At 37.2% G+C, this 62,292-nt stretch overlaps 1 protein-coding gene across 2 annotated transcripts; it reads right to left on the bottom strand.

The window, feature by feature from the left end:
• Positions 1 to 2,855: 2,855 nt before the first annotated feature.
• On the bottom strand, positions 2,856 to 43,433 carry SNX16 (sorting nexin 16). 2 transcript variants are annotated; one of them, XM_022555022.2, is made up of 9 exons: positions 43,271 to 43,433; positions 41,290 to 41,537; positions 41,063 to 41,202; positions 35,704 to 35,790; positions 28,072 to 28,220; positions 14,835 to 14,904; positions 10,766 to 10,902; positions 10,124 to 10,243; positions 2,856 to 9,272 (listed from the first exon to the last, which is right to left on the bottom strand). In XM_022555022.2, the coding sequence occupies exons 2-9, from the start codon at positions 41,435 to 41,437 to the stop codon at positions 9,176 to 9,178; spliced, it is 948 nt and encodes a 315-aa protein (XP_022410730.1). In that variant the 5' UTR covers positions 41,438 to 41,537; positions 43,271 to 43,433; the 3' UTR covers positions 2,856 to 9,175. The 2 variants fall into 2 exon arrangements, with proteins under 2 accessions (XP_022410730.1, XP_022410729.1); XM_022555021.2 differs by having other exon boundaries at positions 3,715 to 9,272; positions 41,063 to 41,537; positions 43,271 to 43,432.
• Positions 43,434 to 62,292: the final 18,859 nt, after the last annotated feature.

The raw sequence follows: 62,292 nt of genomic DNA, 5'->3' as shown, positions 1-62,292 counted from the left end.
TGTATGGCAGTAGGTGGGCCTTTAGGGCTGACATGGCTCCACTCTAGCTAATGTACAAGAAGGCAGGGAGGGAGCCAGTGGTTACTTTGCTTCTGTGACCTTGTGCCCCACGTGTGCTGCATGAGTCACCAAACTAGAGGTTGGCCTCCATGAGAACCCAGGGAGAATTTGGGGAGCTATTTTTTGTATCCTTATGGCAAATCTTTTGCACTGCTGGTTGGCTTTGTTGGCCCATTTAGTTGAGGTGGTCAGAGTTGTCATTTTTGAGCAGACTACAAATCTGTATCATCTCTTTGTGTTTGGCCTGGCTCTCTTTGAAATCTCCCATTAGATTCTTTACAAAAGTCTCCACTTAGGTTCATCTGTACCATTATTCTAGATTCCACATATATGGAATAGAGACGTAGACATAGAGAACGGACATGTGGACACAGTGTTGGGAAGAGGAAGGTGGGATGAATTGGGAGATTAGTTTTGACATAAATACACTACCATGTGTAAAATAGATAGCTAGTGGGAACCTGCTGTGAAGCATAGGGAGCTCAGCTCGGTGCTCTGTGATGACCTAGATGGGTGGGATGGCGGGGCGGGCAATGGGAGGGAGGTCCAAGAGCGAGGGGATATAGGTATACATACAGCTGCTTCACTTCATCGTACAGCAGAAACTAACACAACATTGTAAAGCAATTTTACTCCAATAAAAAAGTCTCCACATACCTTTCATCTCTAATCAAACTGCTTCCCTCAAGCCCTGTATGTCTACATAAATATTTGTTGTTAAATTATTCTTGTTTAATCACCAGTTCAAAACCATTTTGCCCCATTGCAAACATTTTACAGATTTCCATTATCTTATAGATTAAAAAAGCATTTAAAGCTCAGTTTGATAAACCATCGCCTACCAAATGGGTCATGTGGAAGTATGGTTAGAACAAAAACCATCTGTAAACCAGACAGAGCCTATTCAAGCCTTCAAAATGTGAAATATGTGGTAAATGATGGAATAACATGGTTAATGAATGACATTCGGTCTGTCCACCAATATCAGTTTAATGAAGGATTTCCACTGTGTTTCAGGTTTACGGGTATACACCTGCATGGCCAACAATGATGGTACACAGGGTTGGATGTCAGAGTCTGTCCATTTATAAGTGCCTACTATGTGATAGACTGAGTTTTCACACTCCATTTAGGCCTCAACAGTGTTGTAGTTTGAATGGCACTATCCTCCTTTTATAGGAGACAGGTAGGTTGAGGAATTTGCCATGAGTCAAACACACAGTAGATGGTGGTGTTAAACACATATTAGTTACCATTAGTTTAAAAATTATTAAAAAAAATTACAAAGTGGGCTTCCCTGGTGGCGCAGTGGTTGAGAGTCCGCCTGCCGATGCAGGAGACACGGGTTCGTGCCCCAGTCCGGGAAGATCCCACATGCCGCGGAGCGGCTGGGCCCGTGAGCCATGGCCGCTGAGCCTGCGCGTCCGGAGCCTGTGCTCTGCAACGGGAGAGGCCACAACAGTGAGAGACCCGCGTACCGCAAAAAAAAAAAAACAGAAAAAAAACCTACAAAGTAATGCATGCTTAATGTAGAAAAGTGAGAGAATACAGATTCATGAAAAGAAGGAAATAGAATTCCTTCGTAATTCCATCTAGTAGATAATCATGGCTATGATTTTACGTATTTATTCTTTATTTAATCGTTACATATTCTTATATTTTATGTATTTATTCTTTCTGTATACTAATGCATAAGTGTATACCACCTTTTATACTTATAAAAGTGAGACCATACTGTCTTGAAATCTGCTTCTTTCAAGTAGTGGTATTTCATGTACATCTTTAAATCTGCAACCTTGCTTTATTGGGTACAAAAGAATCTGCCTTTTTATATATTATATTTAATAAATCTCCTTAGCAGTGGAAATTTTGAAGTGTTTGAGATAAGTGTGATGCACATCCCTTAAGCAAGATCTTTAAACATCACATATATTTCGTTGGTTTAAGTTTCTAGAAGTATAATTCCTAGGTTGAAGGCTATGAACATTTTTAATAGTTTTGCTGTATGTAGTCAGATCAGCTCCAGAAATATTATTCTTAAACCAATTCCCACTGCCACCAGCAATACAAAGACTTCATTTCTCCAACTCTAGTAAAAATACCATTAAAAAATATACATATATATATAGCAACTATTTTTGATTAGTGAGGTCAAACTTTTCTCATTTTATTGTATATTTGAACTTCTTCTTTTTCTTAACCTTTGCTTTAAATACTAAATATTAAAATTAGCCTCAAACAAGACAAAACTGTGATATTGTGCCATTATTGTATCTCCTCTGAAGGAAGAAGAAAAACATGGTCTTCTCTGATAACAAATTACTTATGGGATGAAAAACAAATTAACTGGATGAGACACCTGGGCCCATTAGGTATATTTCCATGATGCTTGTCACCATAGTACACATGGAGTCATGCATTTCTGGTCTTCATTTTAGTGCTAACATATGAGTCCCTGATAGGTTTTAGACTAATGTACAATGGGCAAAGGATATGAAAAACAATTAATCCTAATTAATCTGACTTGAGTTCTACAAGGCACACCGTTCCCCTGAATTTTGGAGGATTGTATCCAAATGCCTGCTGCAGAGCTCCACTTGGATAACCTATAGTATTTCAAACCCAGTGTGTCCAAACTGAATCTATGCCCCCCTCCCTAAAACTCCCCCTCCCTGCGTCACTCTCTTCCTCAGTTGGTAGCACAACAATCCACAGAGAGTGTCAATCCCCAAGACTTAAATTTCCCTTTCAAATACCTCTACTTTCTCTACTAGTTCCCTAATTTAGGTCTTTAATTATGCAATAAATATTTTTGAGCACCTACTATGTGCCTTATCTTTCTAAGCTTGGTAGTGGTGGGGACAGGCAAGGGTTAGAAGAAAGTAGACAAAGCTTCAGAGCTTCCTTTTGGAGGAAGCTCTGAAACAGACAATAAGAAAGTAAGAAATCTGCAGTTGAAGTGACTGTTTTGAGGACTATTTGAGGTTGCCTAAAAAGATAACACTTAACTTAAAATTTGGAGAGGAGCCAGACAGTTAGGATTCTGGATACAGCATTCTAGACAGGGGATATGGAAAGGTTAGGTGGCAGAAGACCTTAACAGACTCAAGGAACAGAAAGGTGGCCCGGTGGGCTGGCGTTAGGGAGAGGAGTTGTCAGGGTAAAACCATGTTTGGAGGCCACATACAGGAGTTTGAATGTTACAGTACTAAACATGATAGGAAATCTTGGAAAGTTTTTAAGTAGAGAAAAAAACATTATGTGATTTACATTTTTCAGAAAGAACACTATGGCAACTATGGGAGACTATAGTGGGGCAAAGATGGAAGCAGGGAGATCAGTTGATAGAGGCTCACAGTCGTTCGCTTGAGATATTTTTGTGGTTTGGACAGGGGAGATGGCAGTGGAGATGAAGAGAATTGGATAAATTCAAGGTATAAGGTAAGCCATCTCCTCGCCACCCCCAAACTTAGAATACATAATTTACCCGCTGAAGTTTTCCATCTTCTCTAGAGAATGTGCTCATTGACACCCAGGGTATGCTGGATGCTCGTGGCTGGTTGGATCCTTCTTAGAACACCTGCACACTCTGTTCCCTCCTAAGAGGGCTGTGTGATTACCAAGCATCAGTTTTGTTTCCAAACTTGTATCAGCTGTACTTAGATTAATTTTAAATAAATTTATTAATAGTATATAAAACAGTGAAATAGGAGAATAAATAATTTCTAGGAAAAACTAGGTCAGATGATACTTGGTAAAAGTGTATGTAAGATAGCAGTACAGGATTGAAAAAGAGAACAGTAAGAAATGTGCTTCCTGTCACAGATTCCTTCATACATGTCTTCATTCTGCAGAAACCAAAGCTAAGATTCAGAAAATGCATTAGGGGTATGGCTTAGCAAGAGAGAGAATCAGAAACTCTCACTAGTGAAACTATACCAAAGAAAAGCCTTGAACCTCTATAAGAACATTGGTAAATGAATATACACTTATGTGCATTAAGTTAAAATGATATGTTTAAGGTGTGTATCATAGTATGTATCTCTGATCTATCACATCAGGTAAGTGGACTTCTGCATTTTGTAGCTATAAGTAATGTACGGGATAAGGGAAAAAGAATTATGGATAATTATACTTGTCACTTGCATAGGCTGGAGCAGACTCTTCAGCTTGGTGTGCCCTTCACATTCCACTTTAAGAAGCAGCTAAAGCACTAGACCTCTACTGCTTGCCAGTCTTTGCCCCCCTTTCCAGTCCTCTCATTCCCATAATTCATCAAGAATATTACCACATCTACCTCAATGCCACACCACATAGAGATCATCAAAAATCGTATCACTCTGAACTCCTTGAAGGGATCATGTGCCTCTCAATAATTTTCATAACCCAGAGCAGACACACAGTAGATACTCAGTGTTTGTTGAATGAACAAATGAAAGAATATGCTATATTTTTTAAGGCTATCTACTTTTATCTTTTGAACTGAGAAAAATCTTTGCAAGCATTTAGTGATATCATATTCATTCCATACTGTTATGGACTGAATGTTCGTGTCCCCCCCCCAAATTCCTACGTTGAAGCCCTAACTCCCGAGTGTCGCTGTATATGGAAATAGAGCCTCTAAGAGAGTAATTAAGGTTAAATGAGGTCACAAGGGTGGGGACCTGATCCAATGGGACTACTGTCCTTACGAGAGATGCCAGAGAGCTTGCTCTCCACACGCACGTGCACTGAGGAAGGGCCACGTGAGCACACAGCGAGAAGCTGTCTGCAACCAGGGAAAGTCTTCAGCAGATACCAACCCTGCTGGCACCTTGATCTTGGCATCCAGACTCCAGTACTGTGAGAGAGTAAGTTTATTGTCTAAGCCATCCAGTTTGTGGTATTATAGTAGCCCAACCAGATTAATACCTATATGTAGAATACTAGATTTTCATATTTAATTTGTCAAAAGGAGCCTCAAATGTAATGTGACCTTGGATATGTCTAATAGATGCTTCTCTCCCCTTTAGCTTTCAAAAATTTTTTTTTCTCTTTTTTTCTTTGCTAATATACAACATCATCACAGGAAGAAAGGCCTTTTATTTCCTCTTTAAGCTTACAGTCCACAATCCAAATTTAAGATAGCTTTTATCTTGGTACAATTAACAAAAAACTATAATTTAGAGTGGTTTAACAAGTGGCTAGTCTCTGTGATTTTCTTACTCTTTCCCCATGCTTGTCACACCTCATGTTTGCAAGATGGCTTTCATAGTACCTCTGGATACCACCTGAGGTCAAAACAAGAGGAAGTGGGGAGAGGATGGGTCAGTAGCATGTTTACCTTCTTACAGGAAAAGCAAGAGATTTCCCAGAAGCTACCAGACTTCCACTTGTGTTACTGGCCATAATGTGTCACAGGCTCAAACCTAGCTGCAAGGGGAGCTGAGAAAACAAGTATTAAGTTTCTCCAATTCTTATTTTGGAGGTGGCAAAGGAGATGAGGAATGCAAGCATCTGTCAGGTTAGGCAATGAATGGTGTGTGCTATAGAGGGAACTGGAAGACTGGACTGGCAGATCAGCTCATTTTAGAAGAGTCCTTGAGATTAATCATCACAAGGTGGGCTTTATATTTCACACTGTAGCAAAGGACTTTAGCCACCATCTGACTAACACTAATACCTCTTTGATTACAATTAGCTGGGCTGCAAACATTACACTAGGGTATTTGAAGTCTGTACCTAGTCTCCCCTGTATCTAAAACACTACCTTTCATCTATTGGGTATACATTGGCTGTATTTTTGTTGTTGTTGTTGTTTGCTTTGTGTGGAGATATTAACTCTGTTCTACTTTTCCATCAATGATAAATATAAGAAAGTGGCAAGTAGGGTTTGCTCTAATTTGAGGCAATGGTTAAAGCCATAATTTGAGTTTACTGTGTTCTGGCTGAGAACCTACCAATAGCTTACCACTAGCCAGCATTTCTAAATTTGCATTCGTGTTCACTGATTTTACTTAAAGGCAACTTTTAAAATAATTTGTATAATTACTGGCATTGCTTAATGATGCAGTAATTGTTTTAGTACAGGCTGTGACAAGTTTTTACCTAATGTAGTCTAAAATATCATTAAAATCTGAGACTTTACCAGAACAAAATTACATCTGTTCTAATTGAAGAACTTAAATAGGGAAGAAAATTGGAGTTAAAAGAAAATAAGAGGGAAAAATAAAGTCATCTTTACTATACAAAAGGATAACTCATAAGGTTCTATACAGTAGCCACAGGTGAACCACAATTTGGCTTAAAGCTCCCCAGAAAACAAAACAAAAAAGAGAATGACAGTAATACAGTCTTTAAGATAAAAACAAATCAATTGTTTAGGAGATGCACAGGTTTTACTGGAACTGAGACCTACGAGAATTTTCTCCCATGAGTTCTCATAAATGGTACACAATGTGATAGAGAATGCATCAGCTTTAAAAACACATGTACTGAAAATACAAGTTTTGATGATTGTTTTTGCTAGTAGAAGCCAACAGCATAGAAGCAAATTGCAATGGAGTAAAGCTAATTCTATGAAGAATCAAAATGTGGATCAAATATGTAGCTCTTTGAAAATCTCCCAGAATATAAAACTTAGATTCCTTTCTCTTTCTAGTTGGGAATACAAACTTGTTTTAACAACATCTAAAACTTCCTCTATTCCTATAAGTAATACAAATCCATTTCAAAACCAGACTAATTATTCTTAGACCTAAGGCCACTGTTCCCTGCTAATCTCACAGACAGGTGAAGCAGACTACATGATTTATCTGAGGACCATGGTTTTCCAAATAAATGTGCTTTAAATGGCTAATCTAAGTATAGTAGATAGAACACATTCTAAAATGCTGAATTTTATGGTTGTACTTCTTATACATGGACTTAATTTTCAAAAGGTTAAGTTAAAAGATTATCTACAAAATTGTTTCAGTTACGTTCAAATTTTTAATCAATACTGGTTACAGTTGAAGTACACTGCACCTATTTACAAAGACTTAAAATGATCAGTAATATGAAGTGTAAACTTAAAACGAAAATCACAGACTCATTCCACATCTGTGAAATGCAGCAGTTAACTGTAATTAAATTTACAATAATCGTAAGGGATAGGAAGAACATAGAAACTGGAGGAGAAAAATAGTATTCAAGATCTGAACAACACAGCTACTGTTGTACTGAAAAAATAATTTATTAAATGAGTATAATACTGGGAATAAGATGCATTATAAAAGTAAATTCTAAATATAAACAACAATGGTTTTCCTAATTAACAAGAGTTTTTCTTCACCCATTCAAAGTTTTAAATACAATCTTCTGAAAGGCCAGATTTTGAAAGTGTATGGTTCACTTTAAAACAGACATGTATGTAGCACTATAATATCTGGAATTTATCACCTTCTTTTATTAGACTAAAAATGATATTAATTTAAATGATTGTTCTTTTTAAACCTTTTTAAAGCCTAGAATAATATTTTGAAATGAACAAGTAGACCATTTTATTATACTCTTTCTGTCTCCCCAGACAGCACACACGTTTCTAATACAGTTTGTGGAAAATATTGAGATAGAGCACACCTGTCCATTTTGATGAAGACTTTAAAAAATTTTGGTACTTTGGTAAAAAGCAGTCTCCTTTTAGATCAAAGGTTGACAACAGCCACTGTATCTATTAATCTACGTCCGTAGAATTTTAAACAACCACATCTTAATATGTACATCAAGATACTGATAAGCTTTTAGCTAGTGAAAGAAAAAAACGGAGACTGTTACTCTTTCCCAAATAAGTTTCCTTCAGTTTTTAGAAAGCATACGCAGTTCAATATACCAACTGGGATTTCAAAATGCCAGCATGATTACAGTGCTTATTAACAGCAATATGCAAAACAATAGAAATATAAAATAAATAACTTCATACTATAAAAATGAAACAAGGCACTTTCAACAACTGTATGCAAAGCTGAGATAAACATTGTTTTCATAACGCAGACTCAAAGACTCTAGGAGGCTTCTGTAAAGAGTGAAATAGTGAAGGCACTACATAATTCTTTTTCCTAACTCCACTTACTAAAGAAATTCACCAATTAAACTTGGCACAAAAGAGTTTAATTGTCATAAAGTGCATCACTTGGCTAAATATATTAAGAAGAAAATCAGCATCAATACATTATAGCAACATATTCACATATACAGAAATAAAAATGCAATGCCAGGAGTTGACATAGGAACTTTGTAGGATATATGGCTTTTTCTCTTTTATTTTTTTGTATAACTGCCTATTTGCTTACAATCTATATTTTCAAAAGAGTATGCCTTGATTAGCAAAAAGAGGTAGTGTTTTGACAAAGGCAAACCCACTGATTCTATAGGTAGAGATTTAAGATAAAGATTATGTGGAAAATATACAAGTATAACATATAATACACTGGTACAACATTTATTATAGTATTTTGATATTAGCGAATTTGCTTTTAAAATCAAGGCTATTTTATCACTTTAGCTATGTTATTACAGCTCTTTCAAAGAGTTTTCCTTTGGTACTAGAAAGTTTTTTTCTTTTAAATAGTAACATTCCAAATAAGCAACTTTTATTTAGAGATGATAAACATGTCAACATTTAAAACTCAATTCATCTCTACCACTTATTTAAACCATTAATGAAAATATATCATGTCTGAGACACAAGGAAGTATATAACCAACAGACAGCAACATGCAATTTATGTCCACTTAACTAATGCAACTGGTGATTTAAACACACACACAAAGTGTGCACACCCACGTTAGTCTGGAGCAATATACTGGCAAAACAACAAAATAATTTATGCACACTATTTAAGGATGTGGGCCTTGATGACAGAACTCCAGATTTTTTTTAGTGTGTTAAATACAAAGTTTGGCTAAAAGACAATGTAAAGCAACAGTGAATATATTTCCTATACCGATAACTTAAATTTTTCTTTATGTAAACTTTATACATGTGCAATCTTGCTGTTTTCTGTAAATGCTTCAGTCTCTTTTTTTCTTTTTAAATATCTGCTACTCTATTCTAAATTTGCAGGAACGTAAAAATGGAAGGAACCACTTGAGATGTGTTAGTCGTCTTCCGCATTATATGCCACTTCTGCTACTTCTATGTCTGATGTGGAATTTTCAGGTTCGCTAAAACTTGAGCATTGCTTATTATCAGCTCTGTAAAAAAAAAAGAAACACAATGAAGAGACTGGATGCATGCTATTTCACTTCACTATTACCTTAAACATTTTTTAAGTCATGTAAAGAATATTTAAATATTTAATGGAAAAATATTTAATGAAAAAGAACATTTAAATATTCAATCAGAAATTTAATATTTTAGTTGTCATTGCCAGATAACACCTTTGGAGATATATTTTTAACTCTTTCAGCTCTCTGAACTACCACTTTTCAATAAAAATCTAGTTTATATTTTTAACTCTTTCAGCTCTCTGAACTACCACTTTTCAATAAAAATCTAGTTTATATTTTTAACTCTTTCAGCTCTCTGAACTACCACTTTTCAATAAAAATCTAGTTTGTAATGACCTTTAACCAACAGAAAATTTGTTCTCATAATTATAGCTTAACCACTATCACTAATGTATTAATGGTGACCTTGGATTTATATGTAATAAAAATTCTTTCTGTGTTCAAATATACCATCTTTCCATCATTCCTATTAGGTAGACAGGGTGGTTGCTATTACAGTGTCCCACTTTTTGCATGGAAAAGACTGACATTGAGAGAGATTAAAGTAATCTGTCAAGATTACAAAATTAATGAATTAACTGAGTCAGCCCAGTTAATTCAGATGTATCTTCAAAATAAGTAATGAAATTTATAGGCTGGATGACAAAGATTCATTTTTAGGGACAGCCTAGAATATCTATAGTCTTCCTCTGTCTGCTCATCAGATTCATGATATAATAGCACTGAGTTCATAAAAACATACTCTACAGAGTATTATGATTGTTTCTCTCCAATTATTCAGATGATTAGGCTATAATAAACCAAACATTATATACCTAGATTCTTCATCTAAGACATCTTGATCAACCTCAAGTGCAGAGGACTCCACCTTTAGGATCTGTCCACCTTCTGTTCCTGACACGAGCAGTGATTCTTCAGGTTCCAAACATAAGTTCCTAAAGGAAAGGAAAGCAACAAGTTATTTTCTATGAATAAAATAGGTATATATTTATTGTTCTGAATGCATGTAGCTTTAGTAGCCTTCAGCTATTCTAAGTGTAGTCATATACCTAATAAACTGTTGACTCTGGGTGTCAACAGTGAAATCAGTACTTATGATTAATTTAAAATGATTTTAACATCAATTCGATATATGCTGACAAGAAGGCAAACTAGAACTTTCATGTGTGAAAAGTTGGCATAAATGCCTAGAAACAAAGATACTATTTAAATAGGTTAAAATAAGGTTTGTCTTGGTGAACAACTAGAGCTTTATTTTCCTGATATTTCCTGTCCTTCAAATGTTCAGGCTTCTAAATAAATAAGCAAACAACAGACAATTTTCCCAATCTACAAGGATGTACACCATGAGTCTAAGACTTCTGGAGTCAGAAATTTCCTAAATTGTAACGTACAAAGGGCATTTAGCCCAGAGTATCGAGCTGAATTAGACTGACAATGCAAGCATCACAACATACCTGATTCTGTTTTCTAGAGTGTCTATAAGAAGTTGCTTCTCACAGAGCAGTTTCTTCAGTGATTCCAGCTCTTTTTGTTTTTCAAGTAGTTCTTTTTGAAAACGGTAGTTTGTCTCTTCTAAAGTTTCACAGAAAGCCTTAGAAACAAACAAACAGCAAATAAAAAACACATGCAGAAAGAGAGTAACATTAATTACTTATGCAGTACCTTTCTCAAGGGCATAACTGAAGAGTCAAAGAACATAGGTAACCAAAATAATGTGTATACAAACCAGATGATTTGTTCTCCACCCTCATCTTTTTAGGTCTCTGCTACCTTAGTACCTACTGGGGAACTTATAAATAAGTACTGGGGAACTTATAAATAAATACAAGTCCCTTTTCTTGAGAATTATTAAGTAGTAAGCTAGGGTGCCTGAAATGAATATGTGATATCTCTCTAGTGTATAACTGGGAAAAAAATTACTAATAATCACTGTTTTAGCTTCTATTCTCCTTAGCCTGTTTTTGCCCAGTCCTAGATGATTATACTTTAAAGAAAAAAAAAATAAAAAAAAGAAAACTGTGGCTATTGATTCCATTTGTATTAGCTCAGAAGACACATCCTATAATAACGATTTCCTTCATAGTGCCTTCAATATTATGTTCCCTTGCTTCTCCTTTTACTATATTCACTCAAAGACATTCTATCCTTTATACCCAGGAAGCTAAACACTATTGAAATAGATTAAAACAAAATCATACTGCCATGAAGAATGATGTCATGAAAAAAATCTGGGTCACTTACCTTGATGAGGCTTTCAGTGTTGCTTTTAATTGTTCCTAGTTATCTATCATTATCTATCATTCCCTGTCTCCTTTGTGACTACGTTAAACCTTCACCCCTGGCAAATCCCCTACAATATGTTACTACTGGTGAGCCCAAGCCCAGCAGAAAAAAAAAAGTTACTCTCCCAGAATCCTAACTACATTTGCATTCCGTTCTTGTCCTCAAGAATATGTGCCTCTTCAAGTTAAGCCCAATCTCCTTTGGAAGCCCGCCCTATCCCATACACTCTCTCTTAAATTTTCAACCTTTCCCTCTCTTTTGGCCCTTAGATTTATTTAATCAAGTTGACTGAAATTGATTAAGCAAACCCTAAAAATCTCTCCACATAAAAACAAAGTCATATCCACCGGTCCCTTGATAGGAGTCTCTCTAGCTACTAACTCATCTTGTTCTTTTCAAAATAAAAAAGATTTCCAGGAAAAAAGTTTTTATCATCCAAATTTAGCTTCCCCATTCATGGCTAAAATCATTAGGAGTTTTACTCGCTTTTCTCTACTAATGCTAACAATGACTTCTAACTGTCAAATCCAAAGTACTGTTTTTCTCAACTTCATAGCATGTCACTACTGACTTAAAAAGTAAAAAAAAAAAAAAATTAATGGAATCCTCTTTTATTGTGCTCTGTGAAACTTCCTGGTTCCCCTAATTTTACAGTTACTTCTTAGATTTCTACTTGTTCTTTGCATGTGGGCATTCATCAGAGTTTTGTCCTTGATTATACATTCTCTTGCTCTATATTTCATCCTTGGGCAATTACTGTTATCACTTCAACTATAACCTATACTATTTGCTATCGACTTCCAATTTTTGTTTCTGTTCATCTCCAGCCCAGACCTTTCCTGAGTACATAGATATCATTCATATGCCTATTGGTCCCCTTCAATTGTATGTACCAATGGTAAGTCAAAATGCACTCCCAACGGTACATCTGCGCTACCACCTCATCATCAAAGCCACCAGGCAAACATCTTAGATCACTGCATTTCGCTACTTCCTATGCCCCAGGTAACCCAGTCTTTTCCACCTTCCCCTTCTCCTCCTCCCCCACTGCCTCATCAACATCTCGCTATACTCATCTACTCTCTATACTCATTTCTACTGTGCAGTATAAGGCTAGGTAATGTGATCAGTGAAAGAGAAGAGTGCAGAAGCAAACCCTTCCTTTCATGTTCATTTGATTTTTGATAAAGGTGCCAATACAATTCAACACAGGGTACTGACACATTTTAATATTTATAGAAACTTAAGGTCCTCACTTCACACCTTATACAAAATTAGCTCAGTATGGATGTAAGAGTTAAAACTATAAAACTTCTAGAAAAAAAAATAGGAGAAAATCCTGGTGGCCCTGTGTTAGGCAAAGAGTTCTTATGATACAATACCAAAAGCATAAGCCATAAAGGATGTGATAAAATGACCTTCATTATAATTAAAAACATTAGCACTTCAAAAGATACCATTAAGAAGGTAAAAAGACACATACAGACTATGAGAAAATATTTGCAAATCATATATTTGATAAAGGACCTGTATTCAAAATAATGAATTCTTACAAATCAATAAGACAAACAACCCAACTAAAAAAATAAGCCAAAGGCTCAAACAGACAATTCATCAAAGAAAACATACAAATGGCAAAAAAACACATGAAAAAGTGATTAACATAAAAATCATTACGGATATACAAATTAAAACTATAATGAAATACCATTTCACACCTACAAGAATGGCCATAATCCAACAGACAGATAATATCAAATGTTTGTGAAGACATGGAGAAACTGGAACTCTCATACACTACTCGTGGGAATGTAAAATGGCATAGCCACTTGGGAAAACTCTTTGTAAGTCTCTTAAAAAAGTTAAACATAATTTACCGTATAACTAAACATTCTACTCTTAGGGATCAACCCAAGAGAGATGAAAAGATATGTCCACAAAAAGCCTTCTCTGAAATTGTTCATAGCATTATTCATAATAACACAAAACTGGAAACAATCCAAATATCCCTCAGCTGGTGACTGGATAAACAAAATGTGGTATATGTGCACAACAGAAAACCATTCAATAATAAAAGTAATGAAATACTGAGAGAGACTATAACATGGATGATGCTCAAAAACATTATGTTAAGTGAACGAAACTAGATGCAAAGATTATATATACTGTATACTATTGCATATTGTATATATTATGCATATACAATATTATGCATATTGTATATATGAGATTATATATATATAGGCACACATATACACTTATATGCACATATATACATACACACACACAGTATGATTCTATTTATATGAAATATCCAGAAAAGACACATTTGCAGAGACTGAGAGCAGATCAGTAGTTGTCTGGGGCTGGGAGTGTGGAATGGCTGCAAAATTGCTTGTAGAATTTTTTTTGAGGTCATGGAATTTTCTAAAACTGGATTATAGTAATCTACAAATTTACTAAATTTACTAAAAAGTTACAAATTTACTAAAAAGTTATTAAATTGTACATTTACAATGGAATAGCAAATAGCAAATTTTATGGATGAAAGTTTTACTTCAATGAAGCTGTTTAAAAAAAAGCTATGGCATTCCTCTAACACAAAGAACTGACTCAGTTTAACTGAAAACATTACAAATCTACCAATTAAATCTGTTCCATTTAAACACTATTAAACATTTGGAAGAAAAACTTGCATAAATCCTAGCTAATCTATTATTACCAAATCTGTCTGTGAATCTAGCCAATTGCTTCAAGAAGTAGGCTACTTTAACACGTCAAGTAGTGTAATTTGAGTAGCCTTAAGCTTGAACTGAATTGATAACAAGACAATAACTTCTACTTCTGAAGATTAGTTTTTTAATTTGGTTTTAACTGTAGGTTCTTTACTTTGATACTTAGATGGAAGAAAACTCAGCATGCAAATGTTACTTTTAAATGTAAAATAAATTTCCAAGTAGTCTTTTTTCTGAAATGGTATAAATAAAGAGAATAAATGTAGAATTTAATTTTAGGGCTTCATAGACTATAGGACATGTACGAATTTTTATTTTTTCACTGAATTATGTTCATGTATTTCAATGAAAGAAAGCTTTGACTCAAACATTAAAAGCTTTCTGTGCAAAACTACCATGGTCCGAAATTATAACTTTGCTGTTTGCTGTTCCATTCAAGAAACAATGTAGTTATTGTACGGTATTATTTGTTCCTCTTTCATGTGATATATAATACAGCACTTACCCTGCTTTCTTCTAGGCTATCAAATGGACCTGGTGGATCATCCAGACAAAGAAATTCTCTCACTGCAAGGCTTTCAAAGGAAAAAAAAAAATTAGCTGGGATACAAATAAGTTTACAAAAGAGAGCAAGATAGCAGAAAGCAAAAGTTACTCTGAAGTTAGCTATAGTGTTTTAAGCAAGTTGGTTCTGCTGATAAATGAAAATAAGCAAGATGGCGTATGTGTTTTCACACAAGTAACAAAATACAAATATAAAATCTATAGAAGATACAAAGATTTTAGGTTATTTCTATGATCTTATGAACATAAAAAGATTGTGAATTTATGTTACATAAAAACTACACGACATAAAACATAAATCAGAAATGGTACGGGAAACCAACGTAAATGGTGAAAAGACAGTATTATTTTCAAAGAAATATGAACTTGAACTAGTCTAAAAAAGTCATTATCTTTTTATGAAGAAATACAATTTCTAATTTATACTTCATTTGTTTCTTCTTCAGGAGATGATTCTAAAGTAACTAAAGTATTTACTATGAAACAAGTTAAAGATTTTTCTTGCAATCATGTTTATTATATTAATTTACTTAAATGTTTTCCCTAGAGAACTCAAGAGAAAGAATTCTGATCGTCCCATTTCTGAATTACCATAAAGTTCAAAATAATGAAATAATATGATATTGTTATACTTATACTTTTCAATTACCAGAAACAGGTTAAGAAGGTAGAAACCTGAACTTCCTTGTTACAAAATACTCTTCTTTCTAAAAAGTAATCTTGGATTGAGGGACAGCTCTATATGTATGTTAAAACAAAAATGTGGAGACTTAAAGGATGATGATGAAGGGGGTAGTGATAAAGAGATAAATGGGATCTTTAGTAAAATCATTCCAAAGGAAAAAATGAAATAGAGAAGTGGTGTTAAGAAAGTAATCCAGAAGGTCCCAAAAATAGAAAAAAGAGCAAGTTTCTGGATTATAAAATCTTGATAATATAGATAATAAAAAAACATACACTCAGGGAAACAGATAAAACTTGAGTATTCATAATCATGAAATAACAGAGATGGAAGGGATCATAAATGTGATCTAGTTGAACTATCCATAGTATGCTGCTTATATTATCCCTTTTGTATGTTCAGCCAAGAATATGTCTAAACACCTCCAGAAATAGGGACTATAACCATCTCTTAAAATAAACCATCCTAAGTTTGAATAACACAGAAAACTAGAAAATTATTTCTTCACTGAGCTGGATTTTTCTCCCTGAAGCTTCTATTCATGAGTCTTAGTTTGGCTTTCTGGGGCCCTTCCAGGTAAGTCTAAGTCTTCTTTCACATGATAACCCTAAAAATATGTCAAGAATGTTATGTTTACTCTAACCTTATACCTCTAGCAAGCAATACTAACACACTAACATTTCCTTTTCTTTTTTCATGTAACAAAATTTAGTGAGTACTTAGAGCCTATATGGTCTTCTGCATTCATGGAGCCAACATTTTTTTTCCAGTTTTACTGAAATATAATTGACAATTAAAAATTATATATATTTAAGTTATATAACTTGACTCGATATATACATACATTATGAAATATGAAGTACAATCAAACTACTTAACATATCTATCACTTCACATGGTTACCATTTCTAACATTTTCAAAGTACATTACACACACAGGGTTTTCACATACCCTACTTTATTCAATTTCTACAACAATCATGTGAGGTGAGGATAGGCATTATACCTCCATTGTACAAGTGATAATAAAGTTCAGAGAGGTAAAATGACCCACCCAAGGTCATTAATGCAAGTGGTAGAGCTAGACCTTAAATCTGTCTTCTCAGTATAAATATGTGCCCTTTTCCTACATTTAAACTCTTTTCTCTTATGTTTTGGTTCATTTGGATTCCTTCCCCTTGCTGATCACTTCTGACCACACTCAATTTCTCGGTATCTTTCTTTAATCAAAGTCTCTAGAATACTGCAGTTGGTCTAATAGTATAGAGAAGAACAGGACCACCACACGTTCTTTTGGTTTAGATATTATACTTTCTATCCGCCCACTATGTATATCAGAAAACCAACTATTAGGGAGAATGAGGCACAAGAAATAAACTGATCTTGGGATTGCCAGGTCAAAAGTTTGGATGGGGGCTTCCCTGGTGGTGCAGTGGTTGAGAGTCCGCCTGCCGGGCAGTGAGATGCCCGCGTACGGCAAAAAAAAAAAAAAAAAAGTTTGGATGAAACGCTGAAAGAACAGCCTTTAAGGATGAAAAGGAAAGTGCTAAGAAGTTTATGGAAGATTTTTTTTAATACTTTCAGTGTATGACAACTTAATGTGTGACATTATTTCTTATAAGTTTATACTCAGATTTCCTCATTCTTTAGTAACATTTTTATGTTCACTATTACTCTAATTATTGGAATGCTGCTGCTGGAAAGAAAAAGGGGGTAAAGGGATATATGTATTTCTTTTCTTTTCTTTTTTTTTTGCAGTACGCGGGCCTCTCACCGCTGTGGCCTCTCCCGCTGCGGAACACAGGCTCCGGACGCGCAGGCCCGGCGGCCATGGCCCACAGGCCCAGCCGCTCCGCGGCACGCGGGATCCTCCCGGACCGGGGCACGAACCCACGTCCCCCGCATCGGCAGGAGGACTCTCAACCACTGCGCCACCAGGGAAGCCCTGTATTTCTTTTTATACCTTTGATTTAAAGCAGAAATTCAGCCCAAGATCCACAGTGATGTTGACAATGTACCTAGTTGTAGGAAATTTTTTTTAGAGTAGTTATTCCACTTCGTTCTCCCTCCCTAAAAATCTTTATGATTTATGGCTCACTAGAGTTCTACGCAAATGAAATCCAATGGATTCTCTAAATTTTTTTTCACTATAGTTCCAAGGTTATATTCCATGCCCTATTTTGTTTAATCTGTAGCATAAGAGTGAAATTTAAAACTGGCACTACAACTGTGGTTGACAAAACACTTTTTTCAGGGGTTCAATACATTTCTTCTGTTTCAATAGGACTCAGCTGATGGAGGAAGAAAGTTAATACTCTTAAGCTCTTTTCCCATCCAAGGAAAGGGACACACAAGAATGTCTGGCAGATGGTAGTGTTTGAGAAAAGAATTTCTTTCTCAAAAATTCAGGTACCTTTTCTCCCCCCGTAGAAAAGGAAGCCATTACCCCTTCTTGCGAATCACTGACTAGAGAACTTTATTTAGATTTGATAAATGTTTGACTGCCTATGTGTGCCATGGCTCTGCTCAGTGATTTCTTACATATTATCAATGTATAATTTATAAACAAATCAAGTAAATTCAAATAAAGTACCAAAAAGTCTATATTATTAAATGGTCTATGGATTAAATAGAAGTCAATTTAAAAAATTATTATTTATTTACTTGTTCACTGATAGGTTCAATACAACCCCCAATCTCTCTTCTGTATTTGATCTTTAATACTTTTGTTTCCATTTGACCATGATAATGAAGGTAAGAAAAACATCAGAATTAGGAGAGAAACCTATCTAAGAGAAAATCCAACAATCTGGAATTGAAAGGTATGGAAAGACTATCTTTCTGTTTATCACGTAGAGTAACTTCTTAGTGTGGTTGGGAAATCTCTATTTTAAAATTGTGATCAGTTGACTTAACTTGTCTGAATATAAGGAAACCAGAGATGGTACCCTTCAGCATTGTTTTCATCAGAGCAAATTTGCCCTATAGCTTAAACTCTTCCTTTGAGTCTCTTGAAAAAGTCTCCTTTAAAAGAGTTTTACTGTAATTTTCAAACTTCTTAAAAAACTATTTCATCCAGTGAATCTTCACCCTTTATTTCATAATATACCTTCCTTTTTTTCTTTCATGGGTATGTATTTGTTTACATTCCACAATTTTTTTTAAAAGACCAGTAATTTAATACCTAAATGAGATCTTTATCTCAAAATTTATATTAAAAAAAGCTAAAACTAATGCCTACAATTCATTAAAAGGTCTATAAAGAACTAAGTAAAAAAAGTACTAAAAATACTAGATACTTCTGTCAAAATCAAATTAAGCACAAAAAGTCACTGCATGAAAATATTAACTGAGGGATTTCAGATAGAAATGTTTTATCAGTTACTATTTCTCTTCAGTATTCTCTACCAGTAAAAAGAAAATAACAAAAATATGACATTAAATACAACCCCGAGGATAGGGACTCAGGGATCAAGGTTGGTGACAGTGAGGGTCATGGTGAGGGAGATGGGCTGCTGGGTGTGAAGCTGAAGGGCTCACATTTACCCTCCTGTGCTGGATATGCAGGCAAGGCTGTGGGCCTAGTTTATATCTTGATTATCTCTCACCTAGTTACTTTTAGTCCACTTGTGTCCCTACATTCAGTTTTATTCCTTCTAATACAAAAATACTTCAAAAGCAAATGTTTTATGTCCATCTCAGCTTAAAACCCATCTATGCCTCCTCTAACAAGAGGGAACAAAGCCAAGGTCTTGGCGTTGGCATAAAGCACCTGTGTACATTCAAGCTTTTACTGCCTTTCTTATTTGACACTTCAGCAATAGTACTTCCTCATGCCTATCATGTTGTTTCATGCTTGCTGCTATCATCCTGGCCCATCCTTCCCACCTTCAGCTGGCTAACTCAGACTTCACATTCATGACTTAGCTCATCTATTATCTCCTCACAGAATCTTCTCTGACTAAATCCCCCTCCCCTACACTCTACTCGGTTCAGTACTCTTATATGCATTACTACACCACCTTGAAGAGATCCCTTTCATAGGACTTACTACACTGTATTATTAGTATTTTCTGTTTACCAAGCAGTCTGCTTCAACAAAAAGTAGATGACAAGTTCCAGGGCTGCACAGAATCTGAATAAATTAGCATAGCACAGAATAAGTATTCAAAAAATAATAAATTTATTTGTAAGAGCTATGCTAATTGCTCTTAAAAAATTAATGAAACTATTAAGAGCATCAGAACAAGTTTCTATCCACTGTTGTAGATAAATAATACAGCACAACTCTCAAATCTGAGATGGAATTTAGTTTTTAATAGATATGCCTACTTTGACAAGGGAGTAAGCTTAGGACAGCAACATGTAAGACCAAAAGTCTTAAGAGTTAAAAGAAGGTTAGAATCTGGCTGTTTCTGATGGTATGCCTTCAAGATTTATAAAGAAGCACAACGAAAGGAATAGCATATGAGAAACTTAGAGCTGAAAGCGGATTTTTAGAGAACATTTAGTCCAATTACTTCATTTTCTAATTGGAAACACTAATTAAAATCAGTTAAGTAGGGCTTCCCTGGTGGCGCAGTGGTTAAGAATCCGCCTGCCAATGCAGGGGACACGGGTTCGAGACCTGATCCGGGAAGATCCCACATGCCACGGAGCAACTAAGCCCATGCACCACAACTACTGAGCCTGCGCTCTAGACCTGCAAGCCACAACTACTGAAGTCGGGGCACTTAGAGCCTGTGCTCCACAACAAGACAAGCCACAGCAATGAGAAGCCCGTGCGCCGCAACGAAGAGTAGCCTCTGCTCACCGCAGCTAGAGAAAGCCCGCATGCAGCAACAAAGCCAAAAGTAAATAAATAAAATAAATAAATATATAAAAAATAAATGCATACGTTTAAAAAAATCAGTTAAGTAATTGCCTAAAATTATTTCACTACTAAGCCCAGAAAACTGAATTTTGCATAAGGTCTTTGAGACCTAATTTAATTAGTTAAGAGTTTACGGGTATCTGAATACAAAATATTTAGCTTTATTACATTAAAAAAAATGTCCATAACTGAAGGTCCACCAAACTAATATTTTGTGGTAAAAATCATCCAACCAACCTTAGCAATAATGTGTTCATTCTCATGAGCTGTCATTATATAAACTATTGCATATATAATTGAATTCTTTTATAAAAATACTAACTCAACCTCTCTTGACAGTATCTTCATATATAAAAACAACTTACACATTAATAAAATTTCCTGTGAGAAGGTGTGAAAATGTATAAAAAATAGCTTCTTTACATATTCTTGTTCAAAAATTATAGATTTATTGAATTTTACAACTAGAAGAGACCTAAGAAGTCATCTAATCCAATATATCCCATGTAAATAATTCCCTCTTTAATACCACTGATAGTTATCTAGCCTAGTCTCTTCAAATATTGATGCTTAAGGTAAACTCACTTTCTCAAAAGGCAGAACATTTTTATACCAGACAGCTTGAAATGACATGTAGCTCTTTTTTCTCTGAGCTGATGGGGGCTTCCTCTAATTGTTCACTTATTCCTAGTTCTACACGTTAGTCTTGCTATTCAAAATGAGGTCCCTAGGCCGGCAGCATCAGCATCACCTAGAAACCTGTTAGAAATGCAGAATCTCCACTCCAGACCTTGCTAATTCAGGACGTGCATTTGAACAAGACGCACACTATAGCTGGAGAAGCACCGCTTTAAAGCTAAATATCATTTGATTCTTTTCCCCATCACAATCTTTCAAAGACGTGAAGGTGGTTATCATGTCCTTCCAAGTACTTTTTTTTTCAAAGGGTAAATTCTCATTTCTTTCAATTGTTTCCTCATGTAAATGTTTGGATACTATATACTACAATATATATTTTTTAAACCATGAATTGCTTGTTAATCCAGATCTATCTGCACTTTTTTTCTTTTAACATATGTACAATTTAAAACACTGAATTTTGGCATGGGTAATATAAGGAAAAATATGTAATTTTAACCCTTGTATTTTACAGAATTAAGAAGAAAAATGTGGTAAATCAGGATATATGCATAGTAATTCTGAAAACAGAGAATAGTAAGATATTTGGTGTGCTGATTAAATGATGTAATTATTTCAAAGTAGCACAAACCAGAATAAAACAATAAATAGCTAAATTTTAACTATAACAGATTATGCAATATGAGAACATCCCCCTCTATCCATCTTTACACATGCTTCACCTTGACAAGCTGAGTTACATGCTGTTTCGGGTATAGGACTTGGCCTGCTTGCTTCTGCATTTTCATATAATATTCCCTCTCATTTGGAAAGTCCTTCTTTACTTTCTCTTTGTCGGTTCAAATAGCATTCATTCTTTAAAATTCAGCTCAAATATCACCCTCTAGGAAGCCTCCTCTAATTCTCCCAGTCAAAAGTTCCCTCTCTTCCTCTTCTGAAAGACATCAAGCTCTATCCATTATAGTTCTTTTGGGTGTGTATTCTTCCTATTCAGTTTTCTTGAATAAAGGATTAGCATCTAATGCACCTTTGTGCATTATACATAGTAAGTAATGCACATTTGTGCATTATATATATATACCTTATATATAGTAAGACCTAAATAAACATTTATCGAACAAAAACCAATAATAAATCCTTTATCATAAAAATATTAACATTTTTATCTGTTTTCTTACTTTGTATTCTCCAAATGCATCTGAAAATAACATCCTCTTAAAACATTTAAACCAACAATTCTTAACATCCCTTCAGTTCTTATTTCACTTGTTTTGTTATAGTTAGAGAAGTTGTAATATTAAGAGCTGCCAGTTGTGTACTGTCAAGCTCTTAGCCCACATGAAGGTTAACAAATAACTGTGTCATGAGGTGCTAAGGAATCAAAACGGAAAGTGAAAGAACTGTATAAAGAATTAATATCAGATAATTACTTGGCCATATAAAGATAGTAATTTTCTATGCTGCCATTCCAACTATAACAGGATGCTAACAGGTATACCAATAGGTAAGGTAAACTCACTGATATTTTAAGTAGTGATTCTTAAATATGTAGTTTCATGTTTTTATAAAGAAGTATTGGGATTTTGTCTTTATCCTTTCCTCCCTTATAAGAATTCATAAATGGCTGTTTGACAACCTCAGACTTTCTGGATATTTTCTAATTATTTGTCCTCCCAGCCATAATCTTAATCTATTGTTCAAGGTTCTCAAACCCCACTCCCTACTTCAGTATTGCTTGATTCACTGCAAACAGGACTGATCTTCCCCTTCTCTGAATTCCTTTTACTTTTATAATCTGTATCATGCCAAGTAGGACTTCATAAACGCCATTATTTTGTTCAAACAGAAGCTTAATTTCTTCAAATGAATTAAGTTCAGTAAGTATATCCTCAGCTTCCTTCTTACCCTTCTTAGTATGACAAAGGGCAAATGCTTAGGATACAGATTAATAACTTTTCCCTCTGCCAAGTCATGTTTTAAACAGTAATTTATTAAGAAACTGCTTAAACTGTGAAATAAAAAATGCTACTCATCACTCGCAAAAAATATAGTACCCTAGAACAAACAAGGTATACAAACCTTATTTAGAGTTCTCTTTAGGTTACCTTACTTGTATTCCTTAAATGTCTCAGATATATGACAAAAATAAGTAAGCAAGTAAATGTGAGGCACAATAGAGGTTTTCGTGCAGCACTTTTTAGAACCTTTAATATTCTAGGAATGTCAAATGAAACCTTTCCCCAACTTACTTGACCAAGAAATCTTTCTGTCCCTGAAACACCTATCTATAAATTGAGCATGATTATCACTGTTCTAAGGACTGCAGTTTTAGAAACAGGATCTTGAATGTTTACCATACAGATACAGATCTATTAACAATAATTAAAAAAAAAAAAAGATACATCTCAACTAAGATACACTTTTAATGTTTAAAAAAATCAAGAAATGACAAGATGAGTTCATCAACGTGGTTCATACTATTTAATATTTCATTAAATAGAAAGAGCATAGTCATTTATAGAATAAATTTGATTTTAATTTACCATATTTGCAATACAGAGACATAAAGGTTTACTGAATAAGGAATAAGAGAAAGGGGATATGATGTTTTGACTTCTTAGCTGTGAAAGTCTTCTTTTACGGTATGGTATAAAATATATTTTCTTCAAAGGCTTTCTCTATGATTTTAGACTTTGTTGGTTTCTATCCCTGCTTTGTGTATCTGAATTAACACTAACCTTTTTTTTTCTTTGGAGAAATGTAAAAAATTATAGAAAAGCATCCATCTTCCCACCACCTAGGCTGGAACACACAGTTGCTAAGTTTTGTCATATTTGTTTCAGTCTCTTTTTCTTATAAATAGTACAACAGCAAATATCAACAGTTCTGCCATTCATTCAACAAGTACTTATCGAGCATGGACTCTGTGTTGCATTGTCCTAAGCACTGCACACTGAATGGTGGGTAAACCAGCCACATGACCTACTACTATGTATGCACCTTACAGCCTGGTAGGAGAACACAATCAAATAATCACAGAAATAGTTACAAACTGAGATGTTGTGAAAGTAAAGTGCCAAGCAGCCTTTCTCAGCTGGGAATTCCATGACAGGATAAAACCCTGCTGACAATGATGTGAGTGACTATTTTCTCATTCTCTTAAGACTGGTACATAGCTAGTAGCATCCTAGAAGTATGTAATGAGAAGTTAATTCATTACATGCAATGGGTGTCTTAGGGCATTAGGAGCTGACTTTCAGAACCAGTAGAGAAGATACTTTGAGAAGGACCTGACCTAGTTTTTGGTGGTGGTGGTAGGTGAGGGGTTGGTCCAGAGAGCCAGTTACCTAAAAGTCTGTGTTGAAATGTGACTTTTAGGCCAGGGCTGGGGGAGCAAGGGTAGTAGTGTGAAATGTTGCCTTCCTAGGGAATAGCATATTGAAAGGTCCTAGGGGACAAAGGAGCAGGCGACTTCGAAAAATTACAAGACCAAGACGGCTGATGTACAGAGAATGGAGGCAGGGAGGAATAACAAAACATGAAGTTGGAAAGACAAGCAGGTGGTCAGGGACCAGAAAGGATGACTTAAACTGCATTACAAAAGATCACTGTGGCTCCAATGGGCTATAGAAATAAGAGTGGATGAGGAAGATGAGTGATGGGAAAGGAGTAATTAAAGTGAGAGAAAACTGCTAGACTAGGTGGCAATGGCAGGAATGGAGAAAAGTAGACAGATTCGAGTAGTGTTTAAAGTATAAAGGCAGGGATGTGTCCAGATGACTTGTGGGTTTTAGGTAGAGGATGATGCTGAATATTGGGGGAAAAGTCAGAGAGTAAACATTGAAGTCTTTCCTAGGTTTGAGGTTTGTCTGAAGGAGATGTCAAGGAGGCAACTGCAGATGTGAATCTGGAGATGAGAAAGGGGTCTGGCTTATAGTTCCTTTATTAGAGAAAGTGAGGGGGGATGGGCAGAGATCTTAAGCAGTCACTGAGCTTAGCACACATTAAGAAGCAAGATGTAAAAGCAAATTGGAAAAGAAGAAGTAAAACTGTCACTGTTTGCAGATGACATGATACTATACATAGAGAATCCTAAAGATGCTACCAGAAAACTACTAGAGCTAATCGATGAATCTGGTAAAGTTGCAGGATACAAAATTAATGTACAGGAATCTCTTGCATTTCTATACACTAATGATGAAAAATCTGAAAGAAATTATGGAAACACTCCCATTTACCATTGCAACAGAAAGAATAAAATACCTAAGAATAAACCTACCTAGGGAGACAAAAGACAATTTTCTGTACGCAGAAAATTATAAGACACTGCTGAAAGAAATTAAAGATGATACAAACAGATGGAGAGATATACCATGTTCTTGGATTGGAAGAATCAATATTGTGAAAATGACTATACTACCCAAAGCAATCTACAGACTCAATGCAATCCCTATCAAATTACCAATGGCATTTTTTACAGAACTAGAACAAAAAATCTTAAAATTTGTATGGAGACACAAAAGACCCCAAACAGCCAAAGCAGTCTTGAGGGAAAAAAATGGAGCTGGAGGAATCAGACTTCCTGACTTCAGACTATATTACAAAGCTACAGTAATCAAGACAATATGGTACTGGCACAAAAACAGAAATATAGATCAATGGAACAGGACAGAAAGCCCAGAGATAAACCCATGCACCTATGATCAACTGATCTATGACAAAGGAGGCAAGGATATACAATGGAGAAAAGACACTCTCTTCCAAAAGTGGTGCTGGGGGCTTCCCTGGTGGCACAGTGTTTGAGAGTCTGCCTGCCGATGCAGGGGACGTGGGTTTGTGCCCCGGTCCGCGAAGATCCCACATGCCGTGGAGTGGCTGGGCCTGTGAGCCATGGCCACTGAGCCTCCATGTCCGGAGTCTGTGCTCTGCAACGGGAGAGGCCACAACAGTGAGAGGCCCATGTACCACACACACACACAGAAAAAAAGTGGTGCTGGGAAAATTGGACAGCTACATGTAAGAGAATGAAATTAGAACACTCCCTAACACCATACACAAATATAAACTCGAAATGGATTAGAGACCTAAATGTAAGACCAGACACTATAAAACCCTTAGAGGAAAACATAGAAAGAACACACTTGGACATAAATCACAGCAAGATCCTTCTTGATCCACTTCCTAGAGTAATGGAAATAAAAACAAACAAATGGGATCTAATGAAACTTAAAAGCTTTTGCACAGCAAAGGAAACTATAGACAAGACGAAAAGACAACCCACAGAATGGGAGAAAATATTTACAAATGAATCAACGGACAAAGGATTAATCTTCAAAATATATAAACAGCTCATGCAGCTCAATATTAAAAAAAAACAAACAACCCAATCCAAAAATGGGCCGACCTAAATAGACATTTCTCCAAAGAAAACATACAGATGGCCAACAGGCACACGAAAAGCTGCTCAACATCACTAATTATTAGAGAAATGCAAAACAAAACTACAATGAGGTATCATCTCACACCAGTTAGAATGGGCATCATCAGAAAATCTACAAAAAAACAAAAGCTGGAGAGGGTGTGGAGAAAAGGGAACCCTCCTGCACTGTTGGTGGGAATGTAAACTGATACAGACACTATGGAGAAGAGTATGCAAGTTCCTTAAAAATCTAAAAAGAATTACCATACGACCCAGCAATCCCACTACTGGGCATATACCCAGAGAAAACCATAATTCAAAAAGACACATGCACCCCAATATTCATTGCAGCACTATTTACAATAGCCAGGACATGGAAGCAATCTAAATGCCCATTGACAGATGAATGGTTAAAGAAGATGTGGTACATATATACAATGGAATATTATTCAGCCATAAAAAGGAACGAAATTGGGTCATTTGTAGAGATGTGGATGGACCCAGAGACTGTCATACAGAGTGAAATAAGTCAGAAAGAGAAAAACAAATATCGTATATTAATGTACATATGTGGAACCTGGAAAAATGGTACCGATGAACTGGTTTGCAGGGCAGAAATAGACACAGATGTAGAGAACAAATGTAGGGACACCAAGGGGGGAAAGTGGCGGGGGGCAGGTGGTGGTGGTGGGATGAATTGGGAGATTGAGATTGACATGTATACACTAATAGGTATAAAATGGGTAACTAATAAGAACCTGCTGTATAAAACAATAAAATAAAATTCAAAAAAAAGATGTATATGCATAGTACATGTGTAATATAAGGGGATACACATAAAAGAAAGACTAAGAAAAAAGGGTGAAAAAAGTAAGGGCAGTTTTCTTATTTGTTTTCCATTCTTATGTGAAAATTTGCTAAAGATAGTTACAGACACAGGTGTCCATAGAGTATGCTATTGCTTCATTATAAATGCTCTGTAATTTTTCTCAAAATGGTTCTAATTTATCTGATAATGTCAGTTCCAAAATTAAATACCCAGGTGATATTAAATCATATAGCAATTTTCTTGTAAATATATTCAGATACAAAAACCCCATATAGGTCCTTTCTTTCCCTTTTTAATGATTTCTGGTGTTTTCACTTTACCCTCTGTATAAATTAACCTGACTTCACAATTTTCATATTTTTGCATTACTTTGGAGACATATAAATATTATCATCAAAATTATATGGTGTTATTTAACTAAAAATCTACCAGTATGTGAGCCACTCTGTTTAAAATATTACTAAAATTCTAAAATCAAGTTTATAGCTGGGTGGTTTGAATATATGGCACACTGAATTTTCAACTTTGCTGACTTTTTGTAGGTGTTACTATAAATCAAACACCAAATAATGTCCTTGCTGAAAAAAGGCAAGAAAATTACAGTTAGTGCTTTATTAGAGATAAACACGCCTACCTTATATTTCTGTGCTTGAATATATATGGTCCTAGATTTATTCTTTAATTTAAACCAATTATTGGAATGCATTTATAACCTGTTATTCAATTTGTTACATACCAGTTAGCAATGTCCTTGTGAGCTACTAAATTTTGAAGAAACGCTTGTAATCCTAATTGTCTATCTTCTAAAAAGTCGGCATTGTAATTATCTTTAAACCAGCGTTTTGGTGGAAGTGCTAATCGAAAGCCTGGAAACATCTCCTTTAACTGAAAAAGAAGAAAAAAGAAGATACAATGTTCAACTCAATTATATGAATTCTGCAAAATCTATCCTGTTGACTATGTGAAACTATTCACATAACAAGCTTACAATAAAAGAATTAAATTCAGCTATGCTTTTTATGCCTTGGTTGTTTTATTTCTGGATTTCTACCAGTTGTGTATGCATAGGAGTTACAGTTGCTCCCTGTCCTTGCTAACACGTGGCACTGCCTGTCTTTTTAATGTCAGCCATTCCAGTGGGTGTGTAGTAGTATTTCACTGTGGCTTTAATTTACATTCCTCTCTTGACAAATGGTGTTAAGTATCTTCTCATGTGCTTGGATCTGCATATCTTCTTTGGCGAATTATCTATTTAAATCTTCTGAACCCTCTGCTTTAAAAAAACTGGGTTACTTGTCTTTTGTCAGAGTTCTTTATATATTCTAGATAGAAGGCCTCTGTCAGATATATGTATGACAAATATATTCTCCCAGACTGCGGCTTGATTTTTCATGTTAACCGTCCTAACAGAGCACATTTAAAAAATTTTAATGTTACCTAATTCATCCACTTTTCTTTTATGGTTTATGCTTTTTTAGATACTATCTAAGAAATCGTTGCTCACTCCAAGGTTACAAAAATTTTCTTCCACGTTTTTTCCTAAGATGTTTATAGTCTTAGCTTTCACATTTTGGCTTATGATCAATTTTGCATATTTGGCTTAAATTTTACTTTCTTAGGAAAGACTTTTCCACCTTTTAAGCTAGGTTAGATTTCCCTTTATACACTCTGATCAAGTGACTATAACTGGATAACAAGTTACCTCAAAACTCAGTGGTGTAAAATAACCATTTATTAGGCCATGGACTCTGTGGGCTGGTAATTCGTACAGGGAATGGTGAGGATGGGTTGTTTTGTCACAATGAATTAGAACCTCAGCTGGAAACTTGAAGTTGGGAGCTGGAAGCCACTGAAGTTCGTTCCCACATATTTATACTGGATCATGCTGCTTGTTGGCTGAGACATTAGCTGGGGCTGTCAGTCACAAGCTTAACATGGCCTCTCCATGTATCTTGGACTTTCTCACAGCATAAAGTCTGGGTTTCAAAGGGGAGCATCCCAAGAGAGAAAGCCAGGATGAAGCTGTATGCTTCTTATGATCTAGCCTCATCGTCCCACAGCATCAGTTCCACTGTCCTCTATTGGTTAGATCAGTCACAAGCTCACCCACGTTCAAGGGGGAGAGAAAACAGATTCTACTTCTTGACAGTCAGCGGCAAGATTCTGGAAGAGCATATGGGACTGAGAATATTGCTGCATACATTTTTAGAAAAGACAATCTGCCACACATTCTCAAATCATTAATTTGTTTTTTAAATGACATTTATCGCGATGTAAATTAAGTAACGTTTATTTAATTTTGGACTCTTCTACCAGACCAGTCTTCTAAACCTTGGTTGCACATTGGAATCACCCAAGGAACTCTGAGTAAGAACTCATAATACAGACACTTTGTGAGGTCTCTATTGTGAGGGCTCTATTGTAGAACAGCTCCCTCTTTTCTGAGGATAATTAATGAGGATCTTGTATTAATGACTGTGTCCTGTCTCTGATATATCTGCATTTAATTAGTTGGGATATGGCCTGGGCATTGTAATTTTTTTTTTTTTTCCGGTACACGGGCCTCTCACTGTTGTGGCCTCTCCCGTTGCAGAGCACAGGCTCCGGACGCGCAGGCTCAGCGGCCATGGCTCACCGGCCCAGCCACTCCGCGGCATGTGGGATCTTCCGAGACTGCGGCATGAACCCATGTCCCCTGCATCAGCAGGCGGACTCTCAACCACTGTGCCACCAGGGAAGCCCTGGGCATTGTAATTTTAAAAAGTTTTCCAGGGAAGTCCAAAGTACAGCTAAGACTTAGAATCATTTTACATTGCAATGACTGTCTTATTCATAGTTGCACCCCCAATGTTTAGCAAAATGCCTGCTACATTACAAGCAGCCAACAATCTATGTTCAATAAATGAGATGAAATCATGTACTGTTCAAATTTCTATACTTAAATGTAAGACAAAATATCACAATGTAAGAAAAAAGACTAGCAAAAGAGAAAATTCACAGGGTAAAATGTGAAATAAAAATATAAAACATAAATTCTGTCTATATTTCTATCCTGAAACCCTGATTTGATTTCAAGATGTAAACAGATAATTTTGGCCTTGGAGTCTGGTCATTTACTGTGTATGCAATGCAATTAATAAAAGCCATAAGGAGAAAATAAAAATAGTCTTTTTATTAATTTCAAGCTTTAAAATTTAAATGTCACATATGGCCACATGCATGGTTAGGTTTTTTTCCCCTAAAAAAATAATCCTCAGAAAAGAGTGAGTTGTTCCACAATTGAGCCCTCACAAAGTCTTTATATTATGAGTGCTTACTCAATAACTTTATTTTGAACAAAGGACAATTTGGGAACTATACATTAGCTTGAAATAACTTTAGTAAAAGCTAGTGTTTTTTTTTTGTTTGTTTTTTGTTTTTTTTGCGGTACGCGGGCCTCTCACTGTTGTGACCTCTCCAGTTGCAGAGCACAGGCTCCGGACGCGCAGGCTCAGTGGCCATGGCTCACGGGCCCAGCCACTCCGTGGCATGTGGGATCTTCCCAGACCGGGGCATGAACCCATGTCCCCTGCATTGGCAGGTGGACTCTCAACCACTGTGCCACCAGGGAAGCCCAAGGCTAGTTTTTATATTTCATTAAATTAAACGTTAATAGATTTCCTGTTAATGACATCATAATAGGCATTTGATGTTTCCATAAAAAGCCTTTAAAAAAGTAATGCACATAATTTTTGGATTAAGTTGGAGAACTGAGTACACTCATCTAATTCTCTCTTTCTGCAGCCCTGCTAAAACTACAGTGAAGAGAAAAAAAAAAACGTAAAACAACATACTGGAAACCAAAAAGTAGAGAGGAGAGTAGCAATTGACTCAGAAGAGTGAAGAAAACCCAAAGTGCAGAAAAATTTATACCAGGTTTATACTTACAGAGACCTCAAATTGCTCACAAACTGGCAGCACAAGGCAGGAGATTGGAAAACACTTCTCTGGAGAGTCTGATCCAACAGGAAAGACCTTAAGATCCTGACATCAGAAGTTCTCCAACACAGCCCACCTTCCCCATTACACAGTGAGTCTTAAAGTCAACATAAGCCTCACCCATGGAGTAAGAGATTCCAATCAGCTTTTAGTACCCAACTTTTAATCACGACTAGACAACCAGAAAGAATTACTACACACTATTACTTAACATGGAAGACAAAGACAAACAGAAAAAAAGTAACTCAGAGAACACAGACAACACAAGGAGAAAAAAACCATAAAATAATAAAAATACAAATAAAAACAATCTCTAATACACTCAATGGATTAAGATACTACATTCAAGAAATAAGAATAAAATGACCAAAAACAGGGACATTCAGAGAACAAAAAGGTGGTTTTAGAAAGAAATAAGGAAATCTCCTTTGAAATAGCAAAAAAGAAAAAGGTAGTAAAGAAAGGGGAGGAAAAGATCTGGAACCAGCTCAAATGCCTGTTTTACAAGAAAGGTTACAGAAAGAGGGAACTGACAACACAGAAGGCAGGAATTCATTAATAAAGCAGTTCAAAAGCATTTTTCTGATCTGAACCACATGGGTTGCCCACAGAGTGTACAAGATAATAGAAGAAAAGAACTTTACAATAAGTCACTGTGAAATTTCAGATTAATTACACAGAGAAGATTCAACATTCTTCCAAAGAAGAATAAAACAGGTGACATACAAATGATCAGGAGCAAGAATAGCTTTGGGCTTCTCAAGGGTAATACTCAACACTAAAAGCGAGATGAAAATAGCTTAATGTCTTCAAAATTCTGAAAAAAAAATTTCCAATCTATAAGTCTATACCTAGCCCACATTTCAATCAAGTATGAAAACTGCATGAGAATATTTTTAGACATGTGGGGTCGGAAAGACATCACTTCCCATGTAATCTTCCTCAAGGAGCTACTAGGGGATTAGTTCTACTAAAAGGAAAGAGTAATTCAAGAAAGAAGACATGAGATAAAGGAAATAAAATCCAACAAAGGAAAAAAGGGAAAAAAAATCCCGAGAAAGACCGTAAAAGGCGAACTTAGGACATTACTTATGAACTGCCTGATGTCAATCAGTTCAGGACAGTTCAGGACAGTATGACCCAAGAGACAAACATGTTGAGGATTACCACTGAATTTCTTTTTAATGAGAGGATCAAATACTTGGCTGAGTTTAGCCCAGGTTTTCATATGAGCTTGGCTTGTCTTGACAGTGAGCTGATAATGAATGGTTCTGCTCCCTCCCTATGCTCTGCTGTGTGGAACCAACTGAGAATAATCATTTTAGCTCACAGAAATACTCAGCTTTGACCTACTCTGCAACCTGGAAGTAGAAAATAGCGAGCTTTTAAGTAGAATATAGAGAAACCCCTACTCTCGTGGCCATATTTCTGCAAATCATTCATCACCAGCCTGCCCTACAACCCTGCCAGATGCCTCAACTCTGAAAAGCTCTATGTGTTCCAGATCTTGCTCATGACTTTGCCCTCTGGCTTTCCCACAAGAGACTCTTAAAAACTCCTAGAGAAGCTGAAGCCAGATTATAACCCAGGAGATTAAAAAAAGAGGAATAAAAAAAAGACTAGCGTTCTATAGAAAATTTTCTTTCTAAGCAGTGTTATTTTAACTATGTTAAATAATTTTCATATTGTCAATTGACTATTTTTTTCCTCCTAGTATAGATAAATGGAAAACATAAACTCTTCAACATTAGAATCAGATCTATATAGTTTCTATATAATACCAAATTCCTAGCACAGTGCTGAACTCAAACTACTCATTTCACAAATACTTCATGATTGGTTTTATAAAATGAAAGATCCTAAGATTTTACTTTATTTTTAACAATTACAGAAATAATAACTACCATTTAAACTGTGTGGCTGCTGGTGCTTGACACACATTTTTGATTCTTGCCAGTAAAATCAGGTGATGGGTGGAGCTCTTTCTGGTACCTAGAAGACTGACACAGACACTTATCAATTTTAAGTGCCCAACTCAGAGTATCAAGGAGATATTTACTAGATTTAAATTAAACTTCTACTGACATCTTTCTTCAAAAGCTTAAGAGCTATCTAAATCTCAGCTTGCCTAAGATAAATATTTTGGCAATAAAGATGAATCTAGAGAGACCAAGGGACGTAAACACTAAATAACAGTTGAGTCCTGAAAAGAAAAATAAGAAGTCATAAAGGATGAAATAGCTCAAAATTGAAACTATTAGAAACTGTATGAACAAAAATTATAACAATTTCATAAGAAAGCTAAGAATTCCACTTTAGTATCTGGTAACCTCATGAATTACTTTGGTCTTCTTGTTTGTTTAATCATTAAAAAAAATAAACAGAAGTAAAGAATTACAGGTTTTAAAGTCATGAATATAAGAAGAACTCAAACAGAAAATAAAATTTACATATAATGGTAGAAATATATTAGAAATAATACTTTTAAGTATTTTGACATGTTGCAAAAAGTCATCTTAACAATACCTTAATTAAGGCTAAAATAGTTTAGCATTTTATATTTTATCTTTTCATTCAAACTGAGGTTTTCAGAAATGGTAGAAAATTTTGGCATCTGGGCAGTTGCAAAGTCACATAAATGGAGTTTCCCACCACCAAACATTTTAAGAATATACCAACTTGAGAAGTTTTGAGTGTCCAGGAAGAAGGTGGGGGGAGGTGGCAGATGGGAAAGAATAGGACCAGTAAAGTTTCCTCTACTAAACATATGTCAAAATTAGGGAATAATTTGTGGTCCAAGTTCAGCTTACTTGGCCTCTCAGAAGTATCATAAATCACTTGCTTCTTTTGGAAAAATGCTCTTTCTCTTGGTTTCTTAAATACCAATTACCCCCACCTGCCCCACCTGATTTCTCTCCAGCTCTGTGAACGCCTCAGCTGCTGTTTTTCTACTGAACTCTTACTGCAATTAACTCAATGAATTCCCTAGTGTTGGAAATTTAGGTTGGTTCTAATTTTTTAACTATTAAAAACAAAATAAAACATGAACAAAGAAAACAACAATACATAAAGCATCATGATAAGTATCCTTAGGGCTAAATCTTGCTCATATCCATAATTTATTATACAGGATAAATCCCAGAAATGTGATTGTGTCAAAATTATGCTCAGCTTTACAGTGTCCTCTAGGAAGACTCATGTTTCCAACAATGGATAATACCATTTAAAGCCTGTCAACTTGACAGGTGAAAAATTGTTTAATTTTCTTTTCTTGGAGTACTTGTGACAGTAATTTATTGGTCATTTATATTTCTTCTGTGGATTACCCCATTCATATCATTTGCTGAATTTTCTTTTTTTTTTGTTACTTATTTTTAAGGGTACTTAATATACTGAGGTTTATTATTATCATCTTTGTCTATTTCACACATGCAGTGGGCAGAATTCTAGATGGCCCTATGGCCTTTGCCCTTGGTGTTGCCTCTGTGTTTTGTTTTTACACAGGAAAAGATTCTGTAGATGCAATTAGGGTTACTATTCAGTTGACCTTAAGATAGGAAAATTATCTAGGTGAGCCTAATCTTATCACATGAGTTCTATAAGGGTAAAGGTTTCTTCCTGGCTGGTGACTGAAGAGAAAGTCAGAGATATTCAAAGCACAAGAAGGACTTGACCGTCTCCTCCTGACTTTGAAGATGGAAGGGCCATGTGCAACGGCTGAAGAACAGTCTTTATGAGCCAAGAACAACTTTTGGCTGACAGCTAGCAAGGAAACAGGGACCTTGGTCTCACAACCACAAGAAACCAAACTCTGCCAACAACCAGAATGACACTGGAAGCTGATTCTTTTCCAGACTCTCCAGGTAAGAGGCCAGTCAAGCCAACAGCTTGATTTTGACCTTGTTTGATCTTAAGCAGCAAACCCAGCTGAGCACTCCAAATCTCTAGATAATGAACAGGTAAGTTTTAAGCCACAGTTTGTGATAATTTGTTATACAGCAATAGAAAACTAACACAATGTGCTAAATTTTTCTTTCTTGTTCATTCTTTTGTAGTCATATGATTTAGGGGGTCTTATTATACATATATATCTTTTCAAACTCACAAGATTATATAAATAATCACTTATATCTCTGTTGCCAATTTTAAGGTTTTCACATTTTTAATATTAAAAATAATTTTTTGTTTCCAATAAAAGGAAGTTATGCGTAGGGATGGGACTTCGAACTATTAAAGTTAAATGAAACAGTCAATTTTGTTTGGAAATAGCAAAGACTTGACTTCGCTCAAATAATTAACAAGGAAGAAAAAACACAAATATAACAGAACTCCAGGAATAGATAATAACTGAAAACTGAAAAGTCAGTTTTAGATTTATTAAAGTACTTACTTTATCATTAAGCCTAGAGAAGTCAGTGTATCTTCTAAAAACTACCCAGCTTTCTTCTGGACTCTTCTTTACTAGTATTTTATATACCTATGCAGAGAGAGTGAGAAACAGAGAGTTTTAAAATATATTTATGTAAAAATATTTAAAAATTCAAACCAAATAATTTAAAAACTTTTATTTGACAACCCAGATCATAACAATATATAAAAAATATCAGAAATAAAGACCATCAAATGTTCAAATAATCTAATGTAGGTACCAAAAGCAAGACTTTTTCTTAAGAAACATGACTGACATATTTGAGGCAAAATGCTTTTTTGCTGAATACTAATAATAAATAAACTTATCAGCCTTCAAAATATATTTCATGCTAATATATTCTAAAATTAATAAAAGACTCAATCATGCTTGAAAAAACTTTGAAAAATCTTGTCTTATACAGTCAACTTAATTTTTAAATTCAGTAACTGCCAAGCAAAGTTTTCGAATAAATTAGATGATGTTTTAATCTTCAAGGCTGAAATACAAGGTAAAAAATACCCATATTAAAGTTTACATTTATATAATTATGTACAATTATCTAGGTTATTGAATAGAAAAACTTGGTTGAAGCAAGTCAATATTTTAAAAAGCATATAAGAAAAAGCTAGATCCTATTTTTCATAAGTATAATTTTGGAAGTACTATTTATAACAGAATCTCAGAGAAACATCTCCTGGTAGTTTTCGGTACAGTGTTTTGAGCTAAACTATATACATGATATATGAAAAGTACTCAGTAACTATCTATCGAATGAGTGAAACTCTCTTAAAAAGAGTAACTTTTTTTCTTAAAGTCTGCTGTGCAATAACTTTCAATTGTAGCTCTAGAGCTCCACTCTAACCACACGTGGCTATAGGACACTCAAAATGTGACTAGTCCAAATTGACATGTACTGTGAGTGTAATACAGACCAGATTTCAAAGACTTAGTATGAAAAAAGATGTAAAAATATGTCATTCAAATGATTATATACTGGTTACATGTTGAAATTATATTTTAAGTATATTAGGTTAAACAAAATACATTACTAAATATAATTTCACCAGTTTCTTTTTACTTTTTCTTAACATGGCTACTAGGAAATTTTAAATTACAAATATGACTAATATCATAATCCTATTGGATGATCTAGAGACAATTCATTATTTTAGGGACTGTACATCATCCTTACCATTTGATTTTTCTCCCTTACAGACTTCTTTTTCAGCTTTGAAGGGAGTCAGCAAGGGTAAGGATGAATCCCTTTGTTTTGAAGTAAAACATAAGTAATTTATTACATTTAAAGGTGAGGAAGAAAATTATTTGGATACCCTGTAAAGTCTCCAGAGAGCCCTGACGTAAAATAGTCACGAAGGGGATACAAAGAAAACATTCTTTTTAGGAGTTACTAATTTAAATTGACTTCAAAACTTTTGACTATGAATAACTGATGCATGATACAAGTCAACTTCATATGATAATTAGGTTTATCTATACATAATACATACCAACTTTATTTTCCTGTTTTAAAAAACGAGCCCTTTTCTAACTAAGCCACTCTTTACAGTGGTCCCTAAACACTCCTGCTTCTCTAGGAAAAACAAAGAGGTTTTCATTTTATCTTTTCTAGAAAGCTCTCCTACTTTTCTACTTGCACCCCTCCTAGTCACTTTTTGCTTTTAAACACTTTTCAAAAGCTTGACACTCTCTATATAAGATCTTGCCGGTTTGTCCTAATACTTTCTTCAGTTAAGAGATCAATTTAAAGAAATATACCAAGGTAAAATTATTTTACAAACCTAAGACTCCCAAGCTTGTAACTCCAGCTTAGACTTCTACCCTAAACACAATATCGAATATATAGAGAGATATAAAATACATATATGTGTGTACACTCTCACATGCACATACACATACCTGACATCTCCATTTTGATGTCTAACAAACATCTCAAACCTAGCACTTCCCAAAACAAATCCTGATCTTCCCCTCAAAATTTGCCATCTAGTTAAATGGCAACTCTATTTTTCACATTGTTTAGACCAAAAACTTCGGCATCACCTTTGATTTCTCCATCTACCACGTCCCAAGGCTCTACCTTCAAAATATATCCAGAATCTGATCACTTCTTAGGACCTCTTCCACCACCTGGTCCACGCCACCATCATGTCTCCCATGGATTACTGCAGGAACCTAACTGCCTCCTGCCTCTAATCTTCCCCCACAAAAATCTAATCTCAATTCAGCAGCCAATTTTAAAGGCTCATGCGAGACTTTAAAAAAATTAAGTCAGATCATCTGACTTTTCCTTTTAAAACATTTTCAAGATTCCCATCTCATGCAGAGTAAAATCTAAAGGCCTTATAAAGGCTAGGTACTCTACTTGATCTGGGTGTCACACTCGCCTGCCTTTACTTGTTACCTCAGTTCATACATCTCTTCCCATCGCTTATTCTCCTGTCAGCCACAAGGGTCTTGGCAGTTATGCAACCTGTCTGGAAAGCTTTCCCCCCAGATATTCCCATGCTAACATCTTAGTACTAACATCTTTTCTGTGAGGCCATGACTGACAACGCTATTTAAATTGCAACTCCAGTTTCAAGAAACTCTCTATTTCCTTCCCCTCTTTTATTCCTCCCTATAGCACTTATCACCATGTGACATACTAGCATTAAAAAAAAAAAATACTTATCTATCTTTCATTCACTCACTCGAGTTGCTGTCCCAACATTACCTGGAAGAGGGCCTGGCACATAACAGGTACTCCAAAAATGTCAAATTAACAAATAAACGAGTATGACTAATTTCGTATTTGCCACTTATTTCTTCCTCTGTATTGTCTTGAAACAGTTTAAATTTATATATCACTGCCTTCAATTTGCCTATGAACTTTTCACACGTCACCTCAATGAATGCTCCTTCCTTCGTATGGAAGGTAGGTCAATGTAAGGAAATGAGCAACCAATTTATTATAATTTCCAAAAAATCACTCGCAAAAAATTCAGGTCCATGCAGATTTCCCATCATATCATCAGTCTTACAATATTTGAACTCTAAAGACTGCCTCTTCATAAATTATTTCAGTACTTGTTTTTTGGCGGTCCTTCCATACTATCATAAATTTACAGCATGAAATGTTGAAATAAATAGGAAATCATTACTTCAAGAAAATCCAAGAGAAAAAACAAACTAACAGTTTGAAAGAACAAGTTTATAAATGAATTTAATTTAGCAAGGTCACTGGATGCATAAATATATAATTACATATGAGACCAAAATATATAAACTAGCAAAGAACAAATAGAAAACATTACGTCAAGAACCTCAAACGACATCCATACCCAGAAATAAATCTTACCAAAACATGTAAGACGTCTGCCCTGAAAACTACAAAATATTATTAAAAGAATGTTAAAGACTTAAATAAATGGCTTAGGTTCATAGATTCAAAGACTTAGTACCGTAAATATGTCAGTTCTCCCTAGATAGATTCAATACAATCCCAATGCAAAGGGCCAAGACAATCCTGAAGAGGAACAGCAAAGCTAGAGTAATTAAGTTACCAGATGTCAAGACTATCATCAGGCTTTAGTAATCAAGACAGTGTGGAATTGGTAAAGCAGGGAAAAATGGAACACAGAATCAGACCCATACATTTATGGTCACCTGACTTATGACGTAGGCAACAGAGTAAATGCAGAGGAGAAAGAGTTGTCTTTTCAATAAAAATTTGACTTTAGGGAGAAAAAAAATGTGTCTTGACCCTGACCTCACACCACGGACAAAAAGCAATTCCAGATGGTTTACAGATCTAACTGTGACAGGTCCAACAATAAAGCTTTTAGAAGAAAACATAGGACAACATATTTTTAACCTAAGAGGAGGCAGATTTTATTTATTTATTTTTTATAAATTTATTTATTTTATTTATTTATTTTTGGCTGTGTTGGGTCTTCGCTGCTGTGTGTGGGCTTTCCCTAGTTGTGGCGAGTGTGGGCTACTCTTCGTTGCGGTGTGCGGGCTTCTCATTGCGGTGGCTTCTCTTTTTGCATGGGCTCTAGGTGCACGGGCTTCAGTAGTTGTGGCTCACAGGCTCAGTAGTTGTGGCACATGGGCTCTAGAGCGCAGGCCCAGTAGTTGTGGTGCACGGGTTTAGCTGTCCTGCGGCATGTGGGATCTTCCTGGACCAGGGCTCGAACCCGTGTCCCCAGCATTGGCAGGCGTTTTCCTAATCACTGAGCCACCAGGGAAGCCTGAGCCAGATTTTAAAAAGTGCTAAGCATAAAAGAAATTTAATATACTGGACTATATTAAAACTAAGAACTCTTGATTATCAAATGCACCATTAACAAAGGCAAACCACAGAGTGAGAGATGACAGTCACAATACACGTTCTGAAAAAGGACTTATGCCCAAAATGCATAGAAAACTACAAATCAAACAGGAAAAGGCTTTCCAAAAGAAAAATGAACAAAGGTCTCGAACAGACATTTCAGAAGAGAATATCCAAATGGCCCCAAAAAAAGTCTTAAATGCAAATTAAAACCACAATATGGTATCATTCTACCCACTAGAATAGCTAAAATGAAAAAGACAGAAAAATACCGCATGTTGGGAAGATGTGGAGTAACTGGAACTCTCATACACTACTTAAAGGAGTATAACTTAGTACAACCACTCTGGTACATTGTTCATCAGTATCTTCTAAAGCTGGGCAGATGATCCAGCAATTTTACTCCTAGGGAGCTATCAAAAAGAAACGAGTTCAAGTGTTTACTGAGTGACAAGTACTAAAAGGTTCACAGCAGTAGTATTTGTAAGAGTCCCAAACTGGAAATTATCTAAACGCTCCTTAACAGTAGAATGGATAAACTGTAGTAATATTCACATAAAGGAATAGCATCAGTAATAAAAATGAGCTGCCTACAACTACATGCAAAATCAAGGATGAATCTTACAAACATAATGCTGAAGAGACCATACCCAAAAGTACATACTCCATAATTCCACTAACATAAAGTACAAACATAGGCAAAATTAATCTAGGCTAACAGGAGAGTGGGTATTGACTGACAGAGAGCATGCAGGGAGGCTTTTGGGCTGTTGTAATGGTCTGTTCTTGATCTGTGTGCTAGTTTCACAGCTGTCACTGGTTTGTGAAAATTCGTTCAAGTAAAGCAAAAGTTCACTACGGCATGACAACTTAAGGGGTATAAACCATTTGAATTTTATGTTCAAGAAATTACAAGTATAGGCTAACATCACTTAACACAAGTTTAGAACACAGGTTAATCAATTTTTCATCTTCTACTGATGTACCGCAGAAGTCAATACTCACAGTAAATTTAGCTCTTTCTTCCATCACCTCATAACCCAGGATAATAGGTGTAGAAGGTCTATCTTCCAAATTCACTGTTTCAGGATTTTGTTCTTCACTTTCTCTTGGTCTAGCAGAATACTCAATGGAAGAATCTGCACCTGTAAATTTAGTCCTAATGAGGGGACTGCTACAGACAGATGAAGTGCTTTCCATTTGATCAGGTACACTTGTCTGTTTAAAATTACCCATATTTGAGTCTTCTAACTGGCCTTTGGACGAGTTTGAGCTTGTTGAGATACTCCCAAAAGAAGAACTTCTTTGGTTTCTGTTGGTTGCAAAACTGGAAGCAGAGTTCCCTATTGGCATAGGAACTGGGACATAAGGAGTTGCCATCTTCTTTTGGCTTTTGCAACAAACCTGCACACTTCTGAGTTCAAACAATTAGAGAACAAGTAATATGCAATCCATTATTTTCTTCTTAGGAATTCACTACCTAAAAATGAGAAGAACATATAGAAAAATTAGTCTTTCATCAGGAGCATTATCCAAAAAAACCCAAAATGCTCATATCCATTTCTTTTAATTTCGTGACACTCTATTACTTTATTTGGAATGAAAACATGCCCCAAACCTCTTCCTTTAATCCCAAAATGTCATCTCTAAGAACTCCCGTTTTTAAGGTAAGGAGAGCAGAAGTATTCGCACCCTTTTTCTTGACCTTGATCCTTTTTTACCCACTTTATTTCTTCGTGATGGATTTCTATAACGACCATTGTAACCTGATCTCATCTATATGAGTTGCAAAGAGGAAAAGTGATAAAGACCGTCCAGAAACTTTATTCTCTGCTTACGATCCTGACACTACTAAATACAGTATAGGGAGGGAAGGGTAAAGGGAAGGAAAGAAAGGGAGAAGAATTATTCATATTTCCTTCTGACTTAATTAGTGAAACTGAACAATTACCCTGAGTAATGACAGTGAGCCAGAAGCTTAGACACCTTGTAAGATAAATAATAACAGTTCTTAAAGCAACGATTTATTAAACACAGGATCAAATGGATTTTTAAAAAAACTTAGTCAAATTACATTAATCAGATAAACCCCAAAGAACATTAAACTTATGTCCAAAAAGATTAAATGAATAAAAGTTTAAATATTCTTCAGTTTCTAGATCATCACTAATTCTGCTACGCCATAAAGTGCAGGTACGTAACAAATCTTCAAAACTCATACTCGGTAAGCTCTGTTGTCAAAAGGACGAGTTTATCTTGCCTCAGAATAATTTCGTAATGATACGAAGAAAAAAGCTTTACCACTAAGTTGTTAACTAATAAACTAAGAAATGGAGATAACTACAGACCAGGGAAATGGCACATAACAAGAGGTCTGCCTATCCAATTACATCTACGCAACCCTACTGGTGAAAAAGGTAGGAAACAAGCCGCTCAGACTCTGACAGATGCTGAAATAAAATTTTTAACCCGGCACGTGGCTCTGGGCTACCTTCCCCATCATCAAAGATTCAGGAAACTTGAGCTGCTGATTCACCGCTCCTCGGTTCCGCCAGATGGCCTCCCCAAAAAGAAGTAAATAAAAGTCTGAAATCTCAACCTCCTCACCGCCTGTAAGGTCGTCCCGCCTCCAGCCATTCGAATGAATACCTGAGGCCGCAGGGCTGGCGCGGGGGGCGCTCAGACCAATACAACCATTGACCTTGCAAAGACGTGAGCGCTACCCAAACGTTAGAAAAACGTACTGGGCTCATTAAGGGTGTCTCCACTTTTGCCTTGGCATCGACATGCTCTGAGGACGAACATCTCAGTGCTACTCTGGAAAACCAAGGGCAGGTGAAGTGTCCCGAGCCTGAGCAACACGGTGGGCGAGAGAAGTCGGTGGCGAGAGCAAAGTGCAGAAGCCCGGGCTTAGCTCGACCCCAGGAGTGTCTGGTCGGTGTCTGATCAGGCCAAGGGTCTTCGGCTCCGTGGATGGCAAGACTCACAGCTCCTGGACCTCCTTGGGGCCCCAAGACGGTCCCGCCTCCGCCGCCCGGTGCGCAGCCAGCGCCTCCCAGACGCCGGGCGGAGTTGGCGGTGGCCTGAGGTTGGCCTGGAGCTCCTGCCGCGTACGCCCACCCTCCTGGGGAGCCGGCCCGCCGCCAGCCAGCCGCGGGGGCGCAGGTGTCACTGCACGAGCGCCCAGGACAGCGCCCGCTGCCCGGTCCCTACCTTAGTCCGCTCCGCGATCCAGCTCGGGCGCGCTTCCCTGGGACGGTTAAATCCGACCCTCCTTAACCGCAGCTTTCCGTCTCCACCCACCACACCGAGAGGCCTCACGTGACCCCCCTTCCAGAAAACAGCTGCTCCCTGCCTCTGCCCGCCTCCGCCCGGGCCACAGGGCGCAGGATCCCGGCGAGGTGGAGGGCGGGGCTGGGCGGGGGCGGCCGCTCCAGGAAGTGACGTCACGCCAAAGGGCGCCGGCCCCCAGAGGCGCAGGCGGGAGTTGTGGGGCTAGGGGTGTTTGGCACCTAGGTTGAAACTAGTTTTGTAGTAAGAATTTTACCTTCTTTTCCACAGCTTTATTTTTATAAGTTGACTTTTGAGAAATGGAGACTACGGTACCTAGTTTGCCCAACAGGTGATGAGAAGACTACAATTCCCGAGAGGCACTGCGGCCAGCATTGGCCCAGGCTTCTGCTCTGCATCATGGGACTTGTAGTCATCACCAGTTTGGGCTTTTTCTACTAGGTTACAGAATAGTTTCCAGAGTTAACAGCGCTTTAAGGGATGATGGTTGATTCTGAGTGAGAAGATAGAATGCTCCGCTACAGCCTATTCGTCCTACATAATTCAGAACTCCTCATTGGCAGAGAACTCCTGAAATTCTTCAGTGTGTTAGTGGTGGGTTTTTTGTTTGTTTGTTTTTTACTATCTCTAGAGCAATTTTATCTCAAATAATATGGTCTTAGGCTTGTTAGACGTGCACATTTAAAGAGCTGAAGATTATCAGGAAAGTCGTTCTTTGATAGTCAAATACTGAAATTCAGACCAGTCTGCAGGTCTGTTTATCATTAGAATTGAGCAATTTGATATAAAAATCTTTCCATGATTTCTAAGGCTTTGGAATATTACGAAGACTCGGAAAAATTGATAGTCGTAATTTCAAAATGCACATAGGAAGCTAATCTGGCTTGTGGCATAATAGTGGTTTTGGGTTGATAATATTGCTCTTCCAGTGTGAATGAGACATAAAAAGAGAATTCTGTAGAAACAGTAGACTAAAATATGAGGTAGTTTTCAGGACAGACTTGGGAGTCTTGGCTGTGAGGTGGCAGTTATATCCATGATTTCTGTAAGTTAATAAAGGTATAGAAAGAAAAGAAAAAGGAGCTTTGCAATATTTTCCTCACTTGTGGTCAGGACTGCAGGTGGTAGCAAAAGATACTTTTGATGTGGGAAATCTGATAATCTAATATCAAGGAAGCTGAGGAATATTAAACTTTCAAGAAGTAAAGGCATAGAGATATCCCAGTTAGGAGGAGAAAAAAGATCTAGGAAAAATCATTGGAATTGTCCAAAAAGAACTTCCTTCACTAATTATTGAAAGGAGCATACAGGATATACATACTATATGTAACTTTTATCTTCCAGAATATCTGGTATAGATTAATGTCTAGATTTTACTTTTAGAAAATGAACTGAATATTTCTTAAAAATATTTTTAAAGAGATATAATTGACATATAACATTATATTAGTTTCAAGTGTACAGTGTAATGATTCAATATTTGTATATGTTGTGAAGTGATCATCACAGTAAGTCTAGTTAATATCTGTCACCATACAACTACGATTTTTTTCTAATGTGATAGTTACAATTTTTTTCTTATGTGATGAAGACTTTTAAGACTTACTCTCTTATCAACTTTTAAATATGCAATATAGTTTCATTAACTATAGTTACCATGCTGTACATTACATCCCCATGGCTGATTTATTTTATAAATGGAAGTTTGTACCTTGTGACCCCCTTCACTCATTTCACCCACACCTCCCACCTCTGCCAACCCCAGTCTGTTCTCTGTATTGATGAGCTTGGTGTTTTGTTTTGTTTTTAATTCTACATATAAGTGAGATTACATGGTATTTGTTTTGTTTTTCCCTGTCTGACTTATTTCACTTAGCATAATGCCTTCAAGGTCCATCCATATTGTCCCAAATGGGAAGATTTCATTTTTTATGGATGCTTAGTGTTCCATTTTGTGTGTGTGTGTGTGTGTGTGTGTGTGTGTATCACATCTTTATCCATTCATTTATAGATGGACACTTAGGTTGTTTCCTTATAATAGCTATTGTAAATAATGCTGCAATGAACTTGGGAGTGCCTTGTATCTTTCTGAATTAGTATTTTGTTTTCATTGGATAAATGCCCAGAAATGGAATTGGTGGATCATATGATAGTTCTATTTTTAAGTTTTTAAGGAGACTCCGTACTGTTTTCCATAGTGGCTGCACCAATTTACCTTCCCACCAACAGTGCAAGAGGGTTCCCTTTTCTCCACATCCTTACCAACACTTGTTATTTCTTGTCTTTTTGATAATAGTCATTCTAACAGGTGTGAGGTGATATCTCATTGTGGTTTTGATTTGCATTTCCCTTGAGCATCTTTTATTGAGCATCTTTTCATGTGCCTGTTGGCCATCTGTATGTCTCCTTTGGAAAAATGTCTGTTTAGATCCTCCACCCATTCTTAATTGGGTTGTTTGCTTTTTTGCTATTGAGTTGTATGAGTTCTTTATATATTTTGGATATTAACCCCTTATCAGATATATTATTTGCAAATATTTTCTCCCATTCATTTTCTTGATGGTTTCTTTTGCTGTGTAGAAGCTTTTTAGTTTGATGTAGTTCTTACTAGTTTATTTTTGCTTTTGTTGCCTTTGCTTTTGGAGTCAGATCCAAAAAATCATCGCCAAGACTGACATCAGGGAGCTTACTGCCCATGTGTTCTTCCAGGAGTTTTATGGTTTCAGGTCTTACAGTCAAGTCTTTAATCCATTTTGAGTTGATTTTGTGTATGGTGTAAGATAGTAGTTTAGTTTCATTCTTTTGCATGTGGCTGTACAGTTTTCTCAACACCATTTATTGAAGAAACTGTCTTTTCCTCATTGTATAATATATTTTGGCCCCTTTGTCAAAAATTAATTGACCACATATACATGGGTTTATTTCTGGCCTCAGGAACATCCTTAATAATTAAGAAAGAATATCCTGTGGTTGTCAGAGTAAAAGTTGTATTATCACAGACAACATCTAATGGCTAATCTCTATGCATGGAATATTTTATTGATAGTTAAGCTTGGATGCCTCTATACAGTGCACACAATCAAACTGAATTGCATACATTTTAATTTGTAAAGTAACAGGTCTTTAATTTCTGCCCTTTCAGTACTTTAATTTTATATAAAAGATATATACCTAGCAGGATGTATTGAGCCCACTCAAGGTACTATTTTATACAATGATATATCGACAGTGGTACTTGGTGGTAGTGGGTTTAAGGGGCGGGGAGAGGAAAGGTAGAAAAAAACACAACAGAAAAAGTATTGAAATAGGCAGACATCTCTTGAGGTAGCTTCCTAGATCCCAACATTTCCCCCTCCTATGAAGCTTGTCCCTCTTCTACAAGACTGGGGCCCTCGTGGCTGTGTTCATAATATGATACTTTTATAACAAAAGCTTTTTGTCATAGTTGATTGTATCTGAAGAGGATATTTGACCCAGGTTGTGTCCAAATGATGCTCTCTTCTAGAAATTATTTTGAGGGCGGGTGGTGTGGATACAGGCTGGAAGTCACAGGAGCTAAAGTCAGACTAAGGGAAATTTTGTGGTCCATGAAGTCCCACGGCTGAGATCCCTGGAGTTGATCTGGTTCTTCCCCATTCTCCACTTTTCCTTAGAGTTCATGAGTAACTTAGTGTTCTTCCAATAGATTTGCTTTTTACTTAAATCTAGCCAGAGTTGGTTATTTTGCTTATAATCAAGAGTACAACTAATACAGCAAGTTGGAATGAGGCAAACTGAAGGTGCAAAGTAAAAGCTGATAAAATGCAAGCAAGTCCTTCTCAATGATTTATAATAACTAAAAAACATAAAATGACCCTTTTTCAATTATTACTTTGATATATTCATGAATTCCCTAATTCATGTATGCTGTTTTCCATAGGCAGTGTTTCTGTAATCTTAATATTCAGGATCTGTACTCCACCTGCCCTTTATTTTCTCCCTGCCATGAAATTGTAAGAGTTCAGAAAATGAACCACAAGTGATCTGTTCTTAGAGTAACAGGAAGTGACCAAAGTTGTAACAGGGCAGCGTGATAGCCAACTTTATTACAATGAATTTGTGACCAATTTCCTAAATCCAGGGTAGGAATTACATGACATTTATAATGGGACAAAGAAGAGACTTCAATACTGCTACCATTGATTAGTGATTTTCCACTCATCATATTACATAAGGAAGATTTTGAAAGCATGTGTGGAAATCCTACTGGAAATACAACAAAGAGACCAAATTCCTTCACCAAATCACAGTTACAGTCTTAGAACTGAAAGGGACCATAATGGTCATGAAGATAAGCCTCCATTTTAGAGCTAAGACTACTGAGGAAAACAGAAGTGAAAAGTTCTGCCTGTAATCAATCCCAGAGCCAGTGAACTCTTGACTCCCAAACTGGTAAACTTCTTACCATGCATAGTAAGACGCCCTTTTCTGAGCACTTTTGCACTCATTGTGTCCTAAATATCTTTCACCCTTCCAATAGTGTCTTGCCCCTGGTACATTCTCAGTTAACATTTTTTTTTTTTTTTTTTTGGTACGTGGGCCTCTCACTGCTGTGGCCCCTCCCGTTGCAGAGCACAGGCTCCAGACGCGCAGGCCCAGCGGCCATGGCTCACGGGCCCATGGAAAGTCTTCATGTATTTTATTCATGAGGAAGGCCTGCATTGGGCCTTTAAGGATTGCTAGGAGTTGAATACGTAAATGAAGCAGGCAGGGCACCCTAGGCAAAGTCAAAAACTTGAGAAAGGGCATAACAATGTGGGGTGCTGTGGGACACTGAGGAGACCAACCTGATTGGATTGAAGTGTCTTTGGATGTAGCTGGAAATAGAGATATGAGCTCCTACTCATCCCTCAAGTCCATCTCCAATATGATCTCATGAGTAATACCTTCCCGATTTCCTCAGATGGAATTAAGTAAGCACTGCCTCTGTGAGCCCATTGTATTTGTATTTGGTACATGAATGGAGACAATCATCACATTATTTTTGAGTACTTTGTTATGTGTGCAGCCTAAGGGCCAGGATTATATATTGGACATCCATGTGTTGACAGCATTTTATATGATACCTGAATAAGGCAGGTACTTCATGTAAAGTCTCCATAATAACTTTTTTTTATACCTGGCCCATCTTACTTATTCACATTTCCTATAATATCCCTCTAGACTTTTGCATTTTCAATTCCTAGTTTAGAGAATAAAATCCAAATTTTTTGAGTAGGCCCATGAGCCTCTTCATGTAATGACTTTTTTCTCCTTTATGGTCTATTTCCTCCAGATTAATTAATTAGTAAATTAATTAACCAGCTATTTATTGAGTACCTATCACATGCAATGAATCTCAAAGTCCAGCTATATCAATTATTTCCCAGTCTGAGCTTTACATTTTTTTCTCTTGCTAGTATTTCTTGTAGCTTTTGCCTGGAATTCTACTCCTCTCGTCCCATTTCTGAGGCTCAGCTCTAGGTGACCTGCTCTGCAAAGGCTTGTCTGAATCCCTCTTCATCATGTGCCCACAGTCCTCTCTACAAGCTTCTGCTGTGGTCTTGCCCCCACTGGTTAGCCCTATACGACTGCCTTCCTGACTAGAACATGTGATCCTTAAGGCAGAGGACATGTCTTTTTCTTCTCCACTGGCTCGCAGAACCTCTGGCGTATGTTGGGGCTAGACTGAATAAATGAATGAAAATGGGTGACTAAAGTTGTCTTATTGGATCAGCTTGGTGGTTTAAGAGAAACAGACACACATACAAACATTCTCAGTGGAATTTGGTTTCAAAGAGACATTAAAGGGAAATTTGCTCTATGAAACAAAGTGAAACAACTCTGCTTAAAGAGAAAGGATTCCTTCATTTGCTCAGAGTAATTTGTAAATCACTGGACTAGATAGATGATTTCTAAGGTCCACTTCAGATCTAATGCTTTATGAGTTTATGTGTATCATTTGAAACCTTAAGGAGAGAACCAAACAAGTATCACAACCTGGTTAAGATCTATAAAAGGCATTATGCAGAGCAAAAATAAAATGAAAACCAAAAAAAGCTGAACTACCGAAATTAAACAGACCAATGGATTAGGCTTTATTGTACATTTAAGTCTTTGTCTTAATAAAGTTTGAGATATGCTGCAGCTTCTGGGATAAACACAGAGAAGGAATTCTGGTTTCTGAGGTCCCAGTGCCAGGTTTCAACATCCCAGTGCGCAAGAGATCCTTTCAAAAAAGAAAAAAAAAAAGTTTTCAGGGGAAAAAGTATAGCCTTGGCAGAAGTAGCAAGTGTCTGATCCATCAATACCAGGATTCCTGCTCATCTCCTATGTGGGATATCAGCCTCTTCAGGGAGGGCTTAAATCATCTGGGTTTCCTGTGGTCTTTTGTTTGGATTACTTCCAACTTTTTTCATCTGTAGTATGCGACAATAATAGTTCTTCCTCACAGGGTTATTGTGAAAAATAAAAAAATAATGATCTCGCTTGGTAAGTGCTTAGCACAGTGCCTGGCAAAATGAACAGTAGCTATTATTATTATCTTGAGTCAACTCGGTAGGTCAACCACTTTAAGAAGATAGACAATATTAATAGTAATGTGCGTAGATACTTGTTGAATGAATGAATGAACCATGAGCAGAGAACTGCACTATCGATTTTATGTACATTAACTTATTTAACCCTCAAAATAATCCCACGAGTGAGGTACTAGTATCATAATTGATCCTTTACAGATTGAGTCTCTGAAAGGCCAAATAGCTTGTCCTTTATGTATGAAAAGGTATTCTCTGAGAAGTTATCTTGTTCAGAAAGGTTAGGACTCAAGCCCAGTTCTGTCTGTCTCTGAAGCCCAAGCTCAGGTTTCTCCTCCGCCATCCCTTCTCTGTCATTGCAGGGGGTAGAACCTAGACCCTCAGAGGGCCATACTTGGCAAGACATAGATTGAAAATAAAGTATTTGGATTTAGTTCCAGGAATTCCTGGGTTCCTCACTTCATGTAACAGTATGATAGCTGGCTCAGGTGATTTCATTTCTTTTTTCTCTTTGACTCTTACCTAGCTCTAGTATAATTCATGCATCCTAGGTTTGGCTCCTAAAATAATTTGTCTTGATACACTGATGTTCTCATGTGCCTGTTCTGTCCTCAGATGCTTTATTGGTATTCTGATTTGCTCTTTGATATTGGTTCTGAGTTCTCACTTCTCTCATCTTCCTTATTGAAAGACTGGGTGGACCAGAATGATTGGGAAGGAATTAACCAGGTGAAGGATGTGTCTGGATGGGAAGCGAGGGGTATAGTTGGGAAAAGGAGTATCCTAGGCAGAAAAGGTATAGAGGATTTTATGTAGAGATTGCTTAATAATGAGAGACAAAGTTGTTTGAATTGAAATAAAGACTTGCAGACAGTTTTAATTTTTATGTGGTATCAAATAGTCTCAACTCTGTGAGGAGCCAGATCTTCCTCTTCATTCAACAAATATTTGTTGCCTGCCTACCATATGTTCCAGTTATTGTTCTAAGCCTCCAGGAATTTATCAGCAAGAACATATGCAAAGCCAACTCTTCTCATGGAGTTCACATTTGGTAAATGTTTATGTGGGGACAGACAATAGACATAACAAGAAATAAGTTTTAAGAATTTACCTAGGTTTATATTCTTTGAAGACAATAAAATAGAGTAATATGATCAGAGTGGCTGGGGTAGGGGGACGTGCAGCAATTATCCACTGAGGCATCAAATCGGACCTCTCTGAGAATGTGAATGTTTAGAAGAAAACAACTTTGTAGGCATTGGCGGGGGGTGGGGGGCAGAGCATTCTAGGAAAGCTGCTTCGTATGTTCTGTAGGAGGAAAAAGGAAACCAGTTAGCAAAAGCACTCCCTTTTCCTTTTCCTAAGAACTCACTCTAATTCCAGGAAGTAAGATGCCAGATGTTTCTCCAATTGCATATGTGATCCATATGTCTCTGAGACATTGGATGTTAACATTAATACCCAAATCTTGCTAGTTTCAAGCTCCCACTTCATTTTAAGGAGCTCTAGTCTCTTGTAAATTTTTCCTTTTCTACATACCCTTAAACTCCCCAAGAGATATCTTCTGTGCTCCAGGGAATCTGTTTTGGTCATTGCTCCCTGTTACCATTGCTGGCTGAGCTGCTGTCACTGCTTTTGCCACTGATGGAGTCATGCTTGCATTGATAGCTCTGCACTAGCCTTTCCACTAACAGAGTTGAGACATTCAGTGTCACTTGAGTCAAACTCTTACACCACGGATGCAAGCTGGAGATCTTCCAGTAATGCTACCTGCCCCTGCTGGACTGGAGACCCACAGGACGGCAGCCTGCTGCCAATTGAAACGGAGAACTTTCTTTCACTTTTGCTTGAATACTGTACACAGTTTGACAAGCAAGCCCTCTGAGTCTTGTTCACCTAGTCCTCTTTTCCCCAGAGAGCACCATACCATGTGGGTGGCTGAGTTGACAGAAGCTCCTGTAACAGTTCTGCAGCAGACCTTATTGGATGCCAACTCTCTGAGTGTCTTTCTGAGTCTGGGGAACTCCAGTCTTGTGAATCTGGGTGAGAGGTCAGAGCCCATTTCCCCCTATAAAATTCTAAATTGCTGTATACTTGCTTTCTCAGCCTCCTTTGCAGCTAGGGTACAGAACATGCCCTCGGCATTACCAATCAGATGAATCCTTTCCCATGCCGGCTGTGTTGGTCGTCTGAGGTACAGAGTCTAAAGCTCAGTGACAGAAGCATCCTCACAAGACTTGTTTTATGGTTTGATTCTAGGCTTTGTTCCTGGCGGCATTGTCCCCAAGTTTCCTAGAGGTTCTGTGAGCTAGTCAATATCTTTAAAATTTTTCTTTTATCTTAAATTGGACAGAGCCACCTTAGGGCTGCTTGCCACATAGGCAAGTGAAGAGAAAGATCAAGAGAAAGGCCAAGAAAAGGGAAGGGTTTAATTTCTGTTCTTGGGGGGAAATATTCTCTTCTTCTCCGCAATTGGCTATGAACAAGGAAGCACAAAGAGTCCTGACTGCCATTGGTCGTCATCTTGCAACTGCAAGGGAATCACTTTGGGATGGAGCTGGTATGAGGATGGCAGAGTGAAGGGGGGTAAGCATCTTGATGACATGATGGTGCCTTTGATTTTACTGTGCCTGGAGTCTGCTCTGCTTCTGGTCTTGAAATTATCTGAGGTAATAAATTTCCTTATTGATAAGCAAGCTTACCTTGGGATTTTCTGTTGTTACTACCTTTACTATTATACAATAAATACAGATAATAATGCCTAGCCTTTACTGAGAATGCAAAACGTTGCAGGCATTTTTTATTCATTCAACAAATACCCATTGAGCTCCTTTAATTGCTATAACCACCCTAAATGTTACAAAAACGTACTGTTATGTATGCAGCTGGATATATAGACTTAGACATATGTATATATATGCTTTATAGATATACACATAAGCATGTATATAAATATAGTTATAGGAATGGGTGTAGATATAGATAGACATAAAGATATGCAACTGGCTGATACATGAGTTTTATCACCTATGGCAGCTAAGTACCAAAGATGAGGATATAAGTTGCTAAGTACTCCATGTTCTAAGGATACAGTACACAGGTAGGTCGAGCCAGCAAACTTCTCCGAAATTCTTATTGAGGGCTGCTAGTTCAGAGAATTATTGAGATGTGCCACCAGCATCACCCAGGTAATATTTGAGAAGGCCTGAAGAGAGAGGATGATGTGCCCTGGAGAATTCAGTGTTTATGAATACAGTGTTTCTTTCCCATCACAACAGCTAACAGTTTAACCAACAATTTTTCAACCTTATTATCAGAATGGCCAGTTCCTCAGCCTGGGATATGCACTGGACCATGCTTCTCTCATTCAGCTCATTTCACATTTTAATACCAGGTTCTAAATTGATTGGTATGACTTGGGGATATAAGTAATAGAAAATACGGCTCACACTTGCTGAAACATTAATAATCAAATGTATTGACACAATTACCTGAAAATACAGAGGTAGGATGGATTTTAAGTTGGGTGATCTGATGACTTAATGGTTCTGTTCTGTTTTCTGTAGTGTTAGGCTAAAAAGCCTCACGATGTAGGATGGCTGCCGGTAGTAATGAAGTATATATGTCTCTTCGTTAATTCTTGTGGGAAAAAGAACTTCCATCTGAATATTCCAAGCAGATTCCTGAGATTTATCCTGATTGGACAGTTTAAGTCAGATGCCCAACAATGCAGCAGTGACTGTGGCCAGGGGAATAGAACATGTTTGTTGGCTTAAATCAACCAAGGTCCAGCCCCGAAGTAGGTGACTTTGAATAAGCTTTATGCAAAGAACATGGGTTGCATGGGGGAGGCGGTGTATGTCAGCATAACAATCTGGATGCTGTTGGGAGGGGAGGATGGAACATGGATGCTGAAAAACAATCAATAATATTCTCTATGAGGGTAGTTAATGACATAATGAGAGGTGATCAATGATGAGGATATGTGTAAATCCTAAATAAGAGGCAGAAGAACTTGGATGGTGTCCCAATTAATGGGTAAAGATGTATAGCTTTAGAGAAAGGTTGGGATGGTTTTCAAGGATTCTTCCTCAATAAAGATCAGCTTATACTTCCACTGGATCTCTATTGATTTATGGAAAGTCAGGTTAGGTGGTGTCTAGTACAGATTGAGGTCACGTATCTTCCCCTCTAGCGATCCACAGGGAGAAGCACCCACTTCGTTGTGGCTGCTGAGTGACGAGAAGTGTTTGCCTGTCACCAACAGTCCAGCTGGAAAAATGGTAAAGCTGACCCCCCAATCCCAGTTTTTCCTTTTCTAGAAGTGAAGAGAACAGAAAAGGAAGGAGCATTTCACTTAGGCCTAGTCCCAAAAGCTGGTTGAACATTCCTACTTGAATGTCCCATCAGTACTTTAAAGTCATTATTTCTTCATTGTCTCCCTTCTCTCTACCTTGATGTTCCCCTCCCCTCTCTACTTTGGTTGGTGACAACATTCCTACCTACTAGATCACCTGAAGCAGAAAACTTAAGAATTGATCCAGATGGGTTTTTTTTGCAGTATGCGGGCCTCTCACTGTTGTGGCCTCTCCCGTTGCGGAGCGCAGGCTCCGGACGCACAGGCTCAACAGCCATGGCTCACGGGCCCAGCCGCTCCGCGGCATGTGGGATCTTCCCGGACCGGGGCACGAACCCGCGGCCCCTGCATTGGCAGGCGGACTCTCACCCACTGCGCCACCACAGAAGCCCTGTCCTATATTTTTATTTCTCCATTCCTTATACCCTGTCAGAAGCAGTCTCTATCAATTGTTTTTTAAAATATCTTTCAAAACTGTTTTCTCTTCATTTATCACTACAAATACATTCCTTTGGGCATCCGATATATTGCCCTGGACCAATACAATTGGCTCCACATTGGTATCCTTGACACCAGACTTTCATTCTCCACTTTTGCTACTAGAGTGAGAATTCTGAAACATAGGTCTACATGCATCATAATCCTTTATTATTAAGCATCATTTATGAGATAAAACACAAAACTCTTTAGCCTGGCAGCTGGCACAAAGGACTTTATGATCTGCCCCCTGCCTACCACTCTAATCTCCTCATTCCTGGTTTTCTTTTTCTCCTTTTTAGCCCCTATACAGGATGAAGCACTTGTTGTAAATGTGAAATGCCTCCTGTCCTTGGTCCATGCTGCCGCTTCTCTCTCCTTTGAAAGAGTCCATTCATAAAGCTTACATTTTAAATCCTTCATGTGTTTTTTCATACGTTTCCCAAGCTTAGCTGGCATTTCTTCCTTTGTGCTCCTGTTTGTCCTTAGTGTAAACTTCAGCCTTTATCACACTGTATTGAAATTGTTTTCATATTTGTCTCCCCCTTCATTCAGTCAGCCCACGTTTGCTGAGTACCTTGTGTGTGTGAAGCATAATTCCAAGTGCTGGTCATTTAAAGATAAACACTTTATACTTAACAACTTCAGTTAGCAGTTAAGTAGAGATAGGCACTTAAATCAATAAATATGAATGTGTTCTAGACACTAGGATGGATCTCTCAACAGGGTACCTGATCAACATAAAGAAGAGAGAGGCAGTTTTACTTGGAGTTGGGGATTAAGTGTCAGGTTTGGTGGTAGCCACTTTACATGTATTATCTCATTTATTCTTTTCACCAACAGATATTTATTGAACACTTATGGTTGCCATACTCCGACCCAAGAGACACAGTGGTAATAAAATCAGAATTAGTTATTGCCCTCATGGCATTTACAGCATAGTTCAAAGGCAACAGAACAAACAGGTGATTACAATGCAGAGCAGCAAGAACCATAACTCGGTCAAGTAGAGAGTGTTCATACGAAGGAAGTGGGCCAACCCAGTCTGTGGGGTGGATAATCAGTGATGACTTCCTGGAGAAAATAACATCTAAGTTCAGATCTGAAGGATTATTAAAAGTTAGACAGGTGAAGGGAATGGGGTTTGGAAGTGTGGGGAGGGGTTCATTCCAGGCAGGACAGTATTTCCTAAGGTCTGGTGGTGAAAAACAGCATGGTGGAGTCAAGTGTATTAGGGGCAAAACATTATGAGTATATGAATATGTACAATTTTCCATGCACCCCAGACCTTAAAGTAAAGGAGTCAATCTTGCTTATTAGGTCTTTTGCATAATGTAGTAATGGGCTGATTTTTTTTATATAAGTAAAGCAACCAAGAGGATAGCTGAGATTGCCTTTCCCAGGAAGTTCCATGCGTGCTTCCTTTCTGAGGACGTGAGAGAAGTCTAGGCGTCTGACTGCTAGGTTCTCTGTATGTTCTAAACCATTCTAGGATGGATTACCTTAGCTATTGGTCTTGGGTGGAAGATTGAGGACCAGGATTGGTACATGATGGAGGTGGGATAGAATGGAGGGTGGAGCTACCTGACTATAAGAGAGCCATGAGGGGAAAAAGATTTTTGCCAGCTGCTCAGAATGGAAAACCTTCAGGGGAAGGAAAGGTGTATAAAGGTAATGCTTAGGTAGCTTTCTTTGAAATTCTGCATGAAGCTCCTGGTTCACCTCTTTAAGAACGTCATACTTAAGATCTACCCCGTCCTTCAAGCTTTCAGACAAGCTCATGTTTCTGTGGCTGGAACACTACATAGAGACTTGACTGGGAATTCTTTGGATTTTAGAAGGAAATGCAAGAAGAGAAATAGAGGAAGTCCACAGAGCAAATACCTCAAATCATAGAATTGGGAAGGCTCAGGATGAGGCCGAGGAGGTGGAAGACCAGGTCACAGAGGACCTTGAAAGCAAGGTTGAGGAGCATGGAAGTTTCCTCTCGGGAATGGGCAATGGGAAGACAGAGAAAAGAACCCAGGATCAGATTTGCATTTCAGACAGACAGATGCAGAAGCAGAGCTTAGGGAGGTGTTTGGCAGTAAACAGAGAGGATTAGGACTCTGACTCCAAAGTCCATACATTTTCTTAGTAGATCATACTGTCCCTGTGTACTTTACTATACTATTCTTTGAAGGAAGAAGCTGGGTCTTCTCATTTATGGGTTCAGTGCCTGTCCTGGTTATTAATGAGTGACTAAACTTGGCAAAACCTAGTGGCTTAAAGCAATAACATTTATTTTGCTCATGCCTCTGCAATGGGAACATGGCTTGGGAGAGACAACTCAGCTTTGCTCTACTCAGCCACACCTAGGGCGGCTTGAAGGCTGTGACTGGAACCACCTGTTGGCTCATTAATACTCAAGTCTGCCAGCTGATGCTCACTGTTGCCTGGAACCTTAGTTGGGGCTGTTGGGCAGACGCCTCTACCTGGACTTTCCTTGTGTCTTGTTCCTTGTTTCCTCACAACATGGTGTCTGGGTTCCAAGAGTGAGCATCCTAAGAAAGAGTGGGCCATGCTGAGGTTGTATTGCTTTCTTAAACTAGCCTCAGAAGTCACTGCCTCCTGCTCTTTGTGAATGCATCACTAAGGCTAGCTCATATCTAAAGAAAAGAACATTAGACTTTTGATGGGAGGAGTGTCAAGGAGTTTGCTGATGTGATTTAAGTCGACTACAGTGCCTAATAATCATAGCTAATACTTACCAAGCACTTAAACATAGCAAGCACTCTTTTATACTTTTTACTTATATTGAGTATTTGATCCTCATGACAACCTTATATTATTAGACCCATTTCACATGTGAGTAAATCTAGGTACGATAAGTTAAGTATTTCACCTAAGAGGACACAGATAGTGGGGGCGGGGTTGTGTGGACTACTATTGGAACCTAGACAATTTGGCTCCAGGGTCTATGTTCTTAACCACTCTGTTATGTTGTCTATTACAGAATCTGGAATATAGTCAGGACCAATATATATTTGTTGAATGAATGAATGTTTTGTATTTTGGGCTTCCCTCAAATGCTAATAAAGACATTCCTTAAGTGAATTATTTCATATCTGACATTTCATATCCTGTATCCGTCATTGAATGGGAGATACACTCTTGTACAAGTGAAATAGGTTAAATCATGGATTTCCAACACCCCTCGCCCCCCCCACACACATATACACGCAAAAAATCATTGAAAGAGCGTGTAGTTGTACATATTACATTTTTTTCTCCTTTCCCAAACTGGCTCTAGTTGTGGCAAGCGGGGGCTACTCTTCGTTGTGGTGCACAAGCTTCTCATTGTGGTGGCTTCTCTTGTTTTGGAGCACGGGCTCTACAGTGCGTGGGCTTCAGTAGTTGTGGCTTGCAGGCTCTAGAGAGAAGGCTCAGTAGTTGTGGCACTTGAGCAAGTTGCTCTGCGGCGTGTAGGATCTTCCTGGACCAGGGCTTGAAACCGTGTCCCCTGCATTGGCACGTGGATTCTTAACCACAGTGCCACCAGGGAAGCCCTTCAGTGCTACCTACGTGATACAGTTAATTTAGAATCTAGGAAGAGCCACCTTGTGGTAAAATTTAGCATTTCACTGTTATATATATTAAAGAAAAAGTTATAAGCAGCTTTAAAAGGAATCCATTGACTAGCAAAACAAAAGGTATTGATATTATATACAAGTCACTTAATATGGTTTCTGAGATACATGGTTTGATTTTAACATTAGCAAATATTATCCAAAGGTATTTACTGAGAATTCAAAAAGCCTAGATTAGAATAATTCATTAGTGTATGGACTAATTCATTAGTGTATGAAGAGCACTAATGGATTTATATTTAAAATGCTTGCTTCAAGGTTTCAGTTGTTTCCTAGTACACTGTTTCAGCACTGATTTGGACCTAAAAGTGAAACTTAAAAAGTATATTCAATTAGATATTTTTCTTAATATTTAATGATAATACAGCTTAAATTTTATTATATATTTCAATATATTTACATAAAAATATATAGTATTATTATGTATATAGTATACATAATATATTCATGTATAGTATTCATGTATCAATAATCAAGAATACTAAATTTCCTTTTTGGTTCAGTTATTACATTGACACCTTTGCAGTTTTTCCTAAATTTCTTTCTTACATCCCAGCAATTCACTGAATTATCCATCTTTCAATTGATTCTCACATGTTCATGTCTTCCATAAAACCTTCCCCATTTAGTTGAATGTGGTAGTAAATAGTTTGAAACTCTCAGTGAGTATTTGTAATGTGTACTGAAGTATGAAATGCCACACCATTGATGAGTTTCCTCTCTCTCCTTCTCCACTGACACTTTGAATATTTGCTATAAGTTAAGAGGTTATTTCAGCATCTTATTATCTGCCCTTCCGTTCTCCTGCCACTTCTCATTTCCTTTATTCCTGTCCTCATCTGAAAATCTGGTTCCTGTCTGATAGTGGTGGAGTCGAGACAGGTGGTAATGGTCTAGTATTGCCATGGAAATGTGTCAGGGAGATCTGCAATCTAAAATATAGTCCAGGGCTTCCCTGGTGGCGCAGTGGTTGAGAGTCCGCCTGCTGATACAGGGGACACGGGTTCGTGCCCCGGTCCGGGAAGATCCCACATGCCGCAGAGCAGCTGGGCCCGTGAGCCATGGCTGCTGAGCCTGCGCGTCCGGAGCCTGTGCTCCGCAATGGGAGGCCCGCGTACTGCAAAAAAAAAAAAAAATAGTCCAGAGGGAAGAGGAGTAGATGAGTTAGATTGAAAAAAAAGAGAAAAGGAAAACACTGAGACATGCTGCTTCTCCTCACTAATAAAACCCTCTATGGCTCCTGCTTCCTTTCTCATTTCCAAGGATATTTATCCCTCTCAAACCTCCAAGGAGTATGGCTTTTGTTTGTCTTTTTGCTTATGGCTGTTGACATTTCTGGTTTGCCAGTTCTTCAACTCCAAATCTGGAACATATGAGGTTAAAAGAAAACACAGGTAACTCACTACCTTGTGATTCCTTGGATCTCCATGTCCCTAGCTGATTTGCCTTCTCTCCACTTTTCAGAGTCATGTTTGTTTTATATACAGTTTCCAGGGTTTTCAGTTGTACTTAATGGGAGAAATAGGGGGAAGAAGATCTACTTTTCCTTCTTGAAGCAGAAGTTTCAAATTACTTTTTCTGTTTTCAAATTTACTTTTTATAAATCACTTCTGTTACTATGTGGAGAACAGATTCAGAAGAGAAGAGAATAGGTTCCAGTTCAAGATGGCAGTGTAGGAAGACCCTGAATTCACCTCCTCCCACAACACATTGAATCTACACCTACCTATCAGAGCAATTACTCCTGAAGAAGAACTAAGGGCTGATTGAACAGCTTCTGCATGACAAATAATAGAATGACCACATACAGACAGGTAGAAGAGATGGAGACATAGTATCAGCAGGAATCCCACCCCTGTTGTGGTGACCTCCAGTAGGGAGGTATATCACTGAGGGGTCTGCATGCAGACTTGCCTGTCCTGGGGTATGGGGAAAGAAGAGTGGTTTAAAGGGCACTATAATGTGCCCTTTACTATACATGAAGGAAATCTATTTACTATTTACTAACTATTTACTAACCCTAGAGCATCTGCCATATAGGAGGGAATATGCTGGAATTCTCTTGGGGCCCAGAGGCACTGGAGAGTGCCATTTTTTTGTTTTCCCCCTCCACCTTCATAGTATAAGCAGGAACGTGGTCCAGGTGCTCTAGCAGGCCTGCCAGGGCCATCCCAGTGTGCCCTAGGCCCCTGGCCCAAACCAGCTCCAGCTGTCCCCCAAAGGTGACTCTGGCATTGTGTGCTCTGAGGCCTCCTCCTAGTGTGTGCCCACTCCAGCCATCCTGCCAAGGTGGCCCTGTTGTGGTACAGTCTGGGATCCCCCCTAATCTGCACCTACTCCAGCTCTGGCTGTCCTGCCAAGGCAACCCCTGGACCCCACCCTCAGCTGGCACCCACTCCACCTCCAGCCAGCCTGCCAAAGCCACCCAACACATGCAGTCTACATAGGGGACTCTCCTACACAGAGCCACAGCTTCAAGAATGGGAGAGGTAGCTGTTTTGCTTAATTCATAGAAACAAACAGAGAAACAAAATGAGACAAAATATGTTCCAAATGGAAGAACAAGATAAAACCCCAGAAAGAAATCCTAATGAAATGGAGGTAAATAATTTACCTGATAAAGAATACAAAGTAATAGTCATAAACATGCTCCCTGAACTTTGGAGGAAAATGGAGAAACACAGTGAGAACGTCAACAAAGATTTAGAAAATAAAAGAAAGAACCAATCAGAGCTGAAAAATACAATAACTGAAACAAAAAATACACCATGGGGAATCAACAGCATATTAGATAATAAAGAATAGATCAGTGATCTAGAAGATAGAAAAGTGAAAAGCACCCAATGAGAATGGCAAAAACAAAAAAGATCTTTTAAAAATGAGAATAGTTTAAGGGACCTCAGAGACAACATCAAGTGTACTAACATTTGCATTATAGGGGTCCCAAAAGGAGAAGAGAGAAAAAGGGGCAGAAAACTTATTTGATAAAATAATAGCTGACAATTTCCCTAACCTGGGGAAGGAAACAGATATCCAGGTTGAGGAAGCACAGAAAGTACCAAATAAAGAGATTCACACCAAGACTTATCATCATTAAAATGGCACAAGTTAAAGAGAAAAATTTAAAAGCAGCAAGAGGAATACAACTAGTCACATACAAGGGAACCCCCATAAGGCTATCAGTTAATTTTTCAGCAGAAACCTTGCAGGCTAGAAGGGAGTGGCACAATGTATTTAAAGGAAAAAGGAAAAAAAAAATCTTAACAGCCAAGATTATTCTACCTGCCAAAGTTATCATTCAGAATTGAAGGAGAGATCAAGAATTTCACAGACAAGCAAAAACTAAAGGAGTTCATCACCACTAAAATGGCCTTATGAGAGAATTTAAAGGGTATTCTTTAAGCAGGAAAGAAAAGGCCATAGCTAGGAAAAAGAAAATATATGAAAGAAAAAAAAATCTCACTGGTAAAGGCAAATATATACTAAAGGCAGTGGTTTAGCCACTTAAAAATCTAGTATGAAAGTTAATAGACGAAAGTCATAAAATCAACTATACAATAAGTACATAAGTGATACAAAATAAAAAGATATAAAATATGACATAAAAAATGTGGGAAAGGGGAGTAAAAATGTAGTGCTTTTAGAATGCATTTGAACGTAAGCAGCTATCAGCTTAAAATAAACTACTGCGTATAGGTTGATATATATATGAACCTCATGGTAACTGCAAACCAAAATCTGCAATAGGTACACACATGCAAAATAGAAAGGAGCCCAACCATAACATTAAAGAAAATTATCCAGTCACAAGGGAAAAGATCAGGAAAAGAAGAATGGAACAGATAAGAACTACAAAAAACAGCCAGAAAATAATAAACAAAATGGTAATAAGTACATACCTATCAATGATCAGTTTAAATGTAAATG

Source organism: Delphinapterus leucas, chromosome 17 (assembly GCF_059928025.1).
Source record: "Delphinapterus leucas isolate spDelLeu-1000000601 "Yukka" chromosome 17, BTC_Dleu_Yukka2, whole genome shotgun sequence".
NCBI classification, from domain to species: Eukaryota; Metazoa; Chordata; class Mammalia; order Artiodactyla; family Monodontidae; genus Delphinapterus; species Delphinapterus leucas.
Note: the sequence above shows the minus strand (reverse complement) of the source record. Positions and strands in the feature narration are given on the sequence as shown.

Excerpts from the sequence above, each read along its gene's own strand:
- SNX16 (XM_022555021.2), bottom strand. The coding sequence starts at position 41,437 with ATGGCAACTCCTTATGTCCCAGTTCCTATGCCAATAGGGAACTCTGCT. Across the intron at positions 14,905-28,071 it reads CACAAGGACATTGCTAACTG|CCTTGCAGTGAGAGAATTTC; the intron begins GTATGTAACAAA and ends TTCCTTTGAAAG. Across the intron at positions 10,903-14,834 it reads ATAGCCTAGAAGAAAGCAGG|GCTTTCTGTGAAACTTTAGA; the intron begins GTAAGTGCTGTA and ends TTTGTTTCTAAG.